This window comes from Aedes aegypti, chromosome 1, assembly GCF_002204515.2.
Source record: "Aedes aegypti strain LVP_AGWG chromosome 1, AaegL5.0 Primary Assembly, whole genome shotgun sequence".
Classification (NCBI taxonomy): Eukaryota; Metazoa; Arthropoda; class Insecta; order Diptera; family Culicidae; genus Aedes; species Aedes aegypti.
The window spans coordinates 24,765,324-24,837,412 of NC_035107.1; the positions used below are offsets into that span (position 1 = coordinate 24,765,324).

General features: G+C 36.8%; 1 protein-coding gene across 1 annotated transcript; it reads left to right on the top strand.

The window, feature by feature from the left end:
* Positions 1-23,739: 23,739 nt before the first annotated feature.
* Positions 23,740-50,657, top strand: LOC5570126 (protein mab-21). Its single transcript, XM_001653056.2, has 2 exons — positions 23,740-25,071; positions 49,965-50,657. The coding sequence occupies exons 1-2, from the start codon at positions 24,324-24,326 to the stop codon at positions 50,312-50,314; spliced, it is 1,098 nt and encodes a 365-aa protein (XP_001653106.2). The 5' UTR covers positions 23,740-24,323; the 3' UTR covers positions 50,315-50,657.
* Positions 50,658-72,089: the final 21,432 nt, after the last annotated feature.

The window sequence follows — 72,089 nt, forward strand, 5'->3', positions numbered from 1 at the left end:
ACTGTCTGAGCGTCTGTGGGTTGCATAAAGCATGAAGAATGTTCATCTCGTATATCTTTTAGGATGGTACCTACTAGCATTTAGATTTTAAGTTAAACAAGAACAGCAAACCCATTATTCCCTTTCAACAATTTAATTTTTCTACAACTTTGCAGCAGCATGATTCCACCTGCTAATGTAATTCCTCGGTTTACGCGATCGTAAAAGTTTTACATTTCTCACCTCCACTTTCACAGTAGTTGCCAAAGTCTACCGCAGCAGCCCTCGGCATTTTTTTCAACTCGAATCATAAACCATGCGTTAATGCTCCCAGCCTTTAATTACGCACAATTAACGTCGTTGGCCGAAGCGTATCATAGGCCCTCCACACCATAGTGGACCGCAATCGCGGAAAGCTCTGCTCCCACGATCGTAAAACTAAGTAGGCGTTTAGTGATCTGATGCGTAGAATGGCGTTGCCAGGCACCCGCTTCCAACTGACAGCTATTTGTTTACCACGTTTTTTTTTACGATCCACAAACGCATCCCATATGTTTATACTGTGGACGCCCATCTTTCCGCTTCGTGAATCTCCGAGATTTGTAAGCACTGAAAACGGTTTGGAAAAAGATAAATTAATTTTGCAACATTTGTATTTGTTCTTTCTTGGTTTGTTGTCAAGCCCCGCTCTCGCGATAAAAATCAAATTATAAACGAAATTCTCAAAAAATGAGACACTTGCAGTAACAGGTCCTCCGACGAACGGGTAAGTTATTAACTTCGTTACCTATTTGTTCAGTTGCAGAGAGGTTATGTGTGCTCTTCGCAGCCGTACGAAATAGACAAGAGCGATACATCGCTTATAAATGGATGTCTTCGGACAATTTTGAGGTTATGAGATAGAGATAAAACTAGATGTCGTTGAATTTTCTTTCGTTCCCATGTCCCAATCAGTCTAATTTTCCTGTCTTTTCTTTTATCTGGTCCTTCTGTCAAAGCAATCTCCATTTGTTTTGTTCCATCTTCTGGGTCTCTTCTGCGCTAGACAAATTCTTCCGAAGGTGAGAGGTTTTACTGCCTCGGAGCATGTTTTTTCTCGAGCTAAAAGGCTTCCATATAAAGATAATATAACGAGGTAAGTTAATTCTAGACAAACATTTGATATCTTGGCCCCGCAGAAGCAGCTGTCACCAGTCAGCCTCCCAGTCAGTAGTGATGATAGGTTGGTTATTGTTCAGGAAAAAAATCTGTTCCACTGATAGTAGCCACGGTATCCGAAGCCAGTCAACTTTTTTATGGGAGTCTATCCATTTGACCTTTTTTCCTCTCATTCGTTGGAACTCATCTCCATAATTTTGTCATATATCTTATTGGACTTTTGTCGCGTATTTTGTTTACCTTTCGATTCGGAAACTGTCACCAGAGGAGGTTGACACACAGTCGGAAATTGGCCTTTTAAATTAATTTGCCACGGCTGGTCAGCTTGTACGAACGCTCGAACACGGGAAGCCACGTTTCCGTTAGGCCGATAATTGGAACTCGTAAATACACACGTTTTTAACGCTGAGACATGGCGGGAAGGATGTGCGGGTTATCTATGAATGCGTAGAGGTAACTTCACATTGCTATGGACCAATGCACGAGTTCATTATTTGACGTTTGAGCGGTGCCGTGTTATTTATGTCACCATGGAAACTAGTGAATTCGGCACCGCTTAAACGTCAAATTAGTGAACTCGTGCATCGGTCCATATCTCAAGATCCTTACGACCAGGGATTCCAGGTGATTTTTTCCAATGTCTTCCAATTGCATGGAAAAATGTCTTTCAATGTCTTCCACTTAAAACTTTTCAATTATCATGGTAACTTTATAAACTTCATAAATTTTCGGAATGCCCAAGTAAAAATGGAGCGTACCGTCGATGGGGGTGACAATGCGTCTAGGGGGTGAGATTGGGTCAAAACGGAAAATTATGATTTATGTAATATATTAGCTAATTACGCTGATATCGCTAGAAATAATTATTCATATGTTGGGGAACATATTATTACACATAATTCATCACAATATACATTTTTAGAATTAGTAATTTATTGATATAGAATAAACTTGTATGTTGAAACTAGATAAAATTTACAGCAAAAAATTTCTACCTCTATCGTTGTATTAGTAGAAGGTTGAAAGACTTTTCATTACACTTCACAAGTATTTTCCGGAATCTAATTGATTTTTCTACAAAAATTTTATATTTTTCGGTACGGTGTCTAAAACATTGAAAATGGGGTGAGATTGGGTCAAGCAAGAACGATAGTAAATTAAATTGCAAGACCACTTTTTTGACATTTTACGGTACCGGGTGTTCTCTGTTTTCATTAAGATGTGTTTATTCTTTCTAAAAACAGCATCTCTGAAACATCAAACAAGTCTACTTGAGTATTCCGTGCATTTAATAATAATACAACGCATTTTGATAACTTCTCAAACCAGTAACTGTGTTTCGTGCGCAGCAACATCGTAAAATTTTATCAATTGTTTTTCTTAATAAATTAAATTATTTATTAGTGTTTTCATATTACAGAAACATCTCACGAAAGTACGAATGAGTTGGATCGCTGAAATACCGGTACTATGAAGTCAAAATCTGCCTGAAATATATTGATCGAGGAATGTCGCACCGAAATATAACTATTTGCGAGGGTTTAAAATAATCACTGTTTCAGTACACCTCTGGGAAAACTGAATAGGCTTTATGGCAATGGGGATGAGACTTTGAAGATAATTTGAGGGAAACAAACAAGAAAATTTATGAAAACTTAACGATAAATGTTGGGTCTCATATATTTTCTCACAGCTCTTCAAATTTTAGGTAAAATCGTTCTTTTAAGTGGGTTTATCATACTTGTGAAACATCTTAGATATCTTTTCGTCTTGTTTGCATCGTATTTTATCAATATTTTTCAGCTGTGAATGGTTTTGCAATCATATTCTCAAAAATAAGTTATTTCAATAATAGTGACCCAATGTCACCCCCTCTATGGGGTGAGATTGGGTCATTTTTCATTCACTTGTAGTGCCGCTGTGAATAAATATTTTTCAATAATTTTTTGAACAGTTGTTAATGTACCATCGAAGTACATACACACCAAATTTTAAGTTTATTGGAGCTAAATTGCGATAGTTATTCAATAAACATGTCGTACATATGCCTTTTTGACCCATTGTCACCCCCAACGACGGTATTTCAAAACTGAAAAAAACATACAGTTTTCTGCTTCAAAATCCCCTATTCTGAAAAAATAAATTTACACAGTTGTTTTACTTTCAAACTAAAACTGCTGTGTTTATTTTTTATTTGTTGATTTTAACGCAGAAAACTGCTTTTTCAGTTGTGAAATTTGCTCCATTTTTAGTTAAGCCTGGAAAGTCAGAAAATAAGGCTCTCTTTTAGCATGTTTGACATTATTGTTGAAGAATTTCTTCAAAGAAATCCTAGCATACTGTTTTAAAACCATGCTTGTCAGGCGATAGCTAACCTGTGCATTGTTTTATTTTCAACCAGATATCAATTTAATCGGAAGTGGTTTGTGTATACAAATTTCTGGATGAATTCCTGGAGAAATTAGACCAACTAGAAACTCGTCTATGAATACCTTCACAGATTGCTACATGAACCCCTTAAAATATATCTACATTTATTTATTCACGGAATTCTCCAGTGATGTTTCATGAAATGTGTCCAAAAAAATATCGAAGGGTTTTTCCAAGATAATATGAATGTATTCCTCTAAGCATTGCAAGAAGGATAAATTGAATGAACAATTCAATTAATAAAATTTCTAGCAGAATACTTCTTTAAGAGTTCCTTCAGAAATTTTCTATGATATTCCAAGCCAATAATCAAGAAACTTTTTGTTCTTTATCCAAGGATTTCGGCAACAATTTATCCCGGAATTTCACAAATAATTTCTCCATGAATTCCTCCAGAAATTTGTATACACATTTTCTAAAAGGTGGGCTTTCCTCTCAGCAAACATTTTAGCAAATACATAATATTTTTTATGGTTTTCTTCAGACACTTTAGCAAACTTCTCAATCGGTTTTGCTATAAGTAGTCCATGTACTCTTTTATGATTTCTTCTTGCGATCTCAAAAATTTCGTAAATAGTTTTCAAACAAGTTACCCTAGAATTCCTTTCAGCATTCTTTAGGAAATATCTGCACTATTAACTTCAGGGATTCCTCCCTGAATTTCCTGCCATAGATTCCACCATGGATTGTATTCACTAGAGAAAAGCATTGAGGGATTTGTCCACCGATAATATATGAAATATCTCTGAAAATTATTTTAGTGTTTAGTTTTTTTACCCTTCAATAGTCGCGGTGTTGTATTTTGTGCAACATTGTCGAAAAAACCTAGCTTTTTCAGAAGAACTGCCAATAAATTTCTGGTAGAGCTCCAGATGAACTTTGTAAGAATTGCTGGAAAAACTCTGGCTGAATTCCTGGAAATACTCTGGGGAAATTTCCAGATCAATTGTGGAGGAATTCCCTAAGGAACTGTGGAGGATTTCCGGAGGAAATCTTAAGTAAATCCCGGAGGAAAAATGAATGAGAATTTCTTGTAGAAACTCTGAAGGATTTCCCAAGGAAATTTAGAGGAATACTCGGAGTAATTCCAGAAGGAATTCTAGTGGTACTCCGGAGGATTTCCGAGGAATTACTGGTGGATTCCTTGAGAAACTCCGATTAAATTAATGGAGGAACCATGGCTAAAATCCGAAAGTATTCCCGATGGAGCTCCAAAGGAATTTCCGGAGGAGCTCCCAGTGGAATTTCCAGTTAAGCCATCCAGAAATTCCTCAGGAGAATTTTTCAAAGAATTCCCCCGGAGATTTCCCCTAAAGAATTCCTCCGGGATTTTCTCCAGGAATTTCTCATGTGGTTTCCAATAGCAATTCCTCCGTGGATTTCGTCCAGGATTTGTACCAGGAATTCCTCAGAGGATTTCGGATAGCAAATTCTGCGGTGATTTGGTCTAGGATTTTCTCTGGGAATTTCGTCCTGAAATTCTTTATGGAATTCCTCTGAGGATTTTCTCCAGAAATTCTTTCGGGGATCTTTCCGGACAGTTTTTCAGGAGATTTCCTAATTTTTCTAATTTCTCTAAGGATTTAAGCCAGGAATTTCTCCAATTATTTTCTCCAGGAATTCCTCCGAAGTTTCCTTCGTGGATTTCATGGATTTCTTCGCAAAAAATTCCTCTGAGAATTTCCTTCAGAAACTTCTCAGGCAACTCGTTCCAGGTATTCCTCCGTAGATTTTCTCCAGAAATTTCTTCGGAGATTTTTTCCAAGAATTCTTCCGGTGATTTATCCCAAGAACTCCTCCAGGATTTTCTAGAACAGCAAATCTTTCGAGGATTTTGTCCAAGAATTCCTCTGTGGATTTCACCCAGAAATTCTTCCGGGGATTTACTCTAGAAGTACCTCCAAAGATTTCATTAATAATTACCTCCAGGGATTCAATTAAGAAATTCCTCCGGGTATTTTCTGCAGAAATTCCTTCAGGGATTTTTCAGAGAATTTATCCGGAGATTTCCTCTAGGAATTTCTGTGGAGATTTGCACCAGGAATTTCACGGGAGATGTTCTCTAGCAATTCCTTCGGAGATTTGCTCCAGGATTTCGTCCAGAAATTCACTGAGAAATTCATTCGAAGATTTTTCAGTGAATTTTTCCTAAGATTTCTTCTGGGAATTCCTCCAGAAATTCTTCTGGGGATTTCGTCCAGAAATTCCTTCGGGGAATTCATCCAAGAATTCTTCCGAAGATATCATCTGACAATTTGCTTTTGAAAATTCTCCGGAGATTTTCTCCAGAAATTCCTCAAGGGATCTCAAATAATAATTCCTCCAGAGATTTACTCCAGAAATAATTCCCCGGGCGACATCAAGGAGATTTTCTCCATTAATTTATCCAGCATATCCTCAGAAGTTCCTCCAAAGCTCCACCAAGAAGTACTTAGGATTTCCTTCAATGCTCCTTTGGAATTGTTGCGCAGTTTTTTCAGGAATTCATCCAGGTTTTTTTTTCCCCATTTATTCTTTTTCGAGTACTCCAGCAATTCTTCCAGAGTTCCTTCAGCAATTCCTCCGGAGTTCCTCCTGGAACTTCGAAGGTACTTCGGAGGATGTGCTGGATAAAATCCAAAATAATTGCTGAAAGAACTCCTAAGGAATCACCGGTGAAGCTCCGATGGAATTTTCGAAGGAAATCTAAAAGAATTCCTGCAGAAACTCTGGACAAAATCCTAGAGAATCTCCGAAGGAAATCCTGGAGGAACTCAGAAGGCGTTCCTAGAGCAACTTCGGGAAATTGCTTGACAAACTCCGGAGAAATTTCTGAAGAAACTAAGGGGGGAATTCGAAGCAATTCCCACTGCTTGGAAGGAACACCGGAGAAATCTTCCAGGAATTACGGAGGAACTTTTGAGGAATCGCTGGAGGAACTCCAGAGGAATTTTTGAAAGAAATCTAGAAGAATTGGAAATCCGAAGGACGTTCCGAGGAATTGCTGAACGAAATCCAGAGAATTGCCGGAGAACATCCGAAATAATTTCTTGAAGGACTTAAAAAAAACCTTGGAGGAACTCTAGATGAATTCCTAGAGAAATTTCCGGAGAATTTTTTTAAAAATTTCCTGGGGAATTCTTGAGTAATTCCCGGAGTGAGTGTTGTAATTTTTAAGAAGCAATTTCAGAAGAACTCATAGAAGAGCTCCGGAGCATTTCCGAGGAATTAAAGTGAAACCCCATGAGTCGATGTTCCATTATTCGATATCGACACATAAAACCATACAAAAACCCATCATTTCATGGTTACTATGATGGGCCCCTCATACAGCATTTCTGTTCCATGACTCGGTATTTCCATAAGATCCTTTCAGATATCGACTGAGGGAAGTTTGATTGCACTTGAGGAAGTATGGAGATATAAAAAAAAACCAGGATTAACTATAGAGGACATCTGAATGAAGCTCCAAAAGAATTCCTAAAGGCATTCTAGGAAAAAAACTCCTGAGAAATTCCTAGTGGAAATCACCGAAGGAATTCCTGTAGCAAATCCCCGGAGAAAAATCTGATTGAAATCTCTGGAAAATTTTCTGGAGGAATTCCTGAAGTAAATCCCTGGAAGAATTGCTATTGAAAATTCCCGGAGGAATTCCTGGAGCAAATCTCCAAAGAACTGACGGAAGTCCACTAGCAGAATACAGTGGGGTAACTCGGAATAATCGGAGAAAAAGGGTAATAAACGTGATTAGCTTAGCTTAGCTTAGACTGACTACACATATCAATGGTTGCTATTCCGTGATTGACCGAAGTCAGTAAAAATGCACAAAGAAACAAATCGACTGGGATTGGCCATAATCTTCTTCAGTGTGCATAATTCAGTGCCTCTATTTATACATAATCAATAACGGCGCCGGCCACGTCCTTGCAGTCAGGTGGGATTGGGGGAAGGAATGTTACTGTGTAACCTTTGCTATTTGGAGACCGTGTTTGCCTCTGCATCTCCACAAAGGTTACTGGGAGGGATGTTTGTTAATGGGGAGGATCGTTGGGTCACAGGATTCACTTTGATAAGTGATTAGACCATGATAAATAATTATTTGTGAGATATAAACATGCTTATATGTAAATATAATATTTTCATTTGATATGAACAATATCTATGTAGAGAAATATTATGCCGACACTTGAGGTGACGAACCTTCCAAAGTTTGTTGAATAAAGTTAACCTTTTGCAAGTCTACACTTGTAGTGTCGAACCATTCAAAGTTTTTTTATTACAAAAATAACGGTAAAAAAAGGAGTTTTGAAAAAAAATTGGACATAAATAATTTATGAATCAGAGTCTATGTCGACACTCACAGTGACGAACCTTTCAAAGTTTGTTGAAAAATCATATTTACGTCTCACCGTTGTAACGAACGAATAAAGGTGCAGTCATACATATTTTATAGATTAGAAATAGTAGCATAAAACGAGCTCACCAATTGATCCGTCATCCTTGAACAGCAACAGTCAACTTTCAGCTTCACTCGTTTGCTCGGCTATATAAAAGCACTCCGCGCGACCCGAGAGGGAAAACAACTGACGACTGCTCAGGCTTTCTTGACGCACTGCCCAGGAGCAAGCGTCAACGTCGAAAGATCAAAAAGAACTAATCGAACGCTCGACCGACGCGCGACATGTTTGATCCTGCCCTCATCGCCGGCCCCCGCAGGAGCAAGCGTCAAGGTCGAAGGACCAAACACAACTCAAAAAGGGTAATAAACGTGATTAAACTACAAACAATGATTTATTAAAGTTTAACTCGTACAAAGGAAAACGAACGAATGAAAAATGTATTAGCTCTCTGTCATCATCGTGCTGCTGGTAGCAACGAGGGGTTGCACGGTGGTTATTCTCCTCCAACAAGAACTTCCTGGAGGAAATCTTTTGAAAAATTCTCTGAAAAAATCGTCGAAACTATTTCTGGAGAAAATCCTCGGAGGAGTTTGTTAATAATTTACTGGATGAAATACTCAGAAGAAATCCTGGACGAAATGCCCGGAAAAAATTCTGGAGAAATTCCTGGTGCAAATCCTCAGAGATTTGGTCCAAATCCGACCAAAAATGAACCAGGCAGTTAGTCTGTTCCAAAAAATAGACCAGAAAACCGGTATAAAATAAAATTTAAATTATAAAATAAAAAGCTCCAAATTATAACATGGTTCAACCAAAGGGGTGCGGACTATAATATTTCGGTTGTTCAAATTGAGCAGAAACTTTTCCACGAGTGCTAACCGTTGTTTGTTTGGTTGTCTCGCAGGAAACCACAGTGGAAGTTCACCCTTAAAATACTTCACACAAATCTCCATCATTTCGGTGTAGGCAATTAACCCAATAAATATACTAAATCAGAAAGTTGCTAGCCGTATGTTAGTTAGAAACATATTTCAGAAAAATTCTCATGCATAATTTAGATCAAGTACAACTTTTCTTAACAGTTAGTGGTCTTTGTGTTATACAAATTATATAACATTTTTTAGCGTGACGAAATCATGACCATACATTTCTAGGCACACTCAGATCATTTTTACGAAAATTTAAGATTGACAGCTTGTTGATTTCCATTTCGCATCCCCCAGGGTTCAATTATTGGGACCACCGGTGAAGTTGCCCTAAGGTTACCCATTGTAGAAAGAATTCTGGAGGAGTTTCAGGAGGAACCAGTGAAAAAAATCTTGACAGCTTTCCCAAAGATGCCTGGGATAGTTTCAGATGCAACAATTGTAGCAATCTCAAGAAAAAATCATACAAAAGTCTGTTTAATTTTTTAATGAATTCGTAAAAAAAACACGAAAAACACTGAAACAGATTTCAAAAAGTCCTTGTAACAATCCTTGAATAATTTTGACGATTCTTTGGAATAATACTTAAATACATTACTAGAATGTCTTGATAAATCTCTGCAAGAAATCCTAGAAGAAAATCTGGAAGAATCTTTGTCAGGATTCTTAAATCAATATCTGAAGGAATCCTTAGATAATTAACAACTGAATTCGGAGAGGGATCGCTTTAGATTGATTTAGACGTTCAGTAATCCTTGAGAATGGCTACTTGTAATTTCTAACTCATATGTTTTTTTTTTTTTCAAATTAGGCTGATACAAATATTAATTTTCTTTTATGTCACCCCCCCCTTCAGAAATCCGATAATTTTGAAGGGGAGAAAAAAAAAGATTCATCATTTTTTGACATCATTTAGGTTTTTCAATTTTTAAAGTAAAAAACAAGTAAAATAATTATCCAGAGGACGATTAAAAAAAGTTTAACAACTATCATTAAAAATAAAAATTTCGAAAAAAGAACTTTTTTTTCATTTTTATTTTTTTGTTCCTTATTTATTTTTATCCCCCCCCCTCGTACCTTCCAAGTGGTCTCGGACATAAAAGAAATTTAATATTTGTATCAGCCTTAAGGAATTTTAAAAATACTAATAATTTAAAATTGTCTTCCAAATGTCTTCACAAATGCTGAAAAGTCTTCAAGAAATCTTCCGTCTTCCAAATGTCTTCCACACTACTCAAATGTCTTCCAATGGAAGACATGTCTTCCAACCTGGCATCCCTGCTTACGATCCTGAATGAAACAAAATTTTCCACAAAAAAATAATTGTCAGAAAGTTTCAAATTGCTAGGTTATTTCAATCAAAAGTTACATTGATTTGAATTTTGAAATGGGTCGAAAAAGACCCAAGGTCCTTACTAAGGTTAAAACAGGTTAATTCACATTGCTATATCTCGAGATCCTTACGACTTACAAAGAAGCGATCTTCAGCAAAGTTGTTCAGGGGATCAAGGTCATCCGGAAAGCGAACAGTTTAGTTCGCGATTTTGCCGCTAGGTGGCGCTAGTGAGCATGCAAAATTGAGCATTTCAAACTAGTTTTAGCTTGTAATCCATAAGAGATAGAAAGTTCGGGTCTTCGGCAAAGTTGCTCAGGGGTTCAAGGACATCCGGAAAGCGAACAGTTTAGTTCGCGATTTTGCCGCTAGGTGGCGCTAGTGAGCATGCAAAATTGAGCATTTCAAACTAGTTTTAGCTTGTGATCCGAAAGAGATAGAAAGTTCGGGTTTTCGGCAAAGTTGCTCAGGGGTTCAAGGACATCCGGAAAGCGATCAGTTTAGTTCGCGATTTTGCCGCTAGGTGGCGCTAGTGAGCATGCAAAATTGAGCATTTTGATCTAGTTCTAGCTTTTGATCCATAAGAGATAGAAAGTTCGGGTCTTCGGCAAAGTTGCTCAGGGGTTCAAGAATATCCGGAAAGCAAACAGTTTAGTTCGCGATTTGGCCGCTAGGTGGCGCAAGTGAGCATGTAAAATTGAGCATTTCAAACTAGGCACTTTCAGACCTGCAGCACTTGAATATAAAGCGAATCAAACCTGAATCACTTGAATATGGAGCGAATCCGACATGAATAACTTGGATATGAAGCGAATCAAACATAAATCACTGGAAACAAATCCTAAATCTCTTGAATATGAAATCAATCAGACCTGAATCACTTGTATATAAAGGGAATCAAACTTGGAACATTTGAAAATGAAGTGAATCACTTGAAATAATTTGAACATCAATGAACCAAACCTTCTTTCTTTTTTTTCTGGCGTTACGTCCCCACTGGGACAGAGCCAGCATCTCAGATTAGTGTTCTTATGAGCACTTCCACAGTTATTAACAGAGAGCTTACTATGCCAATGACCATTTTTGCATGTGTATATCGTGTGGCAGGTACGAAGATACTCTATGCCCTGGGAAGTCGAGAAAATTTCCAACCCGAAAAGATCCTCGACCGGTGGGATTCGAACCCACGACCCTCAGCTTGGTCTTGCTGAATAACAGCGCGTTTACCGCTACGGCTATCTGGGCCCCTAAGATGAACCAAACCTAAACCAGTCGAATATGAGTGAATCAGATAAGAATCACTAGGATATGGAACAAACTGAATCACTTGAAAATGAAATGAATCAATTCTTAATAATTTAATAATAAAGTGAATCTGACGTAAAACACTTGCGGGTATGGAGAGAACTAAACTTGAATCTATTGAATATAAAATGAATCAATCCTGAGTCACTTGAACATGGAGTGAATTTGACATGATTTTTGTTTACTCCATATTCAAGTCAAACCTGAATTTCTTGAATATACAGTCGACTCTCCACAACTTGATATTCTATAACTCGATATACTCTATAGATTTTTCGGTCCCCTAAAATTCCCATATATCGTGCTCTCCATAAGTCGATATTTCTATAACTCGATATCTCAATTAGTCGATGTCACGTGAGAGGAAAATTTCCCTCCATAACTCGATATTCAATAGCTCGCTGTTCTTATTGATATATAGTTACATACATTGCGTATATAAAAATACATGGCATTAATAGACACAAATACAGCAAACTGTCGTGTATCATAAATTATAAGGAATTTCATTAAATAAATTGCGTTATTCTAGTGATTCGCATAAGTGTTAACATGTAATCCATAGAAAGAGAAGAGCATTTTTTACTATATTGTATATATTTTTTTTAGAATTCTAATGTGCCGTTTAGTTTTGGCACCATGACAAATGCGAACACATTTCAAACTACACTTTATTCTCAACCATATCATTGAAGCGTTCGATTAATACGATTGAGAGTGTTTCATTTTTTTTTCTGTAGTATTAGTGTGTTCTGCGTCAACTATTTAGAGCTACGTTCCCTCTTTGTTAGAGATTAAGTAAGACGTTAGATTTGTTAAGAGATCGTCTTTATAAAAAAAAAAATCAGGGATACAAATCTCAACATATCAAAATGTTCCTTACGAGTTGGGTCTATGAGATTTCTAACTGTGCCCTGAAGAATCTGTAGGGACTTCTCAGAATTTTTAACGGATTCTTTAGAATGTCTGCAGATTCCTAGCGAACACTGCGGGATCCTGAGAATGTATAATTGATTATGAGTGCGCATCGTACCTTCGTGCTGTGCGTACACGAATTCTCTCTGCTCTTGGAAACTACCTAAAGCAATAAAACAGTACTTTTCAGTGCTACAAAAACAGTACTTTTCAGTGCTAAAATTAAAAACGGTACTTTTCAGTGCTACTAAAACAGTACTTTTCAGTACTATTTTTTCTACTATTGATCCCTTTACGATCCTTGTTTGGACCCGTGCCTTCGATTTTTCGTTGGACCCGTTGGCGAAAGCTAGCGGTGGTAATCCTTCTTGGACACCGTCTTGGGAAAAAACCTCTCGAAGGTCACGTCTTCTTTCGTTTATTAATTAAACATGGTATCAACAACTAACAAAAGGAAGGGTGAATCTCTGAATTCACTACTTCCTTCCAAAAAAGTGGGTTTTAAATCTGTCACTACACGTGGCAAGAATGGAAGAAAGGACGCTTCCCCGGAATGCGAACTTTCTTCCAAGGGTGAAATGAATAATTGTATTGAAATGAGCAATCAGTTCGATGCTCTAGACAAATTTTCCGAACACCAAATCGAAGCAGCCTCTAGCCCAGGCTCTTTGATTCAAGTGAGGAAGCAAAGAGTGCCGCCTATCGTGGTCAGTTGTTCCGAATTTGGGGGATTTAGGCAGGAGATAGCCGTAGCGGTAAACGCGCAGCTATTCAGCATGACCAAGCTGAGGGTCGTGGGTTCGAATCCCACCGGTCGAGGATCTTTTCGGGTTGGAAATTTTCTCGACTTCCCAGGGCATAGAGTATCTTCGTACCTGCCACACGATATACGCATGCAAAAATGGTCTTTGGCATAGTAAGCTCTCAGTTAATAACTGTGGAAGTGCTCATAAGAACACTAAGCTGAGAAGCAGGCTCTGTCCCAGTGGGGACGTAAACGCCAGAAAGAAGAAGAAGAAGAAGGCAGGAGATCTTGAACTCCATTAGGGGAATCAAGGTTTCCTTCCAAATCGCAAAGAAAGGAGACTGTCGCGTTTTGCCGGAAACTCTTAAAGATCGCGAACTTCTTCTCAGATATCTTGAAGAGAAGAAGCACAAATTTTTTACTTATGACGACAAAACTGAACGTTTGTTCAAAGTCGTCTTGAAAGGTCTCTCAAGTGACTATAAGTCACCTGAAGAGATCAAAAATGGAATAAATGATTTACTTGGATTTTCCCCAGTCCAAGTAATCATTATGAAAAAGAGAACCCAATCTGGCATTGTTCGGAAAGGGCTTTCTCAAGAATATTATTTAGTTCACTTTAACAAAAAAGAACTAAATAATATTAAAGCTTTAGAAAAAGCTAAACTTATGTTCGATGTCCGTGTGACGTGGGAACATTTCCAGAAACCTGGAGGAAATTACCAGAACCCCACTCAGTGCCGTCGGTGCCAAAAGTGGGGTCATGGTACAAAAAATTGTCGCATGGATGCTAAATGCATGATTTGCGGAGGTTCTTCTCACGCTAAGGACGACTGTCCTGTGAAAGAAGATACCAGAAAATTTCAATGCGCCAATTGCAAGGGCCCTCACAAAGCTAACTTTTGGGAATGCATTTCACGCAAAAGAGTCGTTGAGGCTCGTGCCAAGCAGATGAAGGATAATATCCGTTACGATAACGGTCGTTTCCGGAATTTGCCTGGTAGAGTATCGAACAATGCTCATTTTTCAGTTAACGATCGCTTGATCATGAATCATACCCATCAGGAAGATCATAATCATGCTCATTCACAAACTAATTTTAATCCGTCGGGTAGCCGTTCGAATCTTTCTATTTCGAATGTATCTACCCACGGTAAATCCTTTGCCGATATCGTAGCAGGAAATTCGAACTCCTCCCCTGTTCGATCCATGGCTACCCATTCTACTTGTTTGAAATCAAATGGAAAAAACCCTACCGCCACAGGTAACTCCGCTTCTTCGTCTACCGAAAATTCCAATGGGAAATCATCAGATGATATGTCTGCCTCTGATTTTAATTTTCTAACTGAACAATTGAATCTAATGATTGATGCAATGTTCAAAGCCACCACTATGACTGAAGCAGTCCAAGTAGGTGTAAAATTTACAAATCAAATTGTTATTGGATTACGTTTTTCTAATGGATCCAAATAATAATTTAAATATTTTAAATTGGAATGCTCGTTCTCTGAATGGTAAAGAGGACGAGCTGTTTAATTTTCTTACGGTTAATAACGTGCATATAGCAGTTATTACCGAAACGTATTTAAAACCTGGATCTAAACTCAAAAGAGATCCTAACTTTTTTGTTTATCGTAATGATCGACTTGATGGGGCATGTGGGGGAGTTGCAATCATCATTCATAGGCGTATAAAACATCAACTGTTTTCATCATTTGAAACTAAAGTTTTTGAAACTTTAGGTGTTTCTGTTGAAACACAGTTTGGTAAATATACTTTCATAGCTGCCTATTTGCCTTTTCAATGCTCTGGGCAGCAAGTTAATTTGCTCCAAACTGACTTGCGTAAATTGACTCGCAATAAGTCAAATTTTTTTGTCATTGGTGACTTTAATGCGAAACATCGGTCATGGAATAATTCTCAAAGTAATTCTAACGGCAGAATTTTATTTGATGAGTGCTCTTCAGGATATTTCTCAATTCAATGCCCTGATAGCCCCACATGTTTTTCCTCTTCTAGAAATCCATCTACGATTGATTTGGTCTTAACCGACTCTAGTCATCTTTGTAGCCAACTGATTACTCATGCTGATTTTGATTCTGATCATGTCCCTGTTACATTTCAAATATCCCAAGAAGCGATTCTCAATCCTATCAGCTCCACTTTCAATTATTTACGAGCCGACTGGAATATATATAAAACGTATGTTGACTCCAATCTTGATGTTAACATTTCTTTAGAAACTAAACTTGATATTGACAATGCTCTTGAAACTTTAACAAATTCCATTGTTGAAGCCCGGAGCATTGCAATTCCAAAATGTGAAGTAAAATTTGAATCCGTGATTATAGACGATGATCTTAAACTCTTGATCCGTCTTAAAAACGTGAGGAGAAGGCAATTTCAACGCACTCGCGATCCTGTTATGAAAATTATATGGCAGGATTTGCAGAAAGAAATCAAGAAACGTTTTGCTCAATTAAGAAACAAAAATTTTGAAAATCAAATTTCTCAATTGGACCCTGGCTCTAAGCCCTTTTGGAAATTATCGAAAATCTTGAAAAAACCTCAGAAGCCAATACCGGCATTGAAAGAGGAAAACAAATTATTACTAACTAATTGCGAAAAAGCTCAAAAACTTGCTATGCAGTTTGAAAGTGCGCACAATTTTAATTTAGGACTTACTAGTCCAATTGAAAATGAAGTTACTCAGGAGTTCGAAAATATTCTCAATCAAGAGAACGTTTTCGAAAATGCCTGGGAGACTGATTTGGAAGAAGTGAGAACTATTATTAAAAAATTCAAAAACATGAAAGCTCCTGGCGATGATGGAATTTTCTACATCCTCATCAAGAAACTTCCAGAAAGTAGCTTATCATTTTTAGTTGATATATTTAACAAATGTTTTCAATTAGCATATTTTCCTGACAAATGGAAAAATGCTAAGGTTGTTCCAATTTTAAAACCAGACAAAAATCCTGCAGAAGCTTCTAGCTATCGTCCAATCAGTTTGCTTTCCTCCATCAGTAAACTTTTTGAAAAGGTTATTTTGAACAGAATGATGGCTCACATCAACGAAAATTCAATTTTTGCCAATGAACAGTTCGGATTCCGCCATGGACATTCGACCACTCATCAACTTTTACGTGTAACAAATTTGATCCGTTCCAACAAATCTGAAGGCTATTCTACTGGTCTTGCTCTTCTAGACATAGAAAAAGCATTCGACAGTGTTTGGCATGAAGGTTTGATTGTAAAATTAAAAAACTTTAATTTTCCAACATACATTGTTAGAATAATTCAAAGTTATCTGTCAAATCGTACACTTCAGGTTAATTATCAGAACTCCAGTTCTGAAAGACTTCCTGTAAGAGCTGGTGTTCCTCAAGGCAGCATTTTGGGACCAATATTATACAATATTTTCACATCTGACTTACCTGAGCTACCTCAGGGATGTCAAAAATCTTTGTTTGCGGATGACACAGGCCTCTCCGCCAAAGGACGAAGCCTGCGTGTTATCTGTAGTCGATTGCAAAAAAGTTTGGATATTTTTTCTTCATACTTGCAAAAATGGAAGATTTCTCCTAATGCTTCCAAAACTCAACTAATAATATTCCCACATAAACCAAAAGCTCTTTATTTGAAACCTTCAAGTAGACATGTTGTCACGATGAGAGGGGTTCCAATAAATTGGTCTGAAGTTAAGTATCTAGGGCTCATGCTAGATAAGAATTTAACTTTCAAAAATCACATTGAGCGCATTCAAGCCAAATGTAATAAATATGTAAAATGTCTCTATCCCCTTATTAATAGAAAATCAAAACTTTGTCTTAAGAACAAGCTGTTGATATTCAAACAAATTTTCAGGCCAGCCATGTTGTATGCTGTACCAATATGGACTAGCTGTTGTAATACCAGGAAGAAAGCTCTGCTGAGAATTCAAAATAAAATTTTGAAAATGATTCTGAGGCTTCCTCCCACGCTTCCTCCCAATGAGTTACATAGAATATCCAATGTTGAAACATTGGAACAAATGTCAAATAAAATAATCAATAATTTCAGGCAAAAATCGTTACAATCTTCTATTGCCACGATTAATGCGTTATATGTTTAGGTTTAGTTAGGTTAAGTACATTAAAAACGTTTTTTTTTCTCTTATAAGCAGGTGAAATCAACTCACCTGTAAAAAAACTGAACTGCTACGGCAAATGAAATGTAATATGTTGTTAACAAAATGTTAATTAAATCTTAAATTTGTTTTACCAAATTAGGATGATAGTGTTGTCAAATAACACAGAACACCTAGATATAAGAAATGAATGTAATGTTTGGAATGATACTAATAAAGAAATTAAAAAAAAAATTGATTATTGGGTGTCTAGAGGATTTTGAAAAAGTTTCCAGAGAAATTTGAGGATTGCTAGCGGTAGCCCTAAAAAATATTCTTTTTAAAATTTTCATCGTAGACTTGAGAGTTTTCAGCAATATCGCAGCGGAATCCTAAAATTTTAATTCCGCTTTAAATCATTAGAGAGATCCTGAGAATCCTAGGCGATATCCTACGATTTCTCAGCAAGATGCTTCAGAGCCCTAGCGTTTTCCTATAGATTTCATACGAGCACCTGAAGACTCCTATCAGGTTCTTAGCGTTTCATAACAGGATCCTGTAAATTTCATAAGGTAGGTGTAAAACATATCAAGCTCAATAAAAACTCATTTCAAGAAAAAATGATAAGAAGCTTATTTGCGTACTCTACAAAATTACGAGTCTTATTTATGGATCATGAGATTTGATTATTTATGTTTGCCCTATAGTTTGTAATCAATCATTCATTATGAAGTGCTCAAATAAAATAAGTTATAGGAGAAATTCTAAACTTATTGAATTTGGTCAAATTTAGCTTTTAAGCCTGAAAGTTAAACTGATTATTTATGTTAATTAAATAAAAAAACTAATGCCGTTTCCAGTTCATGAATAAATGTAACTAATGCGATTATTGATTTTACATAGCCCACTCATACAAATAGTGTATGTCTTCTTCTTTCTGGTGTTACGTCCTCACTGGGATAGAGCCCGCTTCTCAGCTTAGGGTTCTTATGAGCACTTCCACAGTTATTAACTATGAGCTTACTATGCCAATGACCATGTTTGCATGTGTATATCGTGTGGCAGGTACGATAATACTCTATGCCCTTGGAGATCGAGAAAATTTCCAACCCGAAAAGATTCTCGACCGGTGGGATTCGAACCCACGACCCTCAGCTTGATCTTGCTGAATAGCTGCACGTTTACCGCTACGGCTATCTGGGCCCCTATAATAATATAGGGGTATATAAAGTATCTAAAACATCATTTAATACGTTGAGGCGTTTGTTAGAACGTTTGTCAACATTAACATTACGGGGCTATCAATTTAGAGCATAGTACAACCCTACGGAAAACTGCTTCGAAGTGGATCGTTCCGAAGTCTCGATCCCATATAGTCCCATAAAGATGATGTAATAACATTCTAATGATGTTTTCGAGGCAAATTGTAAAAAAATAAAATGTCAAATATGGGTTCCGATTTTGGCACGGTTCCGTTTTTGGCAACTGAAAATTTCGACTTTGCTGCCAAAAACGGAATCCCACTGTATTAAAGTGGTTACTGATTTTTAGGAAACGATACCCAGCGATAAATCCGGAAAACCGGCGGCGGCGGCGTCGATTCGCAGCAAGTGAAAACCACCGCCATAATAGTTTTGAGTGTTGCGGTTAATAAAATTGTATAAATATTGAAATCCCTGTGGAAATGTGTTCCTTTAAGGAAAGTGAGAAGTTGAGAATATAAATCTCATGCATATTGTCGCTAAATTGATAATGCTGTATCTGAGAATGGTGATTTAATATTGAAGTTCCACCTGAAGCATTTTTCTTCGTATAAATTACCCATAAAATCAGCTGATGAGCAGTTATTTTCATTGATGCTACAAATACCAATACCATCATAACATAACGTTAATCATTCTTAAAGAAGCCATTTTGTGATGATGCACCAAAAAGCCTTAACCTAAGAATGCTAATGTCGCTGCTGTTCGTGTTACCAACATCTAGTTTGCCACGAACTGACAGCCTGAGTACCGGGCATCAAAGTGTCAAATTAATTATAAAAACATAAACAACGACAAGGCATTGAACAAACAATGGAAAACCATAATTAAATGTAAGAATAATTAAAATCAGTTTTGTGACTACAGCGCTACTAGCGTTCTACTACTTATATTTCTATTGTTTTGTGGCAGATTCATGTAAATTTCTAGCGGATTTAACTGAAATATAACTAGAAGGGCCCTGATTGGTTGACAGATGGTCATATGTGCGTCAGCTGTTGGCTGAAGCTTGTAATTTTCAAATGCCTGCTACAATTTTCCGTCAGTGTCCAAATTGCGTGCTGCTTAATATTCACAAATTTTTGCTGTGTAGGAACTGTAGGGCACATCGGTTTGTAATGAACGGACACTTCGCCAACTTGGGGGATTTCGGTCTCCTCTCTGGTGGTATTGGAAGGTACCGGGGTCGAGAAGCAATTTAAGAGACCAGCTTCGGGAAGAAATCCTACAACCAGATCTTCGGTGAAGGTTTTGACCTTGAATGAATGATCAGTTTTGCAAATTCGATCAGGTTTGATTCAATCATCTCATATGATAAACACGAGAGGGAAAACAATAGAAATATTAGTAGTAGAACGCTAGTGGCGCTGTTACCACAAAACTGATTTTAATTATTTTTACCTTCAGTTATGAGTTTTCCATGTTTTTTAAATGCCAATGATTTGTTTTGGTCTTTAAAATTGATTTGACACTTTGAGGTCCGGTACTCAGGCTGTCAGCGCGTGGCAAACTAGATGTTGGTTACACGAACAGTAGCGACATTAGCATTCTTAGCTTAATGCTTCTACTGGGAAAACAAAACAATCAGGTTGACACTTTGAGTACCAGTGGATCGTGTCTGGGGAAAATTAAGGCTACTGTGGTTGATTCATCTCTATCACAGTCAATGTATGGAGGTAACAGCGCCCCTAGCGTTCTAAATCTAATATTTCTATTTACATGTGTTACTTTTGGATTGATGTGCTTAGGTAGCCATGACTTTTGTGAGTTGAACATGTATGAATATTCAATAATATGGTTTTATCTCATATTGAGCATTTTGCACCTTATTAGACTACTGCGCAGAAAACTTTTGCACAGTGAACATTTGCACACCTCACACATACACTTGCATTAGCGCTTGACAACGTGCTTGGATACTAACTTTTCTATTTTTGTTTTGATTTTGCGCGAACGGTTAGCATTTGATAATTGACTTGTCCACCGATTATCTAAATTCAAGGGTTTATTCAAAACGCCGAAATTGGCCATATTTGACACCCACCCACCCCCACTTAATGATATTTTTGTAATAACTGTAACATTTGGGGACACTTGCCCACCCCCTTTAACGTTATGAAGTTTGAAAATGGGCTCGAAGATCTTTCGTTAGGAGGAATACCAAATTCGTAATTGATTACACCCTGAACCTGCGGGAAACGGATCTGATTCCGAAGACGGTTTTGATGGTGATCATTCTGGATCCAGCAAACAATAGCTTCTCAAAGGAAAAACTTCCCGGTGAGTCGACTGCTGGCTATTGGTTGTCGTTCACGATTTCAAGGAGAATTCGACAGGAAAAGAAGTCTTAGTGGGATGTAGCTGGCAATACGGTGGATATTTTTTACTCAAATGCTGGTCGCTTTCAAATGAACATAACAATAAAGAAGTTATGATACAATCTGTTTGACTGCTTTGAATTATTTTGAAACGTCATAAACAGCTTTCAAAGCATACGCCTGCTGATGTGCAAATTGTATCTTACCCTTGAACAGTTTCATTACAATCTAAAAATTCGTGCAACGGTCAATATCGTGTATTAGTAAAATCGATGTTAAACGAGATACAAAAATATCATCTTTTCCAAATTTTGTACATAGGTACTCGAAAGACTGCATAATGAATAGGAGGAAAGATATATTTTTTTGAGGTGCTCATAGTTGAGATACAAGGCATACAAAATAGTAAATTTTGAGATGAAAAACTGAAATAACTTGAAAACCATAAGAAACACAACTATGCTATGTTCAACAAAGTTGTAGCAAATGTGCAATTCAATTAAAACTTTGTAGAACATAGTAGGCCAATAAAACTAAAAACGCGCAGCTATTCAGCAAGACCAAGCTGAGGGTCGTGGGTTCGAATCCCACCGGTCGAGGATCTTTTCAGGTTGGAAATTTTCTCGACTCCCAGGGCATAGAGTATCTTCGTACCTGCCACACGATATACACATGAAAAAATGATCATTGGCATAGTAAACTCTCAGTTTATAACTGTGGAAGTGCTCATAAGAACACTAAGCTGAGAAGCAGGCTCTATCCCAGTGGGGACGTAACGCCAGAAAGAAGAAGAAGATTCATTAGATTTTGTAAAGCTTGGCATCAGAGTAATTTAAAATACAACAATAAGCTCGTAAACATTTGTATTTGCCTACAACAGAGTTTTATGATCAAGTATGGATATATTGTTTGAATAATAAGTCAAGCTGTATACCCACATTGATGCCCAGTACTTCAATGTGTTTTGAAGACCTTAAGATTAATAATATTCATATTAGTACACTTTTCGAGCCATATGAAGCTTTATGGATAGGAATAAGAACGTTCAACGAGAATTGAGTGAGTATAGACTGTAGTAGATTTTGTAGGTAGTAAGGACCTGAATTCCAGGATGGTTTGGATGACTTCCAATACCCAATATCTTGTCAAAATTTGTGGACATGTCGGTTAAGACTTAATGAGTGCTGTAAAACAATAAACGTAGACATCACATGCTCGAACTAATTTATGAACCTGTGTAGATAATGGCCAAAATCTCAGAATATTATGGAGTCCTTAGCATTGTTCTAGGTTAGTTAAACATTTCTTAATCCCTTGGTGCATCGCAACTTATTACAAATAAGTGAACTGTACACTTTTTGTATGAAAACATTTAGTTTCCAAATGATAAATGAGTTCTAAAAGGAAGTTTATGTGATTTTTACCCTACCTGACCCAGAGATGTTCTGGAATAACTTTGTCAACAATACTCCAAGTGTGTACTTTCCAATTACTCATAAAACTACAGCTAATAGTGTAGCAATGCTCAAAATTTCATGAAAAAATATTGAGTTATGCTCAAACACGAGCAGTTTGAATTTTGTGTGTCAGCCCCGTAGCCTACGGGTTAATATGTTGCAAGCTACGTTTGGAACACGATATCACAGACAAAAAGACGTAACACTTAGAACAAATGTCGATCAAAATCATAGTCACGAGGACATGTACGCCCAATGCTAAAATCGGTGTGTTTGGCCGATAGGCCAACAGATGGCGGTAGTGTGCAAACGTCAAACACGAACAAAATCGATGCGAGCGCTGCGGGTTGTGAATCGGCCACCCACCATATTTTTAAACCGACCGTTAAAAAGGTGGTCGATGGCCAATGATGAGAGTGTGACGTTGTTTGTCTGTGACGATATTGAAGTGGTTACTGATTTTTAGGAAAGGTTAATCCAATACTCCCAGCGATAAATCCGGAATAACCGTTATTTACAAACTGTTGATCGTAGATTTATATAACAGAAAAATTTTATGATCGACTCTGAAAATTTGACAGAATTTCGTTAAAAGACAAGTGTTGAGTGTTGATACCCTCAATTCTATCCGGACTCCAACGAAAGCACAAAAGCTGAATGTCGAAACGCCGACATTGAGATTCTTACCAGAAAAACTTTACTTCTCATCTAACAGCATAAAAGGACATAAAAGCGAGATCTCGAGAAAGCCAAACAGCGAATTCGTACAGCATATCGGCTTTAAAAAATATCATGCCACATCATGCCGTACCTAAACAAATCAAACGAGAAAAATCCCCATTCAAGAAAAAGGGCAAACATAATCCCAAACACCCACTCCGGCTCAACCGAAAACATAAACCAAGAACAACATTCACGAGGGTGTGAGAGGCGAAACCCAAACATAATAAACGGCACATGCCTCCGCTGGCGTGGGGTGCATCAATTTTATCCACCGCCACAACAACCCACACACCGCCAAAACCGAACCGAACCCGTCTCCATTCAACCGCAGGGAGGCGTGGCTTCGGCGACGCCTGTATTGTATACTGTGCACAAACAAACAAAGTCAACCACCGTCAAACGAGAAAAGAAGAATTGTGAGTGCGAGAACGGGAAGCAGCGAAAACAGCACCGCAGGCCGGCTACTGTGCTTAGAGAAGGGAAGGGAAGAAGCTGTGGTAGCCGCACGCAGCAATGAAAGCCGTGCAGCGACGGAACACTCACACAAACAGGCGCATAGAAAAACATGGTGCTTTGGTGCGATGGTGTGCACGGTGCGTGGTTACCAACGGCAACCACGACTATATGGGTGGGAAGACTCACCAATACATCGGCAGTGCATGGACGTGGTCGAAGACAAGGTGCGATCGATCAGCCAGCAGAACGGTACGCGAACGCGGTGCCGGCGGTGGATTGCGTTTAGTGTAGGAACATTTTTCACCCGTCGTCCGGACGGCCCGTTTCAGTGGCGTACGAGGCGTTGCATCGATCAGTTGGGTTCGGTGTCCCACCGTGTGTGTTATTCCAGGGTATAGTGCTTGGTGGTAGCAGCAATCCGGACCAAGGAAGAGCGTCGAGCCGCGCGCCGGCACCTTAATTAATCTTGTCCGGAATAGCCGAGTCGGGTACATGTAGTTTTCCTTGCTGGCCCGTTGGAAAGATATCTGTGATAGAAGGGTCGAGGGCGTGAGTGAGAAGAGAGAGCAGCAAGTGCAATCGATGTGTGAATAAGTGAAACCCAGCAAGACGAAGCACGTGTTCGGTGTTCGTTAACTCCTCCTGACCGGCCCGAGTCATTATTGGGTGAAGTTCCTCGCGGTAACTGATTAAGAAGAAGCTATGGAAGCCTAATTAGTGTGAGAACAATCAAGCCTACGGCGAAGCAAAGTGTGATCTAGTGAGTGAAGGGATCAATCACTGAAACCGCCATCAAGAAGTGAAGCGTTGCGAATTCAAGTGCGTTAAAATGTTGGTTCCTCCGGAGATGATTGCCGTGCAATCGAAGCTCATCTATCAGATGAACAAATATTGCGCCGATCGGGTCCAAGCCCGGAAGGCTCAAATACACAAAACAATCCAGGAGGTCTGTCGAGTCGTGCAAGACGTTCTCAAAGAGGTCGAAGTTCAGGAACCTCGCTTCATTTCTTCGCTGAACGACTACAACGGACGGTTTGACGGACTGGAAGTCGTTTCGCCGACGGAGTTCGAAATCATAATCTACCTCAACCAGATGGGCGTCCTGAACTTCGTAGACGACGGCACTCTCCCGGGATGTGCAGTCCTCAAGCTAAGCGACGGCCGAAAACGTTCCATGTCCCTATGGGTGGAGTTCATCACGGCTTCCGGTTACCTCTCAGCCCGGAAGATACGTTCCCGCTTCCAGACTCTGGTGGCTCAGGCTTGTGATAAATGTGCATACCGGGATTCGGTCAAGATGATTGCCGACACCACCGAGGTCAAACTGCGGATACGGGAACGGATTATAGTACAAATCACGCCGGCGTTCAAATGTGCCGGACTGTGGCCACGGTCGGCGTCCCATTGGCCGCTGCCGCAGATACCGTGGCCGCATCCGAACATCGTGTCGGAGGTGAAGACCGAAGGTTTCGATATGCTCTCGAAGGAGTGCATAGCGCTGCAGGGGAAGAACTCGGCGATGGAGGGAGATGCGTGGGTGCTCAGTTTTACCGAGGCCGAGAATAAGCTGTTACAAGGTGAATACTGAGGTTTAGATTAGTTGATATGAGACGGATATAGTAGTATAATATTCAAGTTTATCATATATTCAATTTTTAGCAATACCTCCAAGATGTAAATTTGCCGACGGCACACTTATAGACAATTTCGATGACTTTGGTCATGAAATTCTGTATATTTCTACCGAATTTTAATAAATAGTTCAGATTACTATTAAATTAGCCAAAGCTTAGCAAATTTGTCCGAATACCATCGATGGGGGTGACAACGGGTCTAGTGGGTGAGATTGGGTCAAAATGGAAAATTATTGTTTATTAAATATTTAAGCCAAAAACGGTGATATAACTAAAATAATAGTTCATATGTTATACATCATTAATCGCAATACACACTTTTAGAAATAGTAGATTCTGTTTAATATATCAAGAAACTTGTATGTTGAAACTAGAGAAAATTCACAACATTTAAGTTCTCCTGTGCAAAGTATAACGCATGTACGATAACCTCTATTGTTATATAAGTAGAAGGTTGAAAATCTTTCCAATACACTGCTCTCGTAATTTTTGGAATCCATTTGAGTTTTCCACAAAAAAAATATTTTTTTCGATTTCATGTCTATAACATCGAAAATGAACAAAAACCTTAGTGAACGAAATAACAAGTCTAAGTTTTTAACGTTTTACGGTGCCGTGTGTAATCTTTCCTCATCAAGATGTATTTGTCCTTTTTAAATACAGCATCGCTGAAACATCAAATAATTCTATTTGTAATTTCCGTGCATTGAACAACAATGTAAAGCACTTTGACAGCTTCACGAATCTCATTAATGGGGTAAGATTGGGTCGTTTTTTATTCACTTGTAGTGTCGTGATAAATAAATGTTTTTGATTTATTTTTTTTAGACAGTTGTTAATGTACCATCAAAGAACTACACATAAAATTTGAAATTTATTGGAGTTAAACTGCGATAGTTTATCAATAAATAATTCGTTGAATTTTGGCCCGTTCTCACCCCAACGACGGTAGCTAAGTTGTGCTGGCAAACTTGCCGCGTCAGAATACCTTACGAGGGAAAAAATAATGGGGTTATTAACAAGGAAGGTAGTTAACATTCCCAAGCAACCAAAATTTCAGATAAAAGAACGTGTTTTTGATAGTAGCTCACTTTTAAAGTAATTGACAGTTCACATAAAGTTCATTAAAGTTGCTTAAATAGAATAATGTTCGAATCGAACATGTTCTGAACTTTCTAGTTGTTGTTAAGTGCATGAATTACTCGATCTTTTGGTTGCTTTCGTTGTTTAGTTGAAGCAGGTGCGTCCCACTCGGGTTCAGATTGGGTACCACTTCTAGTACTGCATTTGGATCGCGGTATACATTTCATGGCATTCTAGATTTTGCTATATTACCTTAACGTTCAACGCTCCGTCATCATAATCATCGTCATCATCGAAACAACAAAAACAGTTTTTCTGCTCAAGACTGAAAATTATTCGATGAAAATGTGTTCACTGTGTTTCGGTTAGAGAGTAGAATACAGTAAACATATTTTCCTGTAAATTTTCTTAACATTGAACGAAAAAACTGCTTTTAAAAATTCCGAAATCAATGACAGATCCGGCCCCCTTAAGTGCCACAAAATTTTGAACAACTGCAAGGAACATGGAGGTCTTTATTTCGTCTTTGATTGAAGGTTTGATTAAAAAAATAAAAACTTTGATTCTCCTACACACATTGTTAAAATAATTCAAAGTTATCTGTCAAATGTTAATTATCAGAACTAAAAGATTTTATGTAACAGCTCGTGATCCTTGAGGCAGCTTTCCGGAACCAATAATGTAAAATATTTTTCCATCTGACTAACAGGGTTAGCTAAGGGATGTTATAAATCTTTGTTTGCAGATGACACAGGCCTCTCCGCCAAATAATGAATCCTGCGTGTCATCTGTAGTACATCGCAAAAAAGTTTGGAATTTTTTCCTTAATACTTACAAAGCTGGAAGATTTGTTCAAACGCTTTCAAAACCCAATTTTATATGTTGTCACATAAAATAAAAACCTTCAAATAGACATGTTGTCACGATGCGAGGGGTTCTAAAAAATGTGTCAGATGAAGTAATGTAACTAGGGCTTATGCTTAGTATTAGCATTAAGCAAATCGCACAAATTCGTAGGTGGTACAGTCCTAGCAAAGACAAATTAAAGACCCCGATGTCCCTTGCAGTTGCCCAAAATTTTATGGCTCATAAGGTAATCTAGAATGCCGTGAAAAGTGTACTGCGATCTGTCAAACTTGGGTACCTTTTGTACTACCGAGGGACCAAATGCAGTACTAGAAGTGGTACACAATCTGAGCCCGAGTGTGACGGACCTGGTCCTAGGCCATTGTATGAGGGGTGCCTCCTTCCCGCCCGTTACCAAAGTCAGATATTTGGGACTAATTTCTGACTCTTATACAAGATTGACACATCCTCTAACAGTTGAGAGCTGTCCTGGCCACGTCCTTGCGAATGCTAGCGAAAGGGAAGGAGTGGTTAATTAAAAACCTACTTAAGAAAGATGCAGAGAACTCTACGACCTCTCATAGGTGTTACGGGATATTGTAGAGTGTCAATAAGGGAAGGGTAAGGCTAAAGACCTCCATGTCCCTTGCAGTTGCCCAAAATTTTATGGCTCATAAGGTAATCTAGAATGCCGTGCAAAGTGTACTGCGATCTGTCAAACTTGGGTACCTTTTGCACTACCGAGGGACCGAATGCAGTACTAGAAGTGGTACCCAATCTGAGTCCGAGTGGGACGGACCTGGTAAGGCCATAGAATACGTTCGGTAGACGTTCTGGGAAGCATGTGGAAAATATTGGTTGAAAACCGGAACAAACTCACCGAATTCGGAAAACCTCTGCAATCCATTGTTCGTCTCTCAATGAGCTGCACATTGAAACGCTCAACACATAAAAGCCCAATAAAATCACCCACATCCACTATTATCACTTCACAAGGCAATTATTCTGGTCACAATATTCGCTAGGTGAGGGATTCCACGGAGGCATGCAAGTCGATTCTGATCGACCATTTCAAAAATATCTGAAACTTTGCACAGTTTTTCAGTTCCATCTAAATCGTCATTTTCCGATATCAAATCTTCAAGTTGAGTCACGACTAACTTTTCAAAAGGGTGTATGTGAAAATGGTTCAAAAATATTCAAAAAGCTGCACAGCAAAAACGGTTCGTTCGATTGTTAGACAACTAAAGAAACAAAGTTAGACAACTAAATAAAGATTCCAAAAAAAATACACACAGTGAAAAAAATTTTTTTTGCATTAAAAAACATCATTTTTGTCACAAAAACTCAAATATCTCAAAACCCTATCGGAATACCAACGTAATTTTTTGAGGGAAAACGGTCCATTATATTAGCTATCTACCATAAAAATTTGGTGATGGTAAGCCAATAAACAAAAAAGTTATGACATTTCAAATATTTCACAAATTTGACACTTAGTGAAATTTTTTTTTTTTCATTGTTAATTTTTTTTAGGACCGCAGTTTGTTGTTGAATTTTTTACCACATGAGGTTAACAAGTTGTTTTCATGATATTTTATTTAATTATTCATAACTATTATAGCATCTATTAGAAAGTTAGACGCGATCCAGTGTTGTGATCTAAAGTCTTGATAGTGTCATATTTTTTATTGTACGTAACTGAAGAAAAATTCTCTCAATAGTGTTGAAACCTTTTGATAAAAGAAACCTATAAGAAATCTAATATTGAAGACAAAAGCTACAAAAAAAATTTTCTATTCAGGTATACGACTAGTTTACCTGCAAAAAGTTTACCTCGTAGAGAACAAGGCGGGTCTATACCCAGGTGATCTAGTAAACGTAAAGCAGGTCGGTTTTCTCGGCGCTGGTTTTCTCCACAAAGTTAAAATCTGATTACACCTGGGTATAGACCCGCCTTGGTAGAGAATAGACTTTGTTAATCATATTTGGGAGAAAGCGAGTAACTTCAACAACATCAAAAACATGATAGGTACATACCATGAACATACTCACGAAAAAGCTAAAAATATACTACCACTATGGTTATAAAAGATTTAATTGTAAAATTTTTCTTCAGTCAAGCAAACGACACCAAACTAGTCAGTAAAAACTTAAAAGTGATTTTGTTTATTAAAATCTAACGAGCAACATGAGTAGTCGCTTTCTCAACTGTTGCAGGTCGTTTGCAGAAAAAAAGTGTTCGAAAGAGCTACGAAATCTCACCGAAAGCACCATATATAAACTGAAAGCGGCTGGTTATGCTCCAATGTCTACATTGAATACAAATTTACGCATTTGTACGTCCTGCCGATTAAACGTTGACAAACGGGCAATCTGTACATCATCGGTGGATCAGGTTGCAGGAAGTTCGAAAACAACAACAACTGAGGAATTACTAGATGCACCGACAACAACTGAGGAGTTATCAGAAGTACCAAGTGCAGATAGTCTTGCCACGGTACCATCAGCGACATCTGTTTCAACAAATCAATAAGAAGATGAGTGAATCCAGAAGGTCAACATCGAACGCTTCAACGAAGGGATAGCTGGAATAAAAGTGACTCCGGAATAAAAGTGATATTGTAAAAAAAAATGAATAACAATAAATAAATAAATAAGTATTAATAAAATGTTTTCATGATCTCATAACGCATACCCAAATCCAAAACTTTTAAAGTTTATATATAACATTTAGAAACTCATCAATCATACTCTAATAAAAAATATCCCGGTAAAAAAAAAATATTTTCGTGTAATCTGTTAATTCATTTTAATTTGTACATATATACATATACATATAATATTTATACATATACATAATATTTATACATATAATAAACATAATACTAATGAATACATGAAAACGACTTGTTTAATTCACGCAAGGCCCTTAACAATAAAATCAGCAACAAACTGCGGTTCCCGTAATAATTTACACCGAAAAAAAAAATTTTTTTCTACTAAATGTGAAAATTGTGACATGTTTGAAATGTCATAACTTTTTTGTTTATTGGTTTACCATCACCAAATTTTTATGGTAGATAACTAATATAATGGACCGTTTTCTTTCAAAAAAATACGTTGGTATTCCGATAGGGTTTTGAGATATTTGAGTTTTTGTGTCAAAAATTATGTTTTTTAATGCAAAAAAAAAAATTTTACTGTGTGTATTTTTTTTGGAATCTTTATTTAGTTGTCTAACTTTGTTTCTTTAGTTGTGTAACAATCGAACGAACCGTTTTTGCTGTGCAGCTTTTTGAATATATTTGAACCATTTTCACATACACCCTTTTGAAAAGTTAGTCGTGACTCAACTTGAAGATTTCTCGATTACTTTTTCAAATCGACGTAAGTAACTTTTATACGGTTTTGAGAAAATTAATTAGGAAAAATCACAATCTATCTTCTAAAACTGTTTTAAAATGAATCACCTTTTTACATTTTTTTGCCGTGTACTTCGCTCAAATTTTGCATACACTCAGCTCACGTTAAAAAACTAGGTAGTTTCTATTATTTCCCACAAAAATAATTATAAGAAAATGATAAGCCGTTTCATTCAGTTACTTTCGACGTTTTTCTACCAGTGTAAAATCGGCTCAAGTAGTCTTTTGTTTTGATTCGTGGTTAAGTCACTTTGTCTCTCCATACAGCGGGGCGGCGAAAGTAGTGGTTAGGTTGCGAAAGTTGAAAATGTTACTTTCGTCGTTTTGTAAATCCGGAAATTAAACGTTCTAAAAGTGAAAAGTTGAGTTGGTAGAGAGCGGTACGTGTAGAATTCCGCCTGCTTAACACGTAGGATCGATAAAGTAAGTTTGTATACTTTTTTGACTTGAGTCTGTATGAATAAGTTTTCGAGATTTGATATCGGAAAATGACGATTTAGATGGAACTGGAAAACTGTGCAAAGTTTCAGCTCAATAGAAAAAAATGAATTGAAAAATTTACCAAATTTTGGTGCTGTTGCTTGGAATCACTCAGGTAACATAAAATTAATGAGAAAAAAACTCGGAAACGAAACAAAACGTGACTGCTGATTCAAAACGCAGCCGCCCGCGCGCACAGCCTGCTACGATCTTCTTATGTATCTAGAGCTTATGATTGGTAAAAATTCAACTTTCAGAATTCACATTGAGGGCATTCAAGCCCTATGTAGCAAACATGTAAAAAGTCTTTATCCACATATTAACAGAAAATCGAAACTTTGTCTTAAAAGCAAACTTTTTTACTCCAAATAAATTTACTGGTCAGTCATGTTGTATGCTGGTGTAATATTAGGAGGAAAGCTCTACAGAGGATCATTTTGAAGCACCTTTTCTTGAATAATACATAAATACAGAATTACATTAAATTAGGGACGTTCCGATATTGCAAAGTATCGATATTTGATTCAATACGATTATCGAATCAAAGTATCGATACCACCGATATATTGAATCAAAATGTCGATATATATTATTATGATATTCCGATATGATATATCTGAATGAAGCAAAATTCCTGAATCGCTTAGACACCTGCCGTTTAGTTTTCTTAGATTCGGAAAAAAAATCTTTGAATACTCAATATTATTGGTATTTTGACCGATATGGACGATTTGACGATATGATATGAACATCTTCTTTTGAGATACATTATACAGTCGACTCTCCACATCTCGATGTTCTACATCTCGATATCTCTCCCTGTGTCGATGATTTCATAAGTCCCTTCAGTCTGCATACATTTTCACTCTCCATATCTCGATATCCTCCTTATCTCGATATCTCCCATATCTCGATGTGTTTCTGTTGATTGTTTGTTCTCAATTTGCTCTCCTTGTGTCGATATAACCAATATCGAAGGTTACTAGACCAAAGTTTTGGGATTCAAAACAAATTAGGAGCACAAAATGACGTCTGTTTGTGAATTACTTCTTGATAACGGAGAGTGTTTTTCAATCTAGTATTCATCGAAAATTTGTTCTTTGTCTCGATTTCTCCCTATCTCGATGGTCCCTTCGATATCGAGATGTGGAGAGGCGACTGTAGTACAATTCGAATGGTACCGTAATCAGGGGACAAATTGATCACTGGGGAGATTTTGATCAGGTCGGTACAAAATAGCATTTCCTTTCAAGGATGCCTAATAGATCGTTGCCACTACAGACATTCCATGTTTTGTAGTTTATAGGTGTCTAATGATGATTTTAAACTATTTCATATTTGTTAACGTCAGTTTTGTATAGAAATATTCACAGTTTTTGAAGGTGTTATCAATACTGTTCGAAAGGTCGGTATTAAACAATACGATGGTGCTAAGCCTGCATGTAAACTTTGAGTGTTGAAAATGTTCTGTAAGCCTCAGTGTTAACTGCTGAATTCATTGTTGAAATCTTACAGCATTACAAGGATTTTTTTTTCTCATAAAAGCGTTTATTGTTGAATAACGTACTTATTTCAAGGGAAATTGCATACATTTAGGCGTATTGTGCAAATTTACAAAGTTTAATTTAGCAATAATATGATGATATACACGAGTTGTTAGAATTTTGACATCATTTTCAGAATCAGGAGACCCAAATTTAATAGATAGGTAAATTTTACATTCTAAAATATGCTTTATTATATAGTGATTAATTTCGCCCCTATGTGTCATTTACAATTTTTGATATTAAGACTAATTTTTTGAAATGTTAAATTTTATTTCATAAAAAATCGATTCCATAAACTGATAGATATCAATAAATTTGACCATTTTTGAATTCCAAAGCAAAATATTACAAAAAGTTGTGAAATAGTGATCATTTTGCCCCCAGATTACGGTAACTACTTTTTGAAATACATAAAGAGAATTATGAATGGAGAAAACCCTACAATCGTTTTCCTTATATTAATGTACGATATATCGGAAGAAAATATCGATACCACCGATATATTGAATATGAAATATCGATACCAAAATATCGAATATCGAAAGCAAAATATCGATACTCCGATATATCGGAAGTATCGGAACGTCCCTACATTAAATAGGTATCCAATGTTAAAACATTGCTTTATATACATATGCAGTCAGCTAGCTTAATAACACCAATTGAATTCAATTCACCTGAAAAAATTTAAACTGCTATGGCGAATTAATGTAAGTTTGTTAACAAAACAATAATACCAGGTGAATTTCGTAAAATTATATTAATTGTAAAGTTAAAAACCCGAAATGCATTAATGCAATAAACAGCTTCAAGTTAATTATTGTGTCAGTCTTTTTTAGGAAAAACACCAAGAATATGAACTTTCTTTCTTTCGACAGTTCATTTCATATATTTTCCAGTAAATTCCATAATTTATTTATCCGGAAATTCTTCCAGTTATTCCTCCGCAAAATCGGATTTATCATTTATTTCCTAAAGTTACTAAATTTTCGATCTATACGGTTGCTTTACAATTTCTGTACACAACTGTGTGCTTTTCAATTGTTTAGCACCTCTCAAAACCAAGCAATCGATAAATTTAAACATAGAAATAAAAAGTTTCTCCTCGAAAGAGGATGAAATTTTTTCAAGTCGTCTCTGGATTCCAAATTTAATTCATAATATTCAAATGTGTTTTCAAGGAGTTCAGGAACTTGACTATGATTGCAATTTTGTTTTGGCGAGAGATTACAATAACTGATTTGAGAATCATATAAAAAAATAACTCAAGAAAATTCCCGGTCAATTTTTATTTTTCCTAGGGATGCAGGAGTGATCACTGCAGGAAACTATATGTATTTTTTTTTTTTTCAAAACATCTTCTGGAAGATTCCCTAGAGCAATTACTTAAAGAATCTATGAAAAATCCTCCAAGATTCATGGAGCAACCCAGGAGTTTCCTACTGTAAGATATAGCGTTAGACTTTTGAGAGATTCCCTTCCTTCATTTATGAATTTATGAATGGATCTCTGAAAGAATCTCGGAATAGTTTTTTAAAGAAATCTGTAGCTGAAACTCAGGGTGAATTCTTATATTTTTTGTCCATCAAGAAATCTGTAATAAACACAGGGGGAAATTGCAAGAAAATAGCATAGCCCTGCGTAAATAATAAAACGCCAAAAATAATATCTCGTGCACATTATATAAACACCAAAATGATGATTTATCTTGTACATCAATACCTGCAAGAAGACTCCAGTTTGCTAACAACAATCAAGACAGACTTGATGAAAAGCGTTAGTTTTCTTTTGTTGTGTACCTTCGACCTTTTAGGACAAACATGGAAAAAGGGCCAAAGTTTTCTAGGCATTTTCTTTAGAGAGACCTTACCCAGAAGGGGAATTCGTCTCTATAGATATTTCATTTTCGTTTTTATTGGAAAGAATAAAATGATGCGTATTTGAGTACTTTATATTCAAACAGAATAAAAGATGCTATCCTGACATTACTTTTGAATAAGCATGGATACATTCTCAATCGAATTTTGTCACCTTTGATGAAATGCAAAAATATGTTTTGATCTATTACACGCTTTTATCATGTTAAAATAAGATCCGGGCTCACAGTGACAGTTCGTGACAACAGAAGCTTGGCTCACCTTGATGTACATAAATTTCGTATAGGTTTCTCCCTCCCAGCTCAAGCCCATCAGCAATAGAGTACCAATAGTGTTTTAAGCAATAACAGTGATACCGGAAACGAGGAACACTGTTATAAAAAAGAACACGGACACCGTCTTCAGCCATTCAGCTGCACAGACTGTAACTTAACATAAGACAAAGCTGGTAACTTTGATGGCACAGTTGGTTCTTACTAAAAGAACTAACAAAATTTGTGTCAACCATAGTTGACAAAAAGGATTGCAAAAGTAGAGACGCACTCCATGTCGGAGCTATTGATTGAATTTTTCAAGCGCTTACAACAATCACTGTTTGGTGGAGTTTTCAAAAGTTCGTTACAAATTTTCAATAGCTTAGCTATAGCAGTGCTTTAATTCGGTCCCAAATCTCTTACTTAAAAGCTGTTTTATAAAATGGGCGTAATTCAAGTCAGACATTTCCATGTTACGTTAAACGCCTAGAGTAGGGTGATTCAAAACTTAAAAATGTTTGAAAATCCAACCTCCCATATCTTTCTTGCTATCCTTACCATGAAAATAGTGTTCTGTGAAATTTTCAGCTTTCTAGCTGGCGATTTGAAGATGGCCCAAAGACAATGTAGGTTTACATGGAAATTACTATGGAGAAATTTTGAGAAATGTTCCAATTACGTTAGCACTGTAGTGTAAATACAAGCTTTTCATCCCATAGTGAAAACTAATTCTTCAAACCTTAATGAAGGATGTTGCTGGAGTAACAAATCCTTTCTGAGCTAATTTTGTTTGTGATTTTTGTAGATGTTTGTAGGCCTGGAATCCCATATAAAGCTAAATATTAGCAAACAAACTCATGAACATTTCTTTTTCTATCCGTCGGATTGAACTGCTCTCTTCAGCAAATGTCTTTATTATGGTTTGAAGAATAGCTTTACACTATGGGGTGATAATTCTGAACCAGCACTCCAGTACTAACCTATTTAGAACATTTTTTAAAATTTCCCCATATTACTATATAAACCTACAACGTCTTTGGACTTAGTTCTTTATTTTCACCCCGTCGTTTTCCTATTATGGAGACTGACGGGGATGGAGACAAATCTGCAGAAAATTCGGTTCTCAAGGAATCAAGTTCATCAGATAAATCGTTTCGAATTAAAACATATCCTTCAACATTTCTTGGTCCTTTTGTTGTTTATTTCCGTAAAAAGGATAAACCAATTAATGTTTTATTAATTTCTTCAGAAATTTATAAAACTTATAAGTCTGTCAAGGAAATTAAAAAAATTTCTCTTGACAAACTTAGGGTTATATTTGGATCCCGTGAAGATGCCAACTCTTTATTGGAATCTAAATTATTTTTTAATTTATATAGAGTTTATGCCCCTTCAGATTCATGTGAAATAAGCGGCGTAATTTATGATGAAGACCTAAACTGTGAAGATATTTTGAATCATGGTTTAGGATCTTTTAAAAATAAATCAATTTCGTCAGTTAAAATTCTTGAATGTAATCGTTTATCCAAATTAACTTTTACTGACAAGGATTCTTTTTATACCCATTCTAATTGTATTAAAATTACATTTGAAGGGTCAATTTTACCAGATTATGTTATAATTGATAATGTTAAATTTCATGTGAGACTTCATTTTCCAAAAATAATGCATTGTAATCGATGCCTTCTTTTTGGACATACAGCTAACTTTTGCTCTAACAAACCTAAATGCTCAAAATGTAATGAAAATCATTCATCCTCAGATTGTGAAAAAATTTCTGATGTTTGTTTTTATTGCAGGGGAAAACATAATTCATTAAAAGAATGTTCTGTTCATATTGCTCATCAACAAAAATTTAATCAATCTATTAAAAATAAAAGTAAATTATCATATTCAGATGTAACTAAATCTTCTGAAAATTTTAGTTCTCCTAATATTTTTGTACCTTTATCTAGTATTGATGATAATGATCTAAATCATGAGGAAAACAACTTCATTTATAAACCTCCCAGTAAAAGAAAAAGGATTCACAAGTCATATCAAAATCATGATCCTCAGCCATCAACGTCTTTCGATATTAATATTCCCCCTTTAAGTAAAACTAAATCTTCTCAAAATATACCTGGTTTCAAGAAAGATAATGAATACACTAAAAATAAGAATGATGATACAAATAACACTAATTCTAGTAATAAATCCGAAAATTCTATTTTGAGCATTTTGGAAGATATATTAAAGTTTTTAGGTTTGAGTGACTTTTGGAAAAAATAATTAAAAAGTTTTTACCATTTTTAGCTTCTATTCTTGAAAAGTTAAACTCATTTGGACCCCTCATCAGTTCCTTTTTTGCCTTGTAATGGCTAAATTTAATTTTATTAATTTGAAAATTTTACAGTGGAACTGTCGTAGTATCATTCCAAAAACTGACAGACTGAAAGCATTGATTACTAATCATAATTTTGACATTTTTTGTCTCAATGAAACATGGTTAGAAGATTCGAAATCATTTCGTATTCCATCGTTTAATATTATTCTGAAGGATAGAAATATTTCATATGGAGGTGTTTTAATTGGAGTTCGTAATAATATTGAGTTCAAATCTTTGAATATAACTTCCAATCCACAAATTGAATGTGTTGCTGTTTTAGTAAAATATAATGATTTACAATTTTCTATTGTTTGTATATACATTCCTCTCAATGTGAAATTTTCAGTAAATGATATTAAATCAGTTTTAGAAAATATCCCACCTCCTTTTTACATACTTGGAGATTTAAATGCACATAATTTAGCATGGGGTAGTGATAAAACTGATGGTAGAGGTTTCTCAGTAATGGATTTAATTGATGAATTAAATCTAAATATACTTAATGATGGATCTTTTACTAGGATTGCTATACCACCTGCTTGTCATTCGTGTATTGATTTATCTCTATGTTCAAATAATTTATCAATTAAAACTGTTTGGAATACTATTGATGATCCTAACGGAAGTGATCATTTACCAATAATAATTGAAATTCAAAATCCCATCCGTAAGAAATTTTCTAATGAATCCATTATTCCTGATTTGACAAAAAATGTTGACTGGTCCAAATTTTCTGATTTAATTTCTTTTGCCTTAATTAATTATGATAATTCACTTTCTCCAATCAATAATTATGATTTTTTTTTTTTCAAAGTTATTAATCGACTGTTTATGTAAATCTCAACTAAAAACAAATAATTACAGTCCGCATAAAAAACATAATCCAACTCTTTGGTGGGACAATGATTGTAGTATAGCTCTAAAACATAAATCTAATGCTTTCAAAAATTTTCGTCGTTCTGGATCTAGAGATCATTATTTCTTATATTGTAAAGCTGAGGCACAATTCACTAGAACTATCAAATATAAGAAAAGAAATTATTGGAGAACTTTCATCGAAAATCTTGACTCTCAGACTTCATTATCAACATTATGGATTGTAGCACGAAATTCGAGAAATTTTGATGCCTCTTCTCCAATCATTTCAGAATATTCGGAAGATTGGATTAGTCAATTTGCTTCTAAAATTTGTCTTGATTTTGTACCTCGTTATATTCCTTTTAAAAATACAACATCATACTATTATTTTCCTGAACTTTGTGCTAAATTTTCGATTGAAGAAATGGATTTAGCTTTGTCTAGTACCAAAAATACTGCTCCTGGTATTGACAACATAAAATTTATTATTTTGAAAAATTTACCTTTAGAAGGGAAATCATATTTACTTTCTGTATATAATGAATTTATTTTACAGAACATATTTCCTACTGAATGGCGGTTCATTAAAGTAGTTAGTATCATTAAACCTGGTAAAGATCCATCATTAGTCAATAGTAGAAGACCAATTAGCTTATTATCATGTCTTCGTAAATTAATGGAGAGAATGATATTAAATCGTCTTGAATTTTGGGCTGAAAAAAATAATATTTTTCCTTCATCTCAATATGGTTTTAGAAAAGGTCGTGGATCTTGTGATTGTATTGCGCTTTTAGCTTCACAAATTGAACTATCATTCAATAGAAAACAAGATGTTGTTTCTACGTTTCTTGATGTTTCTGGTACATATGATTCAGTTCTCATAGATTTACTCTTTGAAAAAATGAATGATTGTAAAATTCCTTCATCAATTTCCAATTTTATATGTAATTTATTTTCATTCAAAATAATGCATTTTTATCATAATGGTTCTTCAAAAATGATACGTTATAGTTATTTTGGACTACCGCAGGGTTCTTGTTTAAGCCCTTTTTTATACAATTTATTTACAAGAGACATAACTTCTATAATTCCTAATGGAACTTATTTTATCCAGTTTGCTGATGATAAAGTAATTTCTGTTAGTGGAAAGAATCGAGAAGTTATTCGTCATTTTATGCAATGTTCTTTGGATAATATTCATACATGGGCTCATAATAATGGATTTACCTTTTCAGTTGAAAAAACCAAATTTATTTTATTTTCCCGAAAACATTCTCCCATTGACATCAATTTATATCTCAATAACCATCAAATTGAACAAGTATTTGATTATAAATACCTTGGCATATGGTTTGATTCAAAATTGAAGTGGAATAATCACATTAAATATATCCAAATAATTTGTTTTAAAAGAATTAACTTTCTTCGTACGATTACTGGTACTTGGTGGGGAGCTCATCCTCATGATATGATAACACTTTATAAAACAACAATACTTTCAGTAATGGAATATGGTTGTTTTACCTTTTCAAGTGCTGTTCAAACACATTTTTCAAAACTTGAAAAGGTACAATTCCGTAGTTTGAAAATTTGTTTAAAATTGTTGAATTCTACTCATTCAAAATCTGTAGAAGTTTTAGCAGGTATAATTCCACTTAAAAATAGATTTCATGAGCTAAATTCTAAATTTTTAGTACAATGTTTTTCAAATAATCATCCAATAATCAATAATTTGAATTCTTTATATCAAATTAATCCTACTTGTAGACTTTTAAATTCTTTCACATATTTTAATACTGAAAATTTCATCCCATCTAACAATGGTTTTTATAATCATAATATAAATGTTCATGCATTTCGCCCATGTATCGATTTATCATTACATGCAGAACTGAATCATATTCCTCATCATTTACATTTTCATTTTGCTGATAACTTATTTAAACGTAAATTTGTTGGAGTTGACCCTGAGAAAATTTATTTTACAGATGGTTCTTTAATTAACAATACTGCAGGGTTCGGCGTGTATAATATGCATTTGGCTCATTTCATAAAGTTGGAATTCCCTTGCTCTGTTTTCATAGCTGAATTGACTGCTTTATATTTTGCGTGTAATTTGATTAAATCGTGCATTCCTAATGTATATTTTGTATGTACTGACAGTTTAAGCTGCCTTCAAGCTTTAAACTCTGTCAAACTTTATTTTAAATCACATCATACTATATTAATGTTAAAAAGCTTATTACATGAATTACATAGCAAGGGTTATTTCATAAAATTAGTTTGGGTTCCAGCTCATTGCAACATTTACGGTAATGAACAAGCTGATTCTTTAGCAAAATTTGGTGCTATTCGTGGTAGAATATATAAACGTATCATTTGTCCTTCCGAATATTTTTCTACATTAAAAAGAGATTCCATAAACAGTTGGCAAACTTCATGGGATACAAGTGATAAAGGAAGATACTGTTATTCTATTTGTCCTAGGGTTAATACTATCCCCTGGTTCAAAAATTTATCTGTTGAACGAAATTTCATATGTATTTTTTCTAGATTAATATCCAATCATTATATTTGTAATTGTTATTTATATCGTATGAACTTAAAAGATACCAATCTTTGTGAATGCGGTTCATTTTATGAAGATATTGATCACATTTTATTTCAATGTTCTCGTTTTATTGTACCCAGAAACAAACTTTTCAATAAAATAATCAGCTTGAATTATGAAATTCCAATTTCAATTAGAGATATTTTGGCCCAGAAATGTTTTCCCTCACTTTGGAACTGGCATTCTACGTGATGATCCTTGTATTGGCAATTTCGGTTCTGTAATGGATGCATTCCGGATGAACCTTTAGATTTAAATTTCTTATTTTATAATGTTTTAGAAAAGATAAAGAGGTTTTGTGCCTTTTTGAGAAGATTTTTACTTGAAATCACTCAAAGGGGCTTTTCCCTCTTTCAAAATTATTAGTTAAAAATAAATAAATAAATAAATAAATTAATAAACGTCTTTGGACCACCTTTAGATCACCACCTAGAAATGTACTCATTCGTATTTGACGGATTTCACGCCAACTCGACACGCGATTGGCAGCACCCCTTCAGAATTCAATGAAACTTTCTGGATGTCAAAAGTATGTGAAACTAAGATACTTTGCAAATTTTGTTTTTTTCAAAATCGATCTAGACTAACATTTGGAAAGGGTCAAAGTTTTTTTTTACTTTTTTTATAAACCCGTATAACTCAAAAACGGTAAGACCTACAAAAAAGTGTTGTATGGAAGACTGTCGTGAAATTTCCTGACGTTCTAGAAAAAAAATTGAAAAAATAAAAAACATTTTCTACACTGAAAAAAAAAAATGATTCAAAACTTTAAAGTCGATTTAAAAAAACGGCCAGATTTTGATCATCCTTAAGCAAAAAGATTCATAATTAAATTTACTAAAAGTCGTCCATACATTGCAAATTGGGCATATTTTAGAGAAAAAAGTTTTTCTAACATCGATTTTTTTTAAGTCCAAAATGAATTTCTTATTTTATTTTTATTTCGCTTTAAATAGTCTAGTATGATCATATTTTCAAGTGATAAATGAGTTTTAATCACAAAATAGATCATATTTGTTTTATTGGGAGAAGTTAAAAGAAATAAAACGGAATTATACAGAGTTTTTTTTTTTTTAATTAAATTCAATTGATCTCGCACCAAACCGCTTATGAGAAAATAAACTCCGTCTAACAATCCGATGGGTTTTTTATGATTGGAAAGATATCACAATAATATTCAATTTCTTATTTGGTCAAAGCCAATCTTAACAGGTGTCTGGAAAGGGTAAATATTATGCTTATGGAAAAAGTCGTGGTTTCTTCTTATTTATTTATTTTTTTTTTTTTTTTTGCAATTTCTCATCGTAACAAGCTGATTTTCATCACGCCAATCTGTCATGAAACGGCCTACTTTCCTGCACTGAAGTATACAGTACAGGAATACTCATTACGTAACTAAAACCAGTGATGTAATGATTCATTACGCAACGCTTTCTCATTACGCAACTGTTTTGAGTTGCGTAATGAATCATTACACAACAGTTTTTTCAGAAATTGTAAAATGATGGTCAAATGCATTCCGATATAATTTCTGATGCCCTCAAGTGCTCATCTACGAAATTGCAAAAAAAATTGTAGGCAACTCGTTGCAGAACTCGATTCATACAGCACTCGTCGTAATTATCCTACGTGGCTTGCCGAAGACTCGTGCTGTAAAAATCATGATTCTGCAACTTGTTCCGTAAACTACTATATTATTGCTATATATCCTAAAACGTAGTATCTGCACATGAATTACATTATTTTTGGGCTTTACTGAATAAATTGAATATTTTTGGTTCATCCTCTGAATTGGTATACCGTTTGGCTGCAATTTGTGTATCACTAATAGGCATTAAACAATGATATTTTTGGGTACCAGGGACAGTTTTAACCTTATCAAACAATTCCACCAATTCCTCTGACATTTTAACATACTGTTCATTAGATATATAACAGAAATTTAATTTGGTGATACATGTATCAGTTTGTTTCACTGCCCAGTCGAATAGTTCTCGCGGAGTTGCGATTGTGTTTCCATAGTATTTTGCAAGACTTGCTCTTTTTGCCATTCGCTTGAGAGTGCCACCAATAGCGTCACAGGGGCCTTTGCCGTGGGATGTGGCAAAAAAGTGCCACTCTGCTTCCAATCCATGTATTTTCTTGAAATTACATAAGCTGACAATTTTTTTTATTTTTATAATGAGCTGCAGCTCCATCTGACTTGAAAATAACTTTTGATTTGTTTAACAAAATTTATCAATTTTGAAATAAATATCTGAACTGCTACTATGTCATGGGTCTGATATTATAATAAAACTAACATTTTCCAATTTATTATCTTTTTTATAGTAAATCTAGAATTGGTGTATCGTTGCTTGGGAATTATTTCAGTGATATCCTTGAGCAGCGTTATAATTTTCAGAAAAGTCGCTAATTACCAGTATTTAACCTTGTTTTAAAAAGTCTTTTTTGTTTCGTAGAAAAGCAGACTGTTATTTGCAAATAAAATCATGAGTTATGAGCTTATCAATTTTTTAGGTAGATAACAATACAAACATATTCATTATTTCTTATTCATCTGGCGTTTAACGCAGGTACGTTTAGTAAGTTTTTTTCACAAAACTTTTTCTAGAAGAGAATTTGATGGGGTATGGAAAAGGTTGTCACTTTTCAATGTTTGCAATACTGTTGTGATACCTTTCAAACCATAAAAATCCGTCGGATTGTTAGACGGAGTTGATTTTCTCATAGGCAGAGGCGAAGTCAATTGATTGCCTGCATTTAAAAAACATAATCTCTGTATAATTCCGTTTTTTAACTATTCTCAATAAAAAAAATACAATCTATTTCCTGATTCAAACTCATTTATCACTTGAAAACACAATCATATTTGACGGTTTAAAACAAAATCTTTGAAAAAAATAAATTTCAGTTTGGGACATAAAAAATTGAAGTTAGAAAAACTGTTTTTCCCTAAAATATGCCCAATTTGCAATATATGGACGACTTTTAGTAAATTTAATTACGAAACTTTTTGCTTAAGAATGATCAAAATTTGAAATGGCGGTTTTTTTTTTTAATCGACTTTAAAGTTTTGAATATTTTTTTTTTTTCAGTGTAGAAAATGTGTTTTTTTTTTCAATATTTTTCTCTAAAACGTCAAAAAATTTCACGACAGTCCTCCATACAACACTTTTTTGTAGGTCTTACCGTTTTCGAGTTATACGGGTTTATAAAAAAAAGTAAAAAAAACTTTGACCCTTTCCAAATGTTAGTCTAAATCGATTTTAAAAAAACAAAGTATGTAAAGTATCTTAGTTTCACATAGTCTTCACACCCAGAAAGTTTCATTGAATTCTGAAGGGGTACTGCCAATCCCTTTGTCGAGTTGGCGTGAAATCCGTCATATGCATTATGAATTCTAAGGACACACATAATTTGGTGCGAAAAAGTAGGCCGTTTCATGACAGTGTACAGTAAATTGAAAATACCGTTTGTCTCAAATTCCAAACACTCGGTTTTTTAGGTTTTAATTTATTTCATACCTCGGGAGTAGTAATCCTTTATTAGAGAGATTCGCGGAAGCTGACATTTCTGTCAAAGTGTGAGCCAATCGAGCAGCGATAACTGTCAAAGCGTGAGCCGTTATGTTTGTTTGGAACTTTTCTTGAGGTGTAATGTAATCCGCTTGAAATTATTTCGGTAAAAGTTGTTTTGCATGAAGCAAAATTTATAAAATATTTTCCTTTTTTTAATTTTTGTCGATGCAACTTTTAGTTGTTGATTTTTTCTGCTGTTTATTTGTTTGGAAATGTAGCTCAAAGATCTATAACGCAACAAAATACACTTCTTAGCAATGAGGAAGTAATGTTCGTGTTACAATACAATTATTCTCGATTAATTTATTGCGAAATTAGTCATGTTAATACGATTCGTGCTGTTCGGAATTTCAATCAAGGTTACTTCCCTGCAAATTCAATGGTAAGGCTATCCTTGTGCTAAGCATCTCCATCATAATCATTCTCTGCAATGCTATCGTTAAAGTCTAGTTCTTCCTAGTGATCCTTTATATGAGAAATAGCGGAAGTAAAATGAAATGATTTGGTAACAAACCAGCAGTTCTGCGACGAGAATAATATTGTAACACGGGCATGACTTTCTCATTGCTAAAAATTTATGTTGTGCCGTTATACCACTTTGAGTTACATTTACAAACAAATTAACGGCAGAAAAAGTCAACAACTAAATATCACATAAACAAAAATTCCAGAGAGGAATATATTTCATATTTTTTGCTCTATGCAAAACAACTTTCACCGAAATAATTCCGAGCGGATTACATTACTCCTCAAGAAAAGTTCAAAACAAACATAACGCATGTTCGTTTGGCTTGCGCATTGACAGTTCTCGCTGCTTGATTGGCTCAAAAATGCATCTCAAGCCTTACGGCTCATACAAAAACTTAAAATTTGTCATACAAAACGCGTTACGGAGGGGGGAGGGGGTCAACAATTTCCATTTTAAGCGTTACGTAATAAATGGACGCCGCCTTATAGATTTGTGCATGATTTGCAATTTCTAATTTTCCAACTGAACATGATAAATTATGATTAGTGCGTTAATTAGAGCATAATTCACTCAGAACCATCAACTCGTCAATCAATAATTCGAGGCAGTAATGACAGTCAACTACACATAAGGGGTCATAGACAAATTACGTCACTCTACAAGGGGGGAATCGAGATAGGTGGTCGAGCCAAGCGTGACAAGTCTTACAAAATTTTCGGAGGACTCATACAAAAAGTGTGACAAAGGGAGGGAGGGGTCGAAAAAGTTGAAATTTAGCATGACATAATTTGTGTACCGTTTGAACTGACATCTCTTTTCAACTGCGTACTGCGATCAGAAAAAAGTGCTTCCTTGATCGATTTCTTGCACGAATTTTCAATGCATCAAGATAGGCCAAGAAATTACTTGTCAGCAGCGAATCAGGCTTTAACAATTAATGAAATCAAAATTATTATTATTATTATTATTATTATTATTACTATTATTCAATTTTATAAAAATATTTTGGTTGAAGAGTTAAAAGATTTTTTAAAAACCCCTAGCTAAAACTGATCTACAAACTTAAACATTATTTTTCGCGCAACAAAAATTGTGTGTAAGTGCTGTCGAATATATTAGAACGGATATACTTGGACCATAATGCTATCTTGTGAAATCAAATTGTATCGTTTAAAATTTCATGAATGCTTTAAGTTCTGTGATTCGCAAGGTAGATCTTATGGACCGTAAAACGGGGTAACTTTAATAGCTTTTTGGAAGAAAATCTGAATATGTATGCATTTTGTTTTAAAGATTTTTATTTTATACAGTCGAAGCTTGTTATAACGACATGGCAAGGGAGCGTCGTAATAAAGAAATGTCGTTATAGAGAATAGTGGTAACATTAAAATCTTTTTCAAGGGACCGAAAAATGTCGCTATTAAAGTGGTCGTTATAACGAGCTTCGACTGTATTTGCAAAAAAAAATCTGGTAGCTTAGTTATCGATGGCCATTTGAAGAAGCAAATCTCAAGTACCACTCCATATATCGATGTGAATTCATATCATATAATTATATATATACACAACCCATTAAATTTTCAGCTTCATCGGTTAACTAAAACTCAAGATTTGCTTCTGCAAAGTTTCCCGGTCTCCCGTGTGCATCTATAGATTTACAGTCAACTCTCCCTTACTCGATATTCCGTATCTCTATATCGAGTTAGAGAACCACAGTAAAAGTTGCTTTTCATAGCTATCTTGATGGTTCCATCGATCGCCTTAGCACTTTGCACCTTCTTAACTCGATGTTTTTTTTTTTTTTAATATAGTGTTAAGGAAGGTTGACTGTAATTGAAAGTTGATTTTCGGGTATGGGGTAACGTTGATAATGGGTATGTAAATACATGGAAATCAACAACAAAACTACTGTTTGACATCATCGCAGTTGGAACTGGATTGGAGAACGTTAATAGAGAACGTGGATTTGACTGCATTCATTAAACTACAGAATTTATAGAAAAGTTGGCAAAAACATGTTCATTATTTTTTTATAAGAATTACAACATTAAACATGGAATTCAACATAAATCAATACATTTTGAACAAACCGAATTGTTGAAATAGAGCAAAAACGGCGTTTCATAGAGGTGTGCTTTTAACGTTCTATTACACTGCTTCGCGTTAGAAAATGGGTTAACCAACGTGCGAAGTTCGATTTTTGACCAACTTCGCCGCGTCGTAACTCGACTCTCATAATGCGCATAATGCATACGGTGGAGGGCATAGATGCGCACTATAGTGAAGTGACTCGCGACGCGGCGAAGTTGATCAGAAATCGAACTTCGCACGTTGGTTCATCCATTTTTAGTCACGAAACAGTATACAATGGGTTACATGCATGGCCTGTGTCGCTACTCACCACATAGTAACGCACTAGCGCTAGTGTCTATGCACGAAAAATCGGTAAAAGGTAACGCGAAAAATATTGGTATGGTGAAATGCATCTAACGAATTATTTCTCCAAATTGGAAACTATTTTCGAAAACAACATTTGGTACCGGTTTTACGTAATGATGATTACTATCACGCCTACCAAATATTTTTTCGAATAATGATTTCATTTACGAGAAATTTTAAATATGATGTCTTTCCCCATACAATATGAGACGAGAAAACTTTTGCTGATCAACTGCGGGCGAAAGCAAACAACTTACTAACTTATCAAGGATAAGTGACGAACTCTTAAAAACCTAATTAAATGATGATAGTACAACAGATTGTTTGTCAGCATTTAATAAACGCTAACATATCGTCTTTTTTATGTATATGAATTATACTGCCGTGAATCGCACGTCAGTCCCATCTGCATTTTCGTCAAAATCATCAAAATTCATAGCTTTCTTGCAGCAAATATTCATAAGGGGTTTACATGTATTTTGATAGTCTATTCCCCTGGATGTAGGAATCCAAAAAACTAAAATAACATTGAATGTACGTGATGCGAACGAAATGTTTAGCATCATGAAGAGGAATTGTAATTAGATTCTGAACTGGTCAAATTTGCCCCCAGATGACGGTAATTAATTTTATTATCGCAAAATGCTGCTAGATGGCGGTAGTGCGCAAACGTCAAAACAAAAATCGATACGAGAGCCGCGAGTGAACCGATAGCCAACTACCAATTCTAAGAATTGAAAGCTGTTTTGTTTTACGATGAAAAAATGCGAGTGTTACGTCTGTTTGTCTATAAAAGCGTCTTTGATATAATTATAAAGTTTAGGGCTCTGCACAGTTTTGACTTTGCATAGGTTTTTTACGTTTACTGGCCTTGTTGTTTACTAATTTCGCAGAGGAGTGAAAGAGACCGAATCATTTTTGTGCAGAGGCCTAGGGCCAATGGCATCTACAAGTATTGGACAATACATTTGCAACTTTCGTAGAGATGAACTAGCTAGCCTCCGGCTAAAAATCTCTTTAATAAAGAAAAAAAATTGCAACTTTTTCGATTTTCCATACAAAATGACCAATTTTGGTAAGCTAGATCTCAGTTATTTATGGACCAAATCGTATGAGATTTTCACAGAACATCAGATATAACTTGAATTTTAACATATATTTTTCAATACTTTTTTCCAATCACGAGTTTATAAGTAATAACGGTTTAACTAAAAAGTAATTTTCGACGGAAAATTCAAAACTGTTTATCTCAAAATCTGATAGCCCTACACAAAAACTGTCTTCAGCAAACTTTTTCATCTCGTTAACCTTCCAGTCGTCGCGCGATTTGCCACCGTCAGAACCACCCCGCTGCTGTTATGAACGAAAAGCGAGCTTTTTTAACTGGTGTTGTACAAAATACAACAGTGCGACGACTGAAGTGTTAAAATCTAAAACTTTGCAGAAGATACCATGGAGCTATTCCTTCAATATGTTTAGTTATGTCATTTATAAAGAATCGTCAAAAAAATTCACTTTAGTCAAACCGTTACTGCTTTTGAACTAGCAATTAGAAAAATCACTCAAAAATATATGTGAAAATTCAAGTTATGTCTGATGTTCTGTCAAAATTTCATTCAAATTGGTCTATTAATAACCGAGATATAGGGAATGTGTACCAGTTATAGCCATGGTGGTTCCCTATTTGGCCATATGTGTTTTTCGAAAACTTTCACATTTTGAATAATTTTGAATGTTTTAACAGACGTAACACTTAGAACAAATGTCGATCAAAATCATAGTCACGAGGACATGTACGCCCAATGCTAAAATCGGTGTGTTTGGCCGATAGGCCAACAGATGGCGGTAGTGTGCAAACGTCAAACACGAACAAAAACGATGCGAGCGCTGCGGGTGGTGAATCTGCCACCTACCATGTTTTTGAACCGACCGTTGAAAAGGTGGTCGATGGACAATGGTGAGAGTGTGACGTCTGTTTGTCTGTGGTTTTAACATCAAGATATGTTGGATATCAAACTACTTAAACACACAGAACGATTTAAAATTTGAAGATAATCAAATTATCGTGTCCATAACTGGTACACCTACCCTAGCCTACCAAAGTTGGTCATTTTGTATGGAAAATCGATATAGTTGCAAATGTTTTGTCCAATACTGTATGTATGCACAGATGTCATATTTGTAATCATGCTGAACAAATTGAGCATTCTTACACTGTTTAATATCTTGACCTATTATATTTATAATCAGTAACTTTGACATATTTGTGATTTCAATTAATTGTGAAAACATGCCAAATATCACAGACAAACAAACGTTACACTCCAAACCACCTTTTTTACGGTCGATTATTATATATAGTAGGTGGTACATCCACGCCCCGTAGCTCTCGCATTGTTTTTTTTTATTTGCATTTGGCCTTTACACATTACCGCTATCTGTTGACGCATCGGCCAAACACACCGATTTCAGCATTGGGCGTACATGTTCTCTCGACTTTGATTTTGATCGCGATTTGTGCTAAGTGTTACGTCTGTTAGTCTGTGCAAATATGTGAAGTGGTTTTAATGGCGGAGGGGAAATGTCCTTTGAACTCACAAGATTTGAACCATAGACATTGTGTATTTCCAGTCTATCTTAAAGCCAAAAACATGTAGCTCGTCGTGAATATCAATATAAAATAAAGATTATTCTCTTAAAGGTTTGGACAGACAATATCTCTTGATTGGCTCGAAAAAAACGAATTTAAAAGTTTCTAATGAGCTTATTTCAGTACGAAACAATCATTGTGAAATTACTATAAATACTAACTTTTTGTTAACACATAAAAGTATCAAAAATATACTTGGACTTTGATTTTGTATTGTTTTCAATGAAAGAAAATCGTTTTCAAATATTGTTGTTCGTATAGCTTACGACACCCTATAAGTGATAATCTCAAAATCAACTGGAGATATGCAAAACTAAAACCTTTCCTTCATCTCCCATTCTCCCTTAGGTGGCTGCCGGCGGCGATGTCTCAGCATCCTGAAAACCCTGCGCGATCGGCATCTGGATCTCCCGGGAAACCCGGTCTCCTCGTACATCATGAAGACGCTGCTCCTGTACGAGTGCGAGAAGCACCCGCGCGAGATGGAGTGGGACGAGAACTGTATGGGCGACCGGATCAACGGCATCTTCCTGCAGCTGATCTCGTGTTTGCAGTGCCGGCGCTGTCCACACTACTTCCTGCCCAATATGGACCTGTTCAAGGGGAAGTCACCGGGGGCGCTGGAAAACGCCTCCAAACAGGTCTGGCGACTGACTAGGATTATGCTGACCAACTCGCGGTGTCTGGAGGAGTTGTAATGTGGGATCGGGGGTATTAGGGGAGGGGGGTTAGGGGTGAGTGAGTGGACGGATGAGGGAGCGAGTGTTTCGTACTAGTTAATGGCGCAAAAGTCCTCTAAATTATTCGACAAATGAACTACTCAGTATACTTGTATTATTGTGTAATGGAACCGTACGCTAAAACCTATAATCTCCAAAACGAACGCATAAAATTATTAACTTATGTCTAACCAATTGAGAAATCGACGTATACCTACACGTATTGGATAAGCAAATGAAAAACCATAAATCAGATTTAAGTAGAAGGCAAATTGAATGAAAAATCAAAATTCGCATAAAAATAAAACAATTTTAATCGAAACTCGAACGTGACTTCAATCCATGGAAGATAATATGACAGCCGAACTGGGAATCCCTGATTTGCATCGATGACTATAACTGCATTGAAGAACAGTGGCTCTTACAGAATATCTTTCAGACTTGAAGTTCTGATAATTAACGAGCTGTTCGTTAATGTTCATACTGTTCAAAATAACTTTTTGGAAAAGTTTACCGATAGAAGAAAGCAAGCTGATTGGTCGATATCTAGAAGCTCCAAATTCGTAAATATTGGCCACGATTGACAAAACCCTTCGCTTCCTCACTGGTCCGGATCAACGCCTACTACTATCATCACGTCACCTGTACCCTGTGCAAAATATATACGTCCAAAACAGACGAAAACCAAACGACCAAACATTAAAAGCCAACAACTCGAAGACACACCATAAAACCGACCATAAAACAGCCCCATAATGATAATAAGGAAAGAAATAAGATGTAAGTCTAGAAATGCAAATTACCCACAAACTTGCCGCCACTCGTCGTCGGGGTCGTCTCTCTGCTGTTGCTGCTGCAGTCGTCAGCTGTTTGGATGTGGCAGTTTAGATAAGAAAAATGCCACCATAATCTAAAATGTAAATTCGTCCTATAAGTTAGTGGCACACCCGATGCGATGTGCGTGCGCGGTGGTCAAGTCGTCAGGTCGTCGCTAACGACAGTTGGTGCTAGTGGCTGATACGACCTGCTTCGTTTGCCGAGTGACTGACGGACTGTCGACAGAAATGAATTTTAGAAAATGACGGCGAACAAAGCGGTTTGCTGTGATTTACTGGCTGTGCAAGATCCTTCGTTTTCGAAAAAGAAATCTAGTAGCCACAGGATTTGACAGGTAATGTGCCGTACCGATGACGAGGACAATAATTTCACATAACATATCGTCTTGACGACGAAACAAGAAAAGGGGTGCTACGCCCCCTTGTTCGAATTGTTTCGCTAACAAATTTTACGACCTTTTCGAACGGGTTTGACTCGAAAATAATTGATCTTCGCACGCAACACGGAGGATCATTGCCGCCACCGTGGTAGAATTACAGAAAAAGCACACGCCTCTCGGGTTGCATAAATCAGTGTCGTTAATGCTCTCGACTCTTCAAGTGTGATGAAACACGACGTGGTCAATTACCAACCGAGTTGTGGAATTTTTTGCTGCTGCAAACCGAAAATGTGCAACCACATCTTAGGGGAAGAAAACAAGTGCATTTACCGAACGACGAGCAGCTCAAGACTCAAGAGTCTCTCACGGACGAGTGCCCATTTACCAACACGGGGACAAAAATTATGATGCTAATAACCGTAAATTGGCTTCTGTCGTCCAATCGTTTAGTTAGGTGGTTTGTTTTCATCTCGTTTCTGGTTTTTTTCGATCATCATAGCGCAGAAAAAAGTGCTCTCGACAGTGATGAGGAACCACTGATCAGTTTGAATGTTGAAATTCCAGTAGATGATTATTGGTCCCATAAGCGTCTTGCACTTGGTACATTTGGTGCACTAGTGAAACTATTTTGAACGCAGCTTCTTCTAGAGCTACAACTAACGTTATCATCAGCTGTCAGCAAGGATCCAAAATAGACGAACTCGTCGACCACCTCAAAAGTATTCCGTCGTGTCTATCTATCCCGATTCTATAGTAAAACCAGAGACGAATAGAGACATAATAGTCGGGTTCAGATTCGGTATCACTTCTAGTACTGCATTTGGTCCCTTCGTACTGCAATAGGTACCCAAGTTTGACAGATCGCAGTACACTTTTCATGGCATTCTAGATTTTGCTCTATTACCAAGGGGTGGATCACTTGTTTGATGCACATCAAATGTACATTGATTTGCATCAAATGCATTTTTTCGTGATTCACATCAACTTAGCCCTGATGTTGAAAACCTCATTTTGTTATCATAGTAACGCGTCATTGTTTGTTATTGTATGATTGTATGGAAAGTTGATGTCATGATAGAATGAATGTTTCTGATGACCAGCAGAGAAGATTGGGACAAGAACAGTCGGTATTTCCTTCCCAGAAAGCATTAGGCTGTAAGATGACGCACTAGTACACTCAGGCAAATAAATTAACTAATTTCATAAATTTTCCCTTATGAAGCGTTGAAAAATCTATAAAAACCTATTTCAGAAGGCTAATATGGATTTCATACCGTTGAAATAATAATCATAATTGATAAAATAGTTAATTATAATGAACGTTCTCAAATTTCATTGCGCGCCTTATGATTTCCATTGCTGTCATTAGTCATTTCCTCAATGATACCATCATTCATAAGGCTATTATGGATTTCATATTAGTTCAATGAAAACCATAATTGCGAAGCATGTTATCCCTCATTAACGAATATCAATTTCATTGGGCCACCTTATGAAGCACATAGCTGTCGCTAGTGTGAAAAACTCATAAGGTTGTTATTATGAAAATTTGCAAATGGAAAAATAACTGGACGCGGATCGATTTACGGAAGCATCATAAATTTGTTCGAATATTTTCAAAGGTAATAAGTTGGTTTTTCTGATAATTTGAAATTAATACGGAATTGAATTTTCAGATAGAATTTTATAGGCAGGATCGTCATTCGACTGGAGAGCAGCATGAAATCACCGCCATCGTTGACATCCCGCATACTGCAGTCAACTTTTTTATAAGTCTGGTTATGGGGAAGGAAGTACAGCGATGGAAGATTGTAAAAATCGAAAAAAAAAACAAAAGAACAGATTAATAAAAAGAGAGTAATGGTTCAATTAATATCAATTTTGCCTTAGAAAAATGGCTTAACCAACGTTTAAAAATCGAATTTTCATTCTTCGTTGCGTTACAGTTCGATATGCAAACTTTACTGCATAATATGCAACAGCACGAGAAAGTAGGTGGAAATTTGATTTCTACACGTTAGGTAATTAATTACCTAATATTAAGAAAATGAAAGCATTGAAAATTCTGTAAATATTCAAAATGGAATGTATTGTCCATGAGGTATAAAAAACGAGTAAAGAAATAATAATAAGTGTTATAAAAAGTAATGTTGTTTATACTACTGAAAGAAGAAATTCTTAAATTATCATATCAATGTTCATAAGGCTGTTGTATGAAATGAGCAAGACACCACATTGGCATGATTCAGATAAATTCATAAGGTGAATCAATGAAATACTTACCGATTTCTTGTGGCAAATAAACATAAGGGAAAACAATGGATATTCATAGTATTTTTGCCTGAGTGTAGTTGACTGGGACAGCGTCGTTAGGCTGACAGCGCAATTCAGGTGATAGATCTTCACCTTTCAAATTGTTCGGAGTTCCACGTTTCTGAAATTGCATGAGTTTGGACAAATAATCTACAGTTTACAGGACAAATATTCTTTGCAGTTTCACTCATATTTCACGTAGAAGATTGTGGAACTATAACATAACAAAGAATGAGACCTAGTACACTTCAACATAATATGGAGTTACTTTTTGGAACATAAAGCGTTCAAGCTTCTAAGAAACCATCCTTTGAGAGATTTTCCACTGGTCCACATTGAAGGACCAATCTTTTCTTAGGAGTTTATTTGTAATAAAAATCAATTGTTTGGAAATAAATCACGAAGTCTAATTTAAGACTTCCTCCCTATCCCATAAACTTTACTTGATAAATACAGAACTGACATCCGAAGTTATAAATATAAATTTAGTACCATGTCCACTGGGAGAATTCCCGAACAGTCTCCTAAGGGATCTTTCATAACTGTTTCCATCCATAACAGCACCCTCCGCCAGTATTGATTCCGGTTAACCCATTCAGGTTTACAGTTTGATATCTAATCATGGCTTCATGAATTCGGACATCTTCCTTAATGAGTTTGCTAGTCATGCCCTTTATTTCCACTCTTCCCATTTTGGCTGTTGACCATCACGGTGGACCGTGGTTATGTGAAACTGATTTATCTCCTCTTCATATCAAAAGATTTCGCCATCCTGGTTTGTCCTAGTTGGACGATGAAATATCCGGTTTTTTGGCGTTGTTGTTGAACCTACACGATGAAAGTTAATAAATATTCAAATTTATTATTAGCTAACAAAACGGTCATTTTTCTATGATATGACTTGAGCTTCACTGACCACAAAAAGATCCGAAAAGGATAATATTGGATTGAAAACTCTGGAAGTGCTAGTTCCTCTAAATGGCCAATGCTTTTGATGACTGATGAAGCAGGTAGCAGCCACAATAGTAAATTAGAATGGACGATTTTGACATTTCAACAACAATCAATCGATCCTAGAGTGAAAAATTACAGCAAACCATGAGTTTATAGAACGATTGCATTGAAATGCATTTCTGATGCATCTTATTTTCTCGATGCATCAAGAGTGATCCACCCCTTGTCTATTACCTTATGTGCCATAAAATTTTGGGCACCTGCAAGGAACATAGAGGTCTTTCCCAGACAACCAAAATGTACGTAGTGTAACGAGATCACCTTTTGCGTTATGCGATGCTTACATGTGCAACGTTTCCGTATTAGATGTCGTCAAAAGACCTAATGTTTGTACGCATGTAATCTTATGCGACTTATAATTTGTGATAACAAAGTTGATTTGACAGCTGCTACGGATTGTTTCGTACACGGAGAAAATGAAGTACTCAAAAGTAAGTTCATTCCACTCAATTCCGGGGGTTCGTGCGTTAACCTAATTTTGAGTTGATGGGGTAGAAGTTGTTTTCATTAGCAGCCGTGCGAAAAAATACCTACTGGTTAAGTTCTTTTCACTCAACCGGCAGATCAAACAACTTAACTTCCAGTACTGTGCCACTTACTCAAATTTGAGGTAACGCACTAAGGTTCGGTTTTTGGGTTGTTTTGCTCTTCGCTCTCTGACAACAATAGAAAGAGCGAATGAAATAGGGAGAGAAAAATAACTCAAAAGTAAGTTAAAAAATACTCAAATATGGGTTTTTCGTTTTCTCCGTGTACGTACTTCGTACGTGTATACGGAAAGAAACAAAATGCACTAATGAACTCCGAAAATAGCGCTTTATGCAAGCAAATCCGTCACTCAAACGATTTCCGACACCGTTTTGTGCGGGTGTGATGTTATTTGTACAAGTAAACGAGTTTTTACGTTAATTCTCATGCGACTTCTGGTTGTCTGGGTTATTTCGTCTTTAATCCTAGGACAGGACGTGACAGCTTAACTAAGACTGCCAAGTTGTTTTTCACTCGATAATCTTGACGACACGAAATCCAGTGCTGTCAGTATTCTTTTTAAGCAAATCTTGTAAACAAGTTCAAATTTCAAGACTCATAATTTGGTTGTTTTTTGCTTGCCCTATTCATTCAGTATAATACAGGATGCTTTCTTTAAAAAAAACAGGTTCATATTCAAAACCGACGTAATTTTTAGAGAAAATTGACACAAATTCCGTTCTAATGCTCTCTATTATGTATTTTTACTAATTTCAATATGGTAGGAGCATATGCGGTAAACTTCACATCGAAAATAAATCGATTTGAAACAAAAAGATTTCATGAACAAATTCAAACTTTTGATGAAAACTCTAACGTATGATCTAGCACCCAGTTGCAACCCAACTCAACGTTGTAAAAGTAGGCCTTTGCCAAAACGTCAAATGAGAAGTAGTCTTTTTTGACAGGTAATTGGTAGGTAATTGTACTTTGACCTGACACGTCTTGTCTTAGCTTTGGTCAAACTACTTCTTGTCGTAGAGTCCCAAAAAAACTTCACACAAAAGTTGGTGCTGCTTCCAACTTTCGATCATTCCACAGTAATGTTACTTTCCTTATTCCGGCTCGCGGCACAAAGCCATTGCGGGATGCGTTGAGTTTCTGATAGAACTTCCGCATTTCTCGAGATCATCTGTTTCATCTCCTCGCACTCCGCTTCCTCTAGGCGGCAAATTTTCTCCCGAAACAAGCGGATTTGCTGTTGCCGTTTAAGGTGAAGATGAATCGAAGCCAAACCTCAACTTTCAAGAGCACAAGTCTGGACAACCAAACAGTTGTTTAAGCTGAAAACTTAATCAATTGGTCACTAGCTGGTGGTGACCAATCGATTAAGTTTTCAGCTCAAACGGGTGTTCGATTATCCAGATTTGCGCTCTTGAAAATTTGAGGTTTGGCTTCGATTTATCTTCACCTTAAGTTTAATTAATTAATTAATAATGCCAGCATATCTCCTTTATTCAATGTCTGGGAATACATATTTCCATTCTAACTGGCTCAAAGCTCTACAATTCTCACCCAAAGACATCTCCTTCTCATCACACAACCTTCGAACCGCACATCTGTCCTCTAAGCTCCTTCAGGCACCAAGCTCCTCCTAACTTTCGAGTTCCTCCAACTCTTCCGAGCTCGTTTTCCGATCAGCCAGCGTCCACACCGGTCCAGTCTCGTTCTCAGCATCTTAGCCTCCAATTCTTGGGCACCTCTTCCAAGCTACCTCACGCTCTACCCCCTCAGTGAGATTCTGCTTATTCGTCCTGTTCCTGACTTCTCGTCTAGGTGCTTCATCATGATCCCTCATAAGGATGACCTCAGCGTCCTCCAGGCGTTCCTGGGCTCATAACCTGTTGAAAACATATCTGCACAAAACAAGCAGACTATCCGTTCTAACCGCAGGCTACTGACTGATATCACTACTGTTACCGTTTCCTACGATCTATAACGATTTGGGGCAGTAGGCTCAAGGCCATAGCTAGTTCAGAGTTTTGTTTTTCTTTGTCTTCTTGTTGCACATATTCCCTGGAAATCAGTCTAGAAGTAAGTAGCTTAAGTAGAATTCGAATTATATTTAACAGCAAATAGGTTACTATAAATACCCCTCGTTGAAAAATTTCACCCTTAAGTCTCCACTTAAATAACCAATGTTGGCAGCCCTAGTTCCGGACACTGAGAGAGAAGAGAGAATGAGAGAGAACGTTCAGTGGGAAGAGAATTGGATGTGCACGAGGAGTTGATTGCCAGACGCCGAACCGAAAAGTCGAAGAGGCAAACGGGAAATTAGCTACACAGAAAGTTCATGAAGTGATTGATCCGCGACAACCGGAGTGATCACGGAAGTGTCGAGAATCGAGTGTGATCGCCGATAGAGGATTCATCAGAAGCACCTCAGGCCGTTCCCGGAAAGTTGAGACCCGGACCCACGGTTTATGGCAACTCCGTTACCAGTATCGTCGACGAAGTTCCTCCACGTGGCCGAGTTACTCATCATAAGGAGTAGGCAGGACGAGCCTTCCGTGCCGGAAAAAGGAGTAGGGTGGTTTGGTGGCGAGCTCGAGGCTGGTGGTCGACAACCCTCAAGTTATTGTTGTGTCACACGTGGCGGAAGAGTGGCAACCGTAGTTCTGGAGGTTAGGACTACTGTGAGGCCTGGTGGGATTACCCCCGCTCATAGGCAGCCCAACATCCGACGAGTTGCCACCCCGCACACGAGCCTCGTGACGGCAACGTAGGAATCGGACCCGACGCCCCGAATTGTCCGTCGGATCACCCAGGAAGAGGGTACTTTATCACCGGCAGCCTACTTGAAGAACCCACCAGCCATAAGCCGACCATAAGACGCAAGCCATCGTGGTCAACTTCCAAAACTTCCGCTTCTCATCAACCCATACGGCCGGTATTCTACTCACCAGCCAACAACCAAGGATCTCCACGAAGGATGACCACCCAGGAATCTTAGCTGCACTTCCCCGGCCGTCCGCCAGCTAATCGACGCGAGCCAGTTTCCCATCGCACCTCACCGCAGAAAGGCCTAAAGAACCCCCTTACTCAATGTATCTCTTAATGAATAAATATGTTTAAGCGTAGCTTTCATTGTGTTGCGTTCATTCATTTCAAGGAAGGAGGACTTGATTTTCCTGTGACGCCGTTGGAGGTTTCTTTGGAAATGGTGTTGTGGGTCTTCTCTCAGTAAGTGACTGCCGACCTTGGTATTAAGTCCTGAGCTAGCCGCTTATTACAGTACCTTGTCAGCACCACTCGTTTATTCAATGTCTCAACAACTCTTACTCAAAAACATCTTCACTGCAGGGTGTATGATGTTCCTGCTCTCCAGCAGTCCTAACAAGGAGCTTCTTCAAGCTAGCCCTCTTCCGGTTATGCAGCCTCGAGGTGCTGCGTGCATGCAGATGCGAAATCCGTTTGTTTTAGCCTGAACTCATATTTACTCCTGGCCAACCTGAGCGTTTAGATCTACTATGATGATTTTGACGTCATTGGCATGTACTCGAGTTCAAAAGCGTCTTTGTCATCATCAATATTTCCAACATATCTTCTGCAACGCTACGATCTTGAATCCACGGTTCTTCAGCACATCGACGAATATGCGTGTGCTACCGATGAAGTTGAGAGATCTACAGTTCCACGAACCGAGCTTCAAATCGCCAGTCCGTTTCAGTCGCTGTGGTCTTCGCCCGAATGTCCCGGTCCAAATTCTCTCGTTTGCTGTTCGTTGCTAGATGTTTCTCGACTGGCTTGCTCGGGCCTGACACCAACCTCCTAGATTTCCGGATAACCATTCCCCTAAATGTTCGAAGGGCCATAGTACACAGTTGTAAAGTCCTTCTCTGGCACTCGAACGATGATCAGCCGCTCCTAACATGGAGTACCGACGCTCCAGGTTTGCAGAAGTATCCCCCTTTTCCTGTCAGCATACGACCAAAGTTCCCACCGGACGGGGTTTGTTATCTGATCTTCCCTAAGCTTGTTCGTACCCCGGTCAGTACTACGGTAGTAGTGATAGGAGGTAGTAATAGGAGTGCTGGGCAGCAGGCTAAGGATCGCACAGAGGGCTCTATTTTATCCCTTCTGGTACGCAAGGTACCAATGGTACGCCATGTCCAGCTTTTACCAACCTATTTTGAAGGCTGATTGCATCAAAAGTTCCCTGTTTGGAGGCTTCTATTAGACGTTTTACAGAAAATATCCATGAAAATTTGGAACGCCTAACTATCTTAGATAACTCGGTAACAATTAGCATAAAGACCCATACGCAATGATACCGGAAAGGCATCAGAAAACGGAACCGGTTCGACCAGAATAGATCACACCATTTCGACACCATCTGCAGACCCCCTAAGAAGGTAACCATTATTGAGTTCAACACCAACGACGACCCACTAAAACAAGCCCATGCACTATACTTGAGCAATTCTTGTTGGAATGCTCAAGTGGTGTACAGTGAACCGACATTATCCTTGGCATCAGACCCTCATCTCCCCAGAACCACTTTACGGTATTGCATATAGCACAACACATGTAGCAGAAGGCTTATCAGAAGCTTAAGGCTAAGTAGCCCGTCATTCAGTAGCCGTGTCAGTGCAACACCGACTTATTTTCTTTGATTCGAAATTGTGAGTTGAATAAGCAACAATCATCAACAACGCGTACAAATTTCAATGACGGCCTACTTCGCCTTAACGCATCCTTAACGTCGATATCCAAACCACAAAACTCAACATCAATTTTCAGATAGATGCCATTTAAACATTCTTGCTGTGTTTTGGTTAAGGATACCATTCACTTATTTTAATTATTTTTAACATTCCATGATGTTCGCCAAGCAGGAAAAAGCAGGACAAAACTTAAAATATATAAAAATAAATCAAAAAAATCTCAAAATCAGGACATATCCCGCTAAATCAGGACAAATGGTAACCCTAAATTCGGGTGGCGTAGTACCAGCCGAACCACCAGCGAAATTGCGGAAAAATATTAGGGTTCATTCAAATATTACGTAACGCAACGCAAAATTTGTCAATTTTATACCCTCCCCCACGTAACAGCTTTTGTATGGGAAATTTTAAATTTTTGTATGGACCGTAACACCATGCAAGACCCCCTCCCTCCCCCTGTTGCGTGACGTAATATTTAAACGATCCCTTACGCAGAAAACGAAAAAACATGACAAGCAGATGAAAACGCATCCGCTCCAGGCGAGGCCTACTGCTTTCTTTTTCGGAGGTTCGAATGCTGTTCAAGTAAGAGACTTTAACTCCAAATATTATGAAAATCGATTGAAATTTGAAGTTATGGCTATTTGTTGGTTTTAGACGTGAAAATTGTAATTTCAGGTCGAACTTTCATTGCATGGAACAAAATAAATTTAAATCGTTTTCGATGTGTTTTTATGTAAGGGTATTGCTAGGCCTCTCATAAAGATGCTTTAGAGTGTATTAATCTTTGCATACATATTTGAAAACCTCTTTTGGCCCATAGTGGCAACTTTCAGAACATAGCAAAATAAGTGTTCGCTAATTTGGTTCCATAGTTTTTAACATGTAAAAAATTAGGGTTAAGCAATAGAATAAGTAGGCAATTTTTAAAATATTGTGTGTACAATATGTAACATAAGGATTATCCATTCAAAACATATCAAAACCAATTATTTGATAGCGCTTGTGCAATCTTCTTGCCTGGCGGTCCGAAAAGTAAATAAATAAATAAATAAACCTATCTGAGCGATTCCACAGAAAGTGACGACTTTTTTCCCAAATTTCATTTTTATTTTTTTTTTTTTTGGATGAAATTTTGCACATGCTTTCTTTATGCCCAAAAATGCCTTTTTGCATCATCGCACAGTGCGTTGCTCCACAGACAAAAATCAAATTTCAAGTTATTTTATCCGGCGATAATAAGCATCCACAAGTGTTTATAGATAGTATCGGTTATTGGAACAAGTATTAATAAGTTATATAAAGCTCTAAAACTACTACAACAAGCGTCGAAAGTGACAGTTGTCGGAGTAGCAGAAAAACTAAGTTTTGTCGAATGTTTTCAGCATTCCTTTCAACTAGTACGGAGAGTGTTGAAACCAATATTTTCAATCAAAATCTAAAAGAGAGCATGGCTGAAGGTTGGTAGAGTCTAATTGATGGAATAAGAACACCAATTTTAACTTTGAATATGAGAAATCGGCACGTTGAGTTGGCTATTATATCAAACTTATGAAATACTAACATGTAACTTTGATTATCGATTCAAAAAAGAATTCCACCGAGTTCCACCCTAAATCACGCACAGACGTGTCTCTTAGAGTGTCCTCTAAGAGGACTGAGAGATATAGCTACAACTCCCTACAACTCTTCGAGATTTTCGGCTATTTGTAGGTATACTCCTTAACCAGTAAAAGTATGAAATGAGTTGTTTGTGATTAAAAATCCGAAAATCTTGCAACGCTATGTGGTCTTGGCTCAATCAGACATAACAACAGAGAAACCTTGCAATTTGTACTTTTATTGCTCAAAATGATGTAAGGAGTTATTTGCAAATAGGTCTATTCTTACTCGTAGCAGCAAAAGTGACTTATATGCCCTTATGCAAAAAAAAACACATTTTTCCTTCTCTTTAATGAATGTTCGAATCCATTTTTCCTTAATTTTTCAGTTTTAATGAAAAATTTGAACAAAATCTTGAAAACTACATTAAAAATATATAATTTTAAGCATAAACTTGCTTAAAATTATATACTTTTAATGTAGTTTTCAAGATTTTATTCAAATTTTTCATTAAAACTGAAAAATTAAGGAAAAATGGATTCGAACATTCATTAAAGAGAAGGAAAAATGTGTTTTTTTTTTGCATAAGGGCATATAAGTCACTTTTGCTGCTACGAGTAAAAATAGACCTATTTGCAAATAACTCCTTACATCATTTTGAGCAATAAAAGTACAAATTGCAAGGTTTTTCTTGGAAAATAATAGAATTGGCACTTGGGACAGTTCTGCGATTATGCGTTTTTTATATGTCATTTATGCAAATTGTAGCTCTTTTGACCAGAAACAACTTTCCCTTCCATACCAAGGTGCTCAAAAGGCTTGATCTTCAAGTTTTGATTTTCGTCCTGCATCTCCATACATTCAACGCACTGTGCATCGGTTCGCCATTTTGACTCTAGCCTTACTTTTGAGAAGAGCCTAAGAAAAAAATTCCTTAACAATTTTCAAAAATATATAACTAAGAAACGGTTTGTTCGATCAGTTTATTGTCTTCCGCAAAGTTTTAGGTTATTGTTGGGGCTATCTGGAAAAACTACACTGTAAAAAATATGTTGTATTTTTTACATTTCGAAAATAAAGCTTAAAAATCAATTTTCTCAAAAATCGTATTTTTGATATTTTTTTTATGTTAAAGTAGACAAAAAAATTAAGTCTTTTGCACAGTGGGTCAATATGGAGAAATCATGGACAAAAAAGTCACAATTTTTAGCTACAGGTCGCCGAAGTTGTATAAAACACTGGTTTTATTGATGTTTACATGCAATTTAAAGAACGATCTATCGAACTTTTGCCTGGCGGTCCGAAAAGTAAATAAATAAATAAATAAGCCTATCTGCGTATTTAATAGTTCGAACCATTTTTGGTTCAAAATCGTACGGTAGGCTAAATATGGGATGTGAATCCCATATTTATATCCGTCCCGCTATGAACATTGTTTTGCTGTCTCGTGCCCATAAACTTGTTTTGATGAGCTGTAAATCTCAGCTGAAATGTGATCCGAACAATAATTTTCTGCCTCCCTCCATCACATTTCTCCTGCCGCCGTCCTCTCATGAGATCAGCGTTCGTGTGGCCGTTCAATATCAAATTCGTGAAACGAAACAAAAGCTAAAATTCATCGCGCGCGCCTCGGCCATGTCCCGCGGTGTTCTTATAATGAAAAACAAGGGGGTAATTCTAGATAGGTTGCCATTCACTATGGCAATGTGCTTCATATGGCAGAAAACTTTACACCCCTTGAGTACAAAATGCACGTCCCACATTTCATCCTGCTTGAGGAATGCATCATAAGTTTTACGGAATTATTTACCTCCATCCGGTGTGGTCGTCTCGCACTTCTTATAAACCCCATACCAACTTCTCAGCAGGATTGAAAAACTTTCCAAACCCCAAAAACAAACACGGCAAATTTGAAATCCGCGTCAGCCACATCATGGCAGAAAGGTAACCTCAAGAACAGCAAGAGCTCCGTTGGCTCATTTTGTTCACTCCTCATTTCCACGCATATCAAATTGCAGTCGGTTGATTCGAAATGAACGCCAGAGCAAATAAACAAAGCCCACAATTATTTCGTGCTCCATCAACGAAAAGTTTTCAACATGCCGTGGGGGGGTGGGGTATGGAAATCTGACAGGTTGAAACAGCAAATTTGTTTTAAAATGAGCGATGAAAGGTATCAGGTATGTATACTTGCTGAGGGAATGTTCCATACGTGATAGTGACTCACGGATTTAAATTCTGAGATATTTCCAAAAAGGATTTCTTATTGACTATTTGGTATTTCTACGAGTAGACGCAGATTACTTCGTTGTGTAGCAACTTATAGATAACTCCCAAATCCTTACCATATCCCATTAACCCAATATCCTTTCCATGGCAACTGTGTAGATGCAGAGGTTTACTCGGTCTCTAGTAACAATGGTTGTTCCCGGCTCCCGATGACCGTGTGGACGTGGCTGGTGCCGTTATTGACTTCTAAATTTTGGGCTCTCTATTTGTGCACATTGAGAATAGTTAGTTAACCTCAGAGCCTATTCATTGGATCTCTGTGCAACTTCTATTATTCTGGCCAATCACGGAGTAGCAACTACGAAACTCACCCATGCTTCATCCAATGTACCTCGGAGAGTAATTGAAACTCATAGCTCACTGCGATTCTGTGAATTGAATACTTTGAACTCTTTTACATTTCCAACATGGCCGCACTATGAATGACTCGTCATCGATTTAACTGACCAGCACGACGAAAGCAATTCCATTTGTTCCGACCTTTGCGTCCATTATTCATCATCAACTGGCCAGCGCTAATGAAATCAGACTGTCGTCCATCATAACCCACCATTTGAAATTCGCATCGGACCCAAATGAAGTTTGCACTGAGCGATTCTGCCCCCAAACGGACGACTGCCGCCGATAGCTACAAGCGATAAAAAGGGGCGAAGAAACCAGTTGGCTCGTACTTTAACAAGTTAATCTACCATCGTTATTCTGTACACCGGAGATATTCCTTCCCAGCAAACGAAAGGAAAGCGCGACAACACGCATTCGGAATGGGCCAGAACAAGACGCACAGCTAAATGCTAATTACTTACAACTCAATGAATTTATGAATTTATAATGGCGATTCCGTGCCCCATTTGATAAGATGAAAATTAAAAAAAGTTTGCTCTCGTTTTTTTTCTCCTTTCTCAGTTTCATATGTCTCGTCAGCTGAAACGACCTCCCGCTGGTGGCGAGTTTTTCCCTGCATTTGATATCATTATTAGTGTACGCATTATAAATATGTGGCGTTAATTAATATCCGGGGCACACAGGTTGATAATCCTGTATTTGGATTATCGGTTCGAGTGTTTGCTAGAAAGCGAGTGTTAAGTTTGAAAGAAAAAAGCTGTTTCAGTCCGTTGAAATGATTCAAACGAATAGTCAAAGAGGACGGGCCTGTTGTAGCGGTTAGAACTCAAGCCTCTCACGCCAAGAACCTGGGATCAAATCTCATCCCCGAGATAATCGATAACGGCCTAAAGCTTATAGTGACGACTTCCTTCTGAAGGGAAATACAGCCGTTGGTCCCGAGATGAACTAGTCCAGGATTGAAAAAATAATCGAAATTGCTAGCCTACAATCCTTATGAGTCATATGGCCAACACCACTTGAAGTTCGATTAATTACTTAAAAAGTGAGCTACTTAAACCAAAACATGACCGTTTATCCAAACTTTTGATTGTTTGGGTATTCATTTCTAGCAAAAATTCCTTTATGATTTTGATTATTTGTATACATCAGAGTCGTACCTAATTTTTAAAACTTGTAAAAAATACTATAAAATCACCTAAATGTGTCTGCAAAATCCACAAGTTCCCCCCAATTGACTCCAATCAAAACAGGCCGTAAAAAATCCACCAAACAATATCGGAACGCGTCCACCTCGAAGCGCAGCAGGCATTGCCCCGGGCCGATAATTAATTCATGCTTCGTGTCTATTTCAATATTCATTTTCCCATTGTATGTTTATAATAACATTAAATTTATACTGCCAATAAATTAGAAAATTATCATCTTTGTTTTGGGCCATCAGCCAAACAAACGGGCGCGCGCTATTCGGTTGTATCGCGATCAACGCCCTCTCCTGCACCTCGATCCACCTTGATTTGCTCCCCCACTCTCCTCCTCTTCTCGTTGTGGTCGATACCTCGCTGAGCGAGAGATAAGATTTCCACCTCGCCTACTGCGCTGCCTGGCTTCTACATGTCCGCGTTTTGCCTGCCACAGACCGAGAAAGGTTAGGTTTTGGCTTTGCCTTGTCGTATAGCTCGACTCCCTGATCTCATCTCGTTATTGATTTTATATTCGCTCTGCTCCATTCTCGTGTTTCACATCATTAATTTATATTTATGCGCGACCTGCTGCTCCCCCCGCTGGGACCCCCTTGAGTCACCCACTGTGTCTGTGGTGACCACATAGTAAAATTTCCAAGAATTAACCATTCGTCCCAAACCGAATGGTTGACATTTCTTGCGCGTCCCCTCTGCGCGCCTACTCCGTTTTGAGGGTATGCGTTATGCATTTTTTTTTAACGTAGATACGAAACGAAACAATACCAGGAATTTTATACTTATATTTATTCATAAAACTCGAAACATACGAAATCCGATATTACACCGAATTTTTTCAGAACTAGTTTTGGTTTAATTCTGCAGAATTATTGTACACTGAAACAAAATCAAAAACAATTTAACACTTCAGTAGTCGCGCTGTTGTATTTTGTACAACTCAGGTGAAAAAATCTCGCCTTTTGCACACAACATCAGCGCGGTGCTTCCGGTAATGGTAAATCGTGTGGCAACTAGAAAGTTAAATTTTCACAAGATGTCACCATAGAAACGACCCTTGAGCAGTAACATCGCAAAGTTGATATAAATATTAGGTGTTAAGGTCATATGTCCAACTTGGGTACCGGGAACGAAATGTAGTACTAGAAAAGGTACCCATTGCTAGCCCGAGTGCTATGTCTCTATAGTGGTTATCACGCCCAATGGTATGGGTGCCCTAGTGCAGATGTGGTTGTGAACCTTAGAGGAAAACAATATGCACTCTGTCTCGAAAAACACCCAGAATCCGGGTATAAATTTTTTAAATTGGGTAATATTTCCATATGCATTCTGATGAGTCCGGAAAGCGTGTGTAAGTTTCTTTGAGGAAAACAAAAACAAACTGTGTATGACGAGCGTAGGCTAGTCTACGTGTGTTCAAATGTCACTAAGCTCTATTCATCTCTGCATCATATCTACAAGCGTAACCAGCGAGCTGTCAAACAACTTTTATACCACCGTTGCTTTGATCGCTTTTGACATGCAAATCATTCAAATCAAAATAGTTCATATTCGCGACTTCGAAGTTGATTTTGACAGTTCGTGTGCGTGAACGAAAAGAGTAAACAAATAAGTGATTTTTTCACGAGTTTTAAAACCTAACTTTTTCAAACATTTGCGTTTAATTAGTGAAAATGACAAGTTTCAATTGAAAGAGAGAATTCGTATATACACAACAAAACCGTGTTTTAAACTTTTTCGAATATGTAGCGCTCAGTTTTCTGTTCGATTTGATAATTTTCGGGTAGCCCAAATGTTTACGTTTTTCTTACATTAAATTATGAATGAAAATTGTTATAAAGTAATATTATGATTTTATGGAAGTGTTCTGCTACTCTTTATCTGTATGCTACATAAATTTTTCATGGATAGACCAACTGAAACATCAAAAATTCTTGTGATTTCGTCCGTCGGTTTTAGGAGTCAAATCATGAAATCGACACCTGTGAGGTACCCGTTCAACTATCGGAAGTTTTTTATTTTGCTGCCGGTGGAAGCCGTTTGGTACAAGAATGCGAAAGAGTGTTTAATGCTGCACATCTGTTGATAGTAGGAGCTGAATAAGTGCATCAAGATGGGGTGAGCATATTTGCAACGTGCTTACAGTCGTCTTCCCCAAGCTCCGAACCGCATATGATAAAAATTCGTAGTAAGCAAGCATTTCCGCAGTGGACATTCACATGCACTTGCAAAGCTGGTAAAGGAAAATGTAAGCACCAGATGGCCGTCTTGTACCACTTGCTGAGGTAAGTAGTCTATTAGAAAGAAAAGCCATTATAATTGGTGACCATGTTTGGGTGTTTCAGTGCTATAGCTAACATTTAGAAAAACATTAATTCTAAACCAAATTATATTGTCCAAAAACAAGTTAAAATAAAGCACTGAAATACTCAAAGTAAGTTACCCACCAAAATGGAAGTTTTCCTTATTTGAAAATATTTTCTTAAAAAACATTATAAAGTGAGAACAATCTGTGTTCTTCTTTTTTCAGATGTGCTACAGTTCCGATTTTGACGTTGACCGATCTGAAGCAAAAGTGGGGCAAAATTTCTGCTGAAACTGCTACAGATTTGTATAAAGCAACGCGGTTGATGGATCTATGTGCCAGCATAAAATCGGTGGAGAACCTGTCGGATAGTACAACAATCGAACACTGTTTAAACGAATCTACCATTGAAGAATCTAACGAGCGAAGCAAATCTTCAAAATATCGACAATATACTGCAACAGGAGAGGAGCGATCACAGATTTTGCATCACTTCGTATCATATAAGAAACTTTATTTAGAATTTGAATTGTAATCTAATAGTTGGCTGAAATTGCAGGCTTCCCGAACAGTGCACTTGGTTATGAGATCTGTGGCAGACCATCTATTCAAGCTGAAACGATGAACCACGAAAGTGAAATTGAGAACTGCGTACTTCAAATGGAAATTTCAACCAGCAAATTGTCGCTGAGCTCATCAAATTCAATAATTTCTTTCCAAGACTTTTCTCCCGAGTTTATTCCAGAAGCGATATGTGGAAAAATTATTCGAACCAGAATTTGACCTGAAGTACAAGTATTTCATTGGTCCACTGGAGGCAAACCTATTGATTTTTTATGAAATCAAGATTTGCGTATCAGCAAAAGAAAGCACTGATATATGCATGCGAACGATTTCCCAGAATTCTGAAGAATGGAAAGAGGAATGCAGCATGTGAATTACAGCGTCGAACGCATATTTTCTTTTCACATATTATGTCACCGAGGAAAAGAAATCGAAAGACTGGAAGCGAAAAATCGTAAAATTAATGTTCCCCGAAAATTTAAAAACTCCAGCTATTGATCACAGACGTCGTTGTGAACATAAAGCTATTGAAAGCTAAGAAATTATGACTGGTGCATCTGTGAATCGATGTGGTTTTGTCATTCCTCCACATATTCCATGGATTGGATGCTCTCCAGATGGTGTAATAGTAGAGGAACGCAAAATAATCGAAGTTAAATGCCCATTCGCGGGAGAGACATCAACGATCTCGGAAGTTCTGAAGGATTTACCATATTTGAGTAAATCTAATCAACTGCGAAAACGCCACATTTATTATGGACAAGTTCAAATAAATATGTTCGTTCTTAAGTGTGAGAAAACAGATTTCATAATTTACTCAGATGTAACGTTATTTCTGTCGACCTCGATGAAGAATACGTATATGGACTCTTGGACACACTGAAGGAAGTTTATTTCAACATTTATTTAAAAATATTGTATACTTTGAAAAATTGAATAATTTGTTAAAGAATCATGCGTTGTAAGACATCGGATTAATGTTAAGAATAATAAAAACATACAACTGTGATTTTGGTTTATTTATGTACAAAGTCAAATTAAAATGAGCCTTAACTATTTCTTCAAAACCTTGTATTGACAATTATGGGGCTGAAAATATTAACAATAGCACACGAGATGAGTAACAGGTCGTCGAGAACGGAAAAAAATCTAGAATCAATTTTTGTATTGAAAAACGAAAAAAAAAACTGTTTCTGGAGTCCATTGAGGAACGGTGGCCGGACTAGCTTCACGTTTCGTCGCTTACATTCCTCATCGATCATAAATCCTATATCAGTCATAACGGCTTGTCCTGGAGTTAAAAGGTCTTGCACTTTTTCTTCGACAACAATCTGCTTATCCGGAGATTTCCCTCCATACCCACAACTAACATAGGAAATAGTTCCACCGGGAGTCACACCAATCAAATATTTAGCTGTTTCTCGAGATTCATAGTGGGAGTATGTATTTATACGACAATGCAAGCATTTAGGTTTCATGATTGGCATTTCAGTACAATCCAGCACTACGACGACATCTTCAAAATCAGGTTCAAAGTAGTATGGAATATTCTTAGATATTTGCTCACTAGTAGGCCAGTGTATCAAAGGTTTTAATGCTGCAGACAGTAATGGAACTGTACGATAGAAACAAACAGACACGGTCTGTGCATGAATCCAGAATAGCACAGATATGCATCGAAAAGATAAATTGGTTTTTAACTTGACCAATGCAATCAATATTTCATCGTCGATAGTCACTGGAGATTGCTTTCTCTTTTTAAACTCTTTCAGGATCATTACAGCATTTACTATCGACTGTAACATATCTTTCGATCTCAAACCTGTCCACGCTGCCATGTCATCTTCATCCTCACCAAAAGAGATCGCACAAGACCGCTTGATTTGTCTTTTATCAATGTCAGTAGTATCCACTTGTATACCAGCATCAACTAGTGAGGGTGGGAATGTCTCTGCAGGTTGAAATACTTCTTCCTGACCCAGTTTACTGCTGGGTCTATTCGAAATACAACGTTCTTTAAGAAGCGATCGATTTGCAGCTCTTTCTAAAGTTCTAAAGCTAAAGTGGTTGCTGCACACTCGAGCAGTCTTCGTCGGTTCGTATTTCAACCGCAGTTGCTTTGTCCAAATCCGGTACCGTCCTTCGTCACTCTTTATAGGGAATGCATGAAACGAGACTCCAGGACTGTACCGCTGATTGAACCCCGGAACACAGCACACTGTTCGGTTAGCTGATACTCCTGCACCAGGCTCGCTTCGCTTCTGCTCTTCAGTTGTACCAACGAATGTTTGACTTTCTTCTTGGCAGGTTGTTGAAACTCATTTTCATATCCTGAGTACGAAAAACACAAGAAATTTTCATTTTTTGATATTTCTAGGGTTATTGCGACTGAGTGCGCAAATTATTAAAGCACAAAACAGTGATTTTCATTCAAAAATCGTTAAATTTATGCGCTACACTTTTCTACGGTGTTTGGAGGAGCTCACTTAAAGATGGATTTTAACACATCATTCACTACTTAAACCAACCTGGGTTGTATAGCACGTTTGATGACTTTACTAATTGATGAATGGATTCCAATTGTAAAAACCAATAGTTTCAGTAAAATTTACGTAGAACTTTGCAAACGAAAAATGCGTTGAAATCAACAATGTTTGTTTACCTTTTATTCACGCACAGACGAAACTGACGTAGGTAGCGACACTGTACCTTCGTAGAATCGAATGCCAGTCCGCTCACAGAACGGAATAAAGCGAAATGGAACATTGTGAAACGGAACGCAGAATCAAAACAAACCAGCCAATGAGGTAACTAGAAATAAGCTTTTCCGTTGTTCGTAATGTGACTAGTAATTAAAATTACAGTCAACTCTCCCTTACCCTACATTCCGTATTTCAATATCGACTTAGAGAACCATATTTGGTTTCCATGGCTAACTCAATGGCCCTTGGATCACAGTTGCACTGGTTTGTTTTATATAACTCGATACCTTCAATATCGGGCTATGAAGAATTGACTGTAAAAGTGAACCCCGATGATTTGCATGAGTTAAGGCCGGAGCACAATGGATACGTTGCGTTTTGCGTTTGAGTTTGCGTTTGTCAATCCGTTTGATCCGGTTTGTACTAAAATGGAAAACGTACGCAAAACGGATAATCAACGCACAATCAATACGTTTGGTTGCGGTTAACCAGTTGAAATCAATCTCTTTTTTTCATGTTTTAAAGATTTGCATCAAGTAGATGCTGAACCGAGTCGAATTAAGAATTTTATAGGAAATTAAACACCACCATCAAGGTTCCAGAAAAATCACAGTATAGTTTTGATTGATGCCTTGGAAGGTGTTAGGTGGGATTATTTGATAACTCCTCAATACTACTTGGATCCCTGAAACAATGCCCAAAGAAACATAGGCGAAATTCTGGAGGACGAAAGATTTCAAGAACCGATCCGTAAACAGGTTCTTGGCCAACAGGTTAGATACCATCTTTCGGGGTGATATTGACCCACACGGGGTGACTTTGGGCCACTATTTGTCAAATTGAAGCTTCGGCGTTCCATGAAGTGGCGATGCAGATGAATGGAAAGTCAAAATGAGTGAATTTACGCAGCGTCTACACCATGGTGATCTAGCAAATGTGCGCTCTTGAATTGTTTCTACATATTCCACAAGCGTTTTCCCATAATCTTTAACTTATTTCTTTACCAAATCCAC

Excerpts from the sequence above, each read along its gene's own strand:
- LOC5570126 (XM_001653056.2), top strand. The coding sequence starts at position 24,324 with ATGTTGGTTCCTCCGGAGATGATTGCCGTGCAATCGAAGCTCATCTAT. Across the intron at positions 25,072-49,964 it reads CGAGAATAAGCTGTTACAAG|GTGGCTGCCGGCGGCGATGT; the intron begins GTGAATACTGAG and ends ATTCTCCCTTAG.